This window comes from Chanodichthys erythropterus, chromosome 2 (genome assembly GCF_024489055.1).
Source record: "Chanodichthys erythropterus isolate Z2021 chromosome 2, ASM2448905v1, whole genome shotgun sequence".
Taxonomy (NCBI): Eukaryota; Metazoa; Chordata; class Actinopteri; order Cypriniformes; family Xenocyprididae; genus Chanodichthys; species Chanodichthys erythropterus.
This window is the reverse complement of record NC_090222.1, coordinates 47,117-119,205: the sequence shown is the minus strand read 5'-3', so window position 1 is coordinate 119,205 and position 72,089 is coordinate 47,117. Positions and strand designations below refer to the sequence as shown.

General features: G+C 40.0%; 2 protein-coding genes and 1 long non-coding RNA gene across 3 annotated transcripts in view; 2 read left to right on the top strand and 1 right to left on the bottom strand.

Annotated features, from left to right (window-relative positions):
• Positions 1-1,904: 1,904 nt before the first annotated feature.
• LOC137024187 (uncharacterized) lies at positions 1,905-3,727 on the bottom strand. Its single transcript, XR_010895653.1, has 6 exons — positions 3,210-3,727; positions 2,962-3,125; positions 2,683-2,746; positions 2,492-2,581; positions 2,290-2,384; positions 1,905-2,183 (listed from the first exon to the last, which is right to left on the bottom strand). It is a non-coding gene; the product is annotated as an uncharacterized lncRNA (long non-coding RNA).
• A 13,917-nt stretch (positions 3,728-17,644) lies between these two features.
• On the top strand, positions 17,645-43,133 carry mboat1 (membrane bound O-acyltransferase domain containing 1). The gene is made up of 13 exons (XM_067391430.1): positions 17,645-17,843; positions 25,419-25,564; positions 26,951-27,028; positions 27,948-28,043; positions 29,176-29,231; positions 29,348-29,402; positions 30,909-31,101; positions 32,047-32,239; positions 33,190-33,293; positions 33,398-33,462; positions 34,774-34,906; positions 36,636-36,787; positions 43,007-43,133. Exons 1-13 carry the CDS (start codon positions 17,748-17,750, stop codon positions 43,131-43,133), a joined length of 1,494 nt encoding a protein of 497 aa, XP_067247531.1. The 5' UTR covers positions 17,645-17,747.
• Positions 43,134-64,172: 21,039 nt separating this feature from the next.
• The window catches only part of ndufb9 (NADH:ubiquinone oxidoreductase subunit B9), an 8,396-nt gene continuing 479 nt past the window's right edge, over positions 64,173-72,089 (top strand). Inside the window, exons 1-3 of the mRNA XM_067391416.1 lie at positions 64,173-64,307; positions 65,154-65,346; positions 68,066-68,179. Coding sequence (XP_067247517.1) covers positions 64,219-64,307; positions 65,154-65,346; positions 68,066-68,179 — 396 coding nt within the window. The 5' untranslated portion in view covers positions 64,173-64,218. The remainder of the gene's footprint in view (positions 64,308-65,153; positions 65,347-68,065; positions 68,180-72,089) is intronic.

Below are 72,089 nucleotides of genomic sequence, written 5' to 3'. Positions count from 1 at the left end.
TTTTTAACGGCAGAACATCCGTATTCTGCTTGCTTACAGTTCCTCTCACAAACACAATAATCAAACCTTTCATTAGGTGATCTTTCAAAAAGTTTGGAAAAATAAAAGTGAAAGGCAATGACATTCGTGGTCAGAGGCTGCTTTTAATTTTAAGTACTTGTGCATGCTTTGCGACTGTGTGCAACTTCGTGGTATAATTCATCAACGGGAATGACGGCTACATCCCTATAGTGTTTGCGTGTGTCTTGACGGTCACAGATTAAGGCGCAATAAGCTTGTGGAGCGAACTTGTCAGTCATTTTAATGGATGACAGAGGAAACTGACTAATAAGAGAACAGTTGTAAATGCATGTGACTTGAATAAACACATTTTGGTACGCTTTAAAATATTGGCTTGTGAAAGTGAACTAAACCAAAAAGAGTTAAGTCCCAGTTTCAGAACTATGGCATTTTCACACCGGTAGAGTGATTGCATTAAGTCGGTAAACTAATAAATAAAAAAAATAGATAAATTATTGTTCTGGAATTGTATAGTGACTTTAAAAATCCCAGTAAACCCTCCCAGATAGCAAAATACAATCGGGCCAGTTCTGGTTAGATTCTCGCCTGCTGGAGACTAACCACTCGGCCCGCTTCCTTCTGCTGCACTCGGACCAGATGCCTGGTGTACTCACTGCCCGATTCCGGCCCGAGTCAATCGGGCCAGACGCGGCAACCGTTACCATGCCAAAGCTGCCGGAACCAAGCCGGTATCGGGCCGTCGCAAATGCGCACAGCGCGCCAGAAACGGCCCAGCCCCGTTTATATATCTAACATAGTGTTCATACATTTTTCATTTAAATTTGATATCCAGCCAAAACGCTTACTTGCATTTTAATTATATAAATTAAAATACATAAATAACATTACTTAAATCTATACAAACATCACATTATTATGAAAGCAATTATATGTCCCTTTGTAAAGAACTCACGTGATCTGGTTGGCATGAAAACATTTTATTTACAAAACAATTACAAAACTATATTACATCAAATAACAGCAGTTGTTATACAATTATTGTAAATATTTACCACATTTTGAAAAATTATACACTGGTATTTACTAGGGCTGCCCTCGACTAAAGATTTTTCAAGTCGTTCATTTAAGCTATTAGTCGACTAATCGCACATTTATATTAATAAGCCATAAATCATAATAATGAGCCTTTAATCTAATATATACATAGCCTAATCAGCGCTCAAACGCATGCATAAAGCTAGCCTCAGCGCACCGGCAAATGTAACGATTATGAATGTGTCGTGAAAAAAACAGCAAGGAGACTGTCTAAACATTTCAATCATTGATAATGTTTTCTGTGTTTTCGGCTGCAGAGATTAAGTCAACAATGCTGACTCATCATCGCATATATGCAAGTTTCATATGGATTACATAATCTGAGAATATTTATTTTCTATTTGAATTGAAGACATTCCAAGCTTTATATAGCTGTATTCCAAATAATAGCGCACATTTATATAGGACTAGGCTAACATTAGAGCTAGTGGACTTGTAAAGTTGCTACTACTTACATGTTTCAAGTAATAAGCCATATTTGAGGTCGATGAATGATAGACGAATGTCTGGATTTCCCGCCGTTAACGATCTGTCCCTCACCGACTGCGTTGCGTGACTTCGCTACTTCCTGTGGAGTTTTTTTTCTGCGACTAACCAACTAATAAAATCTTGGTCGACCAAGCCTCTTCAAGTCTCTTCTAATGGTTAGTCCACTATTAGGGGGCAGCCCTAGTATTTACTTATACACAGAGTGTAAAATTGGATAAGTATAGACAAACTTAATGTTTTAAATACATTGGTAAATGGAAAAAGTTTTGCTGTTGTACTTAGCAAAATAATGAGCTGAATAACTTAGCTGAACTCTGCAGGCAAGAAGATCTCCAGGAACAGGATCAGGCACCTCTGCAGGACATTACATAAAAAAACTAACTCAAAAGACAAAAAACAACAAAAACTAAATAAATAAAATAAACCTCCAGCTGTACAATTGAAGATTTTTTTTTGAAGATTAGTCTTTTATTATAAAACTTTAGATCATCTTCTATCACAACTGCAGTGCTTGAAGGACTTGTGCTTTCGTTGACCACAATGACAGAATCAGTGATGTCTGGCTCTCCCAACGCCTCCTGAAATAAGCATAGAGGGTCCAACTGTAAGTTTCACTCAGTAGACTAAAAGTAGAACGTTACATTCACCGATACTAGCAATTCTGTTAATGCACTGAATACTTACATGTCAAGTCTTGAAGAATTGTGGGTCCTCCTCACACAGGTACACTGAGGAGCACGGAGGGCTACGATGTGTTTCATGTTGATATCATGCACGCCCTTCAGAGTCAAGCCAAAATTAACATGTTAAACAAGCAAGCCAACTTTATTTTATATACAGTGAAGACAGTGATGGAGGTAGTAAGTGTTGACACATTTCAACTCACCTGAAGATCATAAACGTTTAAAATGTCACGCAGAGTCTCTGAAATCTTGACGCGTGCCGTTTCAGTGATATGGTGTAACTTTGTACAAACCTAGAAAACCAAAACCACACAAGTGTATAACCAACAGTGGATGCAGAAAAGAGAAAGTCAGGTCTGTGCCCAGTTATCTGAGGAGACATCACGCAACTTACATGTCAACTCAACTGAAGTTACCTTCAGTGTTGAAGCTCACTCTTCAGAAGCATCCAGTTCAGCCTGCAAGTAAAGAAAGATTGTAAAGGTTTACTAATCATAGATAAAGCTACTTCTAGTTTATTCACATGAATGTAGGAATAAAATCACATTTCTCAGGTCAGTGTGCTTAACAAAAAGCAGCAACACATGTTGCCCATACCTTTTCTTCATGAAGATATCCTTACAAAAATCAAATAAGAAAAAAACAAAACAAAAAAATGTTTTGCTTTACTTACATAAGTTGGCTCCAGACGCTTGTGAAGATCTGCTACGCTTAAAGGATTCTTCAGGTAACGTCAATTAGAGCAATGATGTGACGTGGATGACAGCAGTTTACATCGCTCAGTAAACTTAGAAATAATCATTAAAGTAGCGGCATTTACTCAGGTTTACATTCAACCTGTAAAGAGCAAATAGTATACATGTATCTGTTAATAAAAGTAACATGGTCTAACTGAATGTGCCAAACTTTACTTTAACTTACCAGCTTTCTCATTGGCTCTAACATCTTGCTAGTTGCAACATCTTGCCATGGACATGGTGTCCATGGTGTTATTTACTGCTCAGTGTCTGAGGATTCAAATCTGCAATTTCTTCAGCGATGATAACACTTCTCTTCATTACTACAAAACAGAGAAATATTAAAAGCAATTTATGGGATGTTATGAGAAGTAATCACTAATTTCTGTGCGTCTTAACATGCTGAGTGAAGAAGCAACTAGTTTAGCATCTGAAGATGATCTCAGACATACTAATGCATAGGATTGCAGCACATTCTCATCATAACAAAAAACAAAATCAGTGAAACTAGCTTATGTAACTAGCTTTTGTATTTAGTTAATTGAGGTTATTTGAAAACAATGATCTTCTATGATAGTAAACAAATCCTCTTCACTCACCTTCTTGAAGAAACATGGAGTAAAAGAACTGTTGCTTATTACAATTGCATTTATATAAATCTATTAGCGTGGAAACTAAAAACAAACAGACAAACCTGCTCTTTCTCGTGAATGCAGGACCGTCATCATCCTCTTCCTCAGCTCTTTGTTTGCAGATCGGAGTGTTGCTCATCTAAGTGTAATGCAGCATAAAAACTCGAGATCCACATATCAATGCTTAGATCAAAGATAGAAAAGATTTCGTCCATTTATTAGCTGTAGTGGCATATCGAACGTTTTCAGACAAGCCAAACAAGCCGCGTTCGCAGCAACCACGTGAAGTTAACTTTAGAAAGTTCCTTTATAAGCCTCTGCTAAGTAAAAATACTACAAATGTAAACGTGCGTCGATGCTTACAAGAGCTGTTTTCTCTACATGACTCCATACATTAATATCTCTTGGTAAATAATCCATTGTTTTGCTTGCGTCCGCTTCAAACCGCACAAACATGGCGGATTCACCCACTAGCACAGGTACGAGACCCCTCCCCTGCCACGCACGTGAACATGAATGAATCACCTGAGCGCGCAGTGAAGCGTGTTTAAAATACATGAAAGCGTATAAAATAATGAATTGCTACATTACTTATAAATGGATTTGATATTATACATATTAGAGAATGTTCTTTCTTATATGGCACTTTTATTATATTAGGTTTTACCGCAGATATGTTGTTATTGACAAATTCGCAACATTAAACGTGTAATGTTAGTTAATTCATATCAGATACTACCAGGAAGTCAATTTTAAGACAATTTTAATTTTTGCTTTTGTAACCATCTGTGATTGAACATAAGCCGAGTCATGGCCAGAAGTGGCACAGATCTCTATAGCCAGAGTTGGGCCAGTTACAGTGAACAGGAATCGGCCCAGTGCTTTACAGCCTTGACAAATATACATGTCCCAGAGCGAGCTGCGGGCCACAATCGGCCCGGTTAACACACGCCGATTCTGAGCCGCAGGTGCCGCGGGGCAGCCGAGCTTGGGCCGATTACTACATGCTATCTGGGCTAGTAACTAGTATTTTTAATGAAATGATAATAAAAATGATCATTTCTACAGAGCTTCAAAGCTCAAAATATGGTATTCGGACCACCCCTACTTTTAGCAAGGCACCATACAGTATGGTTTTTATACTCACAGCATTAGTTAAAAGAAGAGCCTGACTTAGGCTCTTTAGGCAATGTTAGATACAGAAAAGCAGTGCAACAAATTTAATGCAAACAAGGGGTTGAGTTAGATCACTGACAAGCTACGCAACATTGTGTTCATTATCGCAGATGAATCGCCTTCGATAATGAACGCGATATTGCGTGGCTTGTCAGTGATCTACGGTTCTGTCTATTAAATGCCACTCCATTTGAAAGCAGGTGACGGCGATTTAGCGGTAATCGGGGAACCGGCTTTACTGACGAAATGCGCGTGACAGTCGTGTGCGATGTATCGCCCAGCCCTAGGTTGAGTAGTAGCTGATTTACAGCCCGTCGCTATTTTTTTTTTCATAGCTTTGTCCACAAGGCATATGTGTGCATGTAATGTTCATCAAATTACTGAACGAGTGAATCTAGCAGTCCATCAAAAGATGTTAAGTGTTCACACATTTGTGGTTGTTTAATCTCGGATCATCTTTAAAAAATGCAGCTTTACTTCGAGACCTGGTCATGATTTCAGAAGGTCTTTTTACACTGCAGAAGACCTGATAAAACGTTTTTTTGTTTTTCAGACGGGTTTTCAGACCTCTTTTCCCCCAAGAAAAAGCCTGCCCAAAGCAGCGAGGACGGAGACTCAGATGTGGATGGTGAGTTGAATAGTGTTTTACATCAAGCCAAATAATCCTTTTTTAGAAAACCTGCCTTTGGTTATAGAACCCTAATAAATCAGCCATTCACTAATGAAAGATGTGTTAAAGTCAAATTGGTCTTTTAATATTACGTTGCATGAAGTATAAAGCAGAGAAACGTGTAACATTAAAGGATAAGGATTTGTAATACACCCTTCAGTGCAGATGAATGTTGAAGATCCAACAACACCCGAGGATTCACTAAGTAACAGGTGCAAATGCTTTTCTGTTGCAGATCAGAGCCGGAGAGCAAGCCAGGCCAACAGGCCCTCTCCGAAGAGAAAAAAAAGAGGAAACCCAACAACCAAATCGAAGGGTATGTTCGTTTAAAGTGTTTGCTGCGCTCCGTTACTGTCTACCAGAGCCAAATATATGCATGACTGAGCACAAAACAGTGGACGATAGTTGATCCTTAAGGAACACTCCACTTTTTTTTCTTTCTTTTTTTTAACAATAGGCTCATTTTCCATCTCTCCTGGAGTTAAACATTTGTGAATCAAATCCATTCAGCTGATCTTCGGATCTGAAGGTACCACTGTTAGCATAGCTTAGCATAGAATCGGATTGAATCGTTTTCAATAGGAAAAATATAGAAACTCATTTTTGAGTGAGATGCTACTGGTCTAATCCGATTCAATCCGATTCTATGCTAAGCTATGCTAACAGTGGTACCCCCAGATCGAGATCGGCTGAATGGATTTGGTTCACAAATGTTTAACTCCAGGAGAGATGGAAAATGAGCCTATTGTTAAAAAAAGTGTTCCTTTTAAAGGGTTAGTTCATCAAAAAAAAATCTCACCCTTGTGGTGTTATAAACACATAAGACTTTCGTTTATCTTCAGAACACAAATTACCATCTTTCTGATGAAACCCAAGAGCTTTCTGACATTTGAATGTCCCTCTAAAACCCACTGTCACCCTCACATGGAAGACACCTGTTGAAGTGCTCAAGAAAATGCTCTATTAACCTCATCTTTAAACATCTCTTGAGAAGAGGAATTCATTTGCAGCATCTTTGATAAGTTAGATATTTTTCTAATTATATGGAGAAAGTTAAAAAGGAGGGGGATACCTGCTGTCATTACTCAGCAACAGAGCTGCAATTAGTTATTTTGATATTTGATAAAACTAATGATATATGGGACAATTATTTGACTATTCAGTAAGGGACTAATAATGCTAATCTCATGATTCGCTACAGTATACAACACTGAACTCATGATTCACAATGCAGTTCTTGATTCTTTGAAGACTAAGCAGGGTTCCCACGCACCTTGAAAGTACACATGAATTCAAGGCCTGGAAAGTACTTGAAAACAAATACTGGTCCTTGAAAGTGCTTGAAGTAAATTTGAAATAAATTTTGTGAAAATTATAGCATGCCCAACTTAGTAGTATATTTGCTTTGGAATATTATTTTACAATCAGTTTCCGAGTGTTTTCCATTGCAGTACTTCCCCTTGCTTGTGATTAGGCGGGGTTTGGACATTTGAGCTGTGACACTTGCTGTGTCTGAAATTAACATTCTTATAGGGATGTGCAATTTTGATCGTGGACGATTAAAAGGTCTCCACGATCTGCTTTTGAAGAAATAACGTTGTATCGTGCTATAGTGCTTTCTGTCAGTTGCAGTCCTCCGTCTCAACATACTGTGTTGCACAAAGCGACATACATTCACATCACATTAAAACAGCGGTAGAGTTATACTCACAGGACACTGCAGTTATTCACAATCACAAAAGTTTATTATTTGCATGGGTTTTAAAGCCTTGCCGATTAAACATTTTATCTGCGTGCTGGATAGTTCACCCAAAAATGAAAATTCTGTCGTCATTTACTCACCTTCAAGTAGTTACAAACCTGTATGAATTTCTTTGTTCTGCTGAACACAAAGAAAGATATTTGGCAGATCGTCAGTAACCAAACAGATCTCGCCCCCATTGACTAACATAGTAGGAAAAATAATTACTATATTATCTATAATATATTGTATATATTCTGACTTTAAGCCACAATTACAATCCATATAATCCTTTTTTTTTTCATTCAATTGCAAAATGTAATTTTATAATATTCTCTCTATATTATAATGTTTTTACTCAAGTAATGATTCATAACAAATGAAAACCAAAACTAGTATGGAATAATTGTTAACATTAGGGATAAGAAAGCTGAAAACAGTTTTAATATATTTCCAAAAATTAATGTACAAATGATTCTGTACCTCTTCCGGGGTAAAATGGATGCAAATGCTATTGGAGGATTAAAAATGTTAAATACCGTAAGAGGTCTTTCATGACGCTCCATATGTGATGTGAATTTGATAGGTGCTTGATATAAAATAAACGGTGCTTTAAAAAGTCCTTGAAAGTCCTTGAATCTGGTGTTCATGAAAGAGTGGGAACCCTGCTAAGTCTGTTTTTTTTTTTTTTTTTACTTTGAGAATTGAATAACTTTTTGACCATATCAAGCAGCCCCACATTAGTGTTCTTTCTGTGACTGAGCAAAAGCTGTTTCAGAAACCTATGTTTTAGTGTCTGTTTTTAAGCTCACATAATCTATATGGTATTTTTTGTCATATGTAGAAACATCCAGGATAATCATGAAAAGAACGTGGCGAGAAGAAGAAAGAAGGGCTGTAAATAAGCGATTTGGAAAATTCATGGCGGAGCACCGGGTTCCGGGAAAACTTGACTGTGTAAAGTGTCTTGAAGAGGAAGAGGCACTGAAGGACAGAACTTGGAAGGATGTCAAATATTTTGTTTATAATACAATTGTAACTCTCAAAAGAAGGTCTGCTGCAAGAAAAATCATGTTCTAATAAATACATTGATTAATTAAACATGTTTACATAGACTGTTTATGAAACTCAAACTAAAACTTGCATTAATTGTCAGGTCACCTTTTATTTCTCTAGCACTTTATACAATATAGATTTTTTTTAAAGGAGCTTTAATGTGAAAACAGGAAAATAATGATCAAATAATGAGGCAAGTCCTTATTCAGCTGAAGTAAAATTCAGTTAAATAAGGACTTTGAGCTGTCCACACTAAAACAAAAATATGGCCAAAAAAAGCAAACTTAAGTTAGTTGAAATAATTAAGTAAGAAATGGCCTCAATAGCGCCCCCTAGAAAATGTCCTCACTCCGCTGGTAAAATGCTGGTTCTTTCCCTGTGTTTTTTCAAGAAGCTGAGCTAAAAACTTGAATCATGGACACACCTAGTGTTGAAAAATAGTATAGATGTACCAGTAATTGTAGCAGAAATGGTGGTCCTCGCTTTGCAGGTTAATTGACTCGGTCCTCACTTTGATAGATGTACAGGAATGTGTGTGTGTGTGTGTGTGTGTGTGTGTGTGTGTGTGTGTGTGTGTGTGTGTGTGTGTGTGTGTGAGAGAGAGAGAGAGCAGAAAAGCATAACAGTTATTCAATCAGCAGTTATTCAGCTTATACAGTTAAACAACATTGATTTTTAACAGTACAATTAATATTGTTAAAAACATAAATTAAATAACATGCTTTTTCAATTCATGCTCCCAGCCAAGTGATTTTGGTGTGAGAGAAAAATTAGATTTGATGTTAATAAAATAAATAAACATAGCCTATATTTATTATAAAACAAGACAAGGATACTAAATGATTTTTATCAATGTAATCTCACTGCACAAATGGCATTTATAGTGTGTTAATCATGGTATCGTGTGGATGGGAATATGCATATTGAAATGATATGCAAATGAGTATATGCATAGTAAAACTAGGCGTGAGCTCCATATATGGATATTTCAGGGAGGAGACGGGATAGAGATGCAGGTGTGCACAATCTAATAAAGGGATTTTTGTGCAGGTTCTGTTGCTCTAGCTTTTGTGAGATGAAAAAGTTTTATACATGAGGCCCCTGGAACAGATTGAAGTTGTCTTATGGCACAATAACTCAATTTCAGGTCTAAAACGTACATACCAAATTTATAAAAACACTTAAAAAATACATTCACATTTTAAAAACCTAATTAATAATCATTTATTAATAAAGTTTTTATGTGAATAAGACTGTAATAATTTCTCTCAGCAGACTTCTCTAAGTGTCCCAGTGGAGCAAATTACATAATGCCATTTTCTAATTGGGTATTGAGTAAAATGACATGATGTATGATGTACAAACAAGTCCTAAATGAAATAATAATACACTTAGTGGTGAAAAACAGATAGATGTATTTAACTCTCATGAAAGTAGAAAACAGACAATCTCAAATTGAGGAAAATTACTGGTTAGCGATCATTGTTAATATCTCAGAGTGGTGAATGGAGGCGCCAGACTTTTCTCCACTTCATCAATCAATTCATATCTCATTAGTTGATTTTATTTATGATTCTCATAATGGTCCCTGTCAGCCTCTGAGTGTGGATGATGGCTCAGCTGCGCTTCAAATGAAAGAAGACATCATGTTTCTTATAGAAGTTCATAGCTGCTTATTATAATGGTTTTTCCCAGCACTATTGATCACTTTTAGCCCATTTCAGAGATTAATGGTTGTAATTGGACATGCTGGTCAAAGCGATGTCTGTGTTTAATATTGCACAATAAAGCAATACATAAAAAACAGACCATTCATAAGCATTATGGGGAACATTTTGGGTTTAAATGTAAGGTTATAGTACACACTGAGGTCAGATGTTGTCAACAAATGAAGTCAACATTCTTTTAATGTTTAAAATCTTCCTTCTCTTCATTGAGGTTGAGCAAAGGAAAGACATGAGTGAGAAGGATGTTATAATTTCCTCCTCTCAGGTCTTGTCATGTTGAACAGAAGCAGCTCTCTGATGCTGGTTAGGCATGTTACAGAGAAAATGAAGACAGAACGTAGTTGTCAAGGTCATTCCTGTTATAGCTTTGACAACAGAACTGGATTAATAGACAGAGACAGTTTCTGCATGATTTGGACATTTGGATGATGAGTCTCAATTTATGCAATGGTAATCAAATTACAAGACAATCAGAAGGTGTGTACCTTATATGATTAATGTGAATACCAAATGATAAATGTAGAGCATATTTCTTCATTTTACCTCTCAGTTGTAAAAAAAAAAAAAAAGAATGAAAAAAAGAATGAAAAAAAGTGTCAAACATTTTTCTTTACTGTTTTCTCATGTAGCATAAAAATGTGCTTACGTTTACATTTATTCATTATCAGACACTTTTTTATCCAAAGCGAACATTTGATCACTGTTTAGAGAGTATCGGACTGAGAGGGAAATAAGAAATAGTGAGAATTAACATCAGCAGGATACAGTTGTGTTCACAGAAAACAACTTTTTTGACAGATTTTTTTTCCGATTGAGCTGTAAGTTTTGGAAGATCACAGTAAATGTTAATGTTGAGGGAAGGGATTTTCAATGTCAGCAAATCAATGTCTTGAACTTGATGAAAGTTCATGTGATAACATCTAAATTATGACAGAATAATCCTGACAACATTAGTTTGCATGAACAAAAGTAATTTTTTAAGGGTTTACATTTACTTGCACTATGTGAAAACACATTTCATCTTTTGGAAATTGACAGATGTTGTGCAGGCATCCGTAACAACTGAACATGATCATTTATCTTTTAACAAAACTTGTTATAAAAGACATTTTAGTGAGCAGTTTTCATATAATGATTGTGTGAAACCTTTTATTTTGGTTCTAGTTGTGGTTCTTGAGCTCAGACTCAGTCCAGTTTTTAACGGATCACACTTGTCATGGACTCGGACTCAAGCGGACTCAATGTTTCCGATTGCGACCAAGTCCAGCGCTGTCTGTGAAATTCGCTCGGGACAGATGATGGAAATATCACTGGCCTGACTGTGTCATCGTCATGAAAATATATCATTTGCACGTGTTTTTAAGTCTTGCTTAAGTTCTACTGATTTTGAATTGTTCAAGTGCAGGAAGACGCAGAAGAGAACTGAAGCGCTGCGTATTCACATGAACACAGAGGGTTATGTGGGTTATGTCTAAAAGTAAACAGTTGGGGGAAATATGCAGCGTTTTATATTTACATTTGATTACTGCATGAAATGTCTGTAGTATTTCATTAGTACAGTATAGACCATCCGGACAGAGTCTTTGACAAAAACGCTCCTTTCTTTAGCAAAATGTTGATTTTTTTTTTTTTTTTTTTTTGTTTATGAAATTTACCCACTGTTAAGTGTTGATTAAAAAAAAATATGTTATAATATTAATAGTATATAATAGTAATAAAATGGATTTTTGTTTTTCTTTCTTTAAAATATTGACTGTTAACATATTCATACAACAAAATATTGAGGGTCATGAAAGCTTTGTGAATATGTTAAAAAATGTCTCTTTAAAAAAAAAAAAAAAACGTTGGCCTGGAAAAAGTTAATCAACATTTTTATTTGACTCAATCTGTATATAGCATTTTCTGTATTTTGTATGTATATGAAAAAACTAACAATCTCCATTTGATTTATTTTGACTTGCCATCAAACAACAATGCATTCAAACTGTTAATACAACAAAGTGATTAGTTGTAGAAAGGCATGTAAAAGTCAAATGAACTGAATACAACTCAAATAAAGTTGTTAATCTGTTCAGAGAAGGTTAGCGGACAGGTTTCGGTGTTGGTGTGAAACGGCGCGTGGCTCTCTGAGGCCGCGGGGAACGAGCAGAGACGAGACTGACAGCTCAGATGATGTCATCAGCAGGAGCCCCGGAAGAGAGTGCCCGAAAACACCCAGCGGGACAAAAAACAGGATAATGGCGGCAGCCGAGCGTGACCGTCCTCTCAGAGTAAAGCCACAGAACGTGTTCACAGATGTACTCTAAAAACCTCGGGGCACTGGAGAACTTTACATGACTTTACACGGACATTATCTTAATTATTTCACAGTTATTAAGCACACTTTTTGGGCCTGGAAATAAATGAGCATTATTAAAGGGGCTTTAAAAGAAGGCTACATCCCTGACAAAATGATTTTACATACATTATTCTGTTGTTCAACTATTGTGAGTTTATCATTGTTGTCATGAACAGGTTTGTGTAACGGTTCAGATTGTAATGATGTTCAGAGAGGTCTGTCAGGAATCGATCTATCTTACTGCAGTGTGCAACAAGTGTCTCATAGCAGCCGCCGAGCGAACGCAGAGTAACACTATAACAACTTTCACTATACGCATGACCGCAGAATTGCTCCGCTCCTATCGAGACTTGTGTCGCGCTCGTCTCTCGTTATCAACACCCTGCTTCATACTACAGTAATGTTCATAAATCTGTAATACATTAGCTCATCCATGAACATGATTTCTTCCTGATTCTTGTCCACCGGCTGCAGACGACACCTCCCATGATTCTGTGAAATCAAGCTACAGCGACCTCTAGTGGCGAAAAATGACATATTTTGCCTTTAACAGGTTAATGTCAGTTTCAGGACTAGCAAAATACTCTCTTCGTACAGTGGCCAAATCTGCAGGATAACAGAGGTGGGTGAACAGGTGTGTGGTTTGCTCCCTTTTGCGCTCACCGTTAATCCGCACTGTTGATCCAGATGGGGGAGATGAACGAGTCAATTTCACAGAATCCAAAAAACCTCCACAGCGGTGAGCTCTAACTTTCTATGAGTGCAGGTAGAGCGTCTCATGCGTTACGCTGCGACTGCTTGTGATTTATGACAGATGGAAACCAGCGTTAAGGTGCAATACTGACACCTGTGCTTTGCAACGTCAACCAGATATTAGCGCTGGATAATTGACATGCCTTATTATCATACGTGTACGATTCATTTAAAATATTACAGTTATTGCCAATATACAAAAAAAGGAAACAATCATTCGGTGAAAAAATCAAGAGTGTATTTGTGCTATTTACAGTAAGTAAAGGCAGAGAAAAGAAGAGGTTTCCAAGTGTTTAGTGTTTAAGGACTTTTATTGTGTTTCATGATTCTTGTGATAGTTTTGTAGTCACTTTGTAGTCTTATTGTTTCATTAGTTCCTCTCGATTGTATCCCCAGGTGTGTCTTGTTATGTTACCTTGTCTGTGTATAAATAGCCCTGTGGGTCAGTCAGTGTTTTTTGCATGTATTTCATGTTTGCCTTGTTTTCCCCCGGTATGGATTTCCTTCTTGTTACCTTGTGCTGAAATGGATCCAAGCCTCTGATCTTCCCTGTTTGGTACTGGAATCTTCACCACAGTAAAGCTGTTTATAAAAAGCTTAGATCTCTGTCAACAAAACTAATATACATTTCAAACATTTTTAAAGTAATAAAATAATGACAAATAAACAAATTACAAAAATAGCACCAATAAATCCAGCTCTGCTGAAACTTCTTTAGCGACCTCTCCTAAGGGCCTGAGGGCTTCAGTGGTTTGGCTGATATGAGACCATTCTTCATCATTCAAGCACAAGGTGTTTCTCCCAAGAAGACAAAGTGCTGTTACAACTGCTTGTTGTTGCTCAGACAGTCTCTCGGGCATGAAGAACACCAGATTTCACAGCGTCTTCGCAGCTCTACAGCTGAATTTGTGCTTCTCGTAGCTTGTCAGATGCGTTGGTGCTTCGCTGGAAGAACTGAACATTGTTGTACATGCTCAGAATTATATAATGTTAGCACTGCATCATCAGTACCTCTAGCTTTCTTGTATGCAAATTGCAGCGGATCTAAAATATCATTCACAAAATTCATTAAATTCATTAAAACTTCCATAAATTTGGTACTGTTTTTAACAAAAGTTGGAACAACTGCATCAAAACACAATTGATAAACACAGTCTTTCGGTACCTGCTCATTCAACCCATCAGGTCCAGGTGCCTTAGGCTTAATACAGGATAAACAATATGCAATGTCATGTTCTTCCAAGCTAATATTGTCATATAAAGGAATTTCGGAAACAAATCCCATTAAACTCACAACTACATTCACCAGTATCAAACCTACCAAAAAACACATTTAATTTATCAGCAAAGGATGCATCATATGAGTGAGTCGGATTCATTTTCTTTCCCTTCCTTCCCATCATCACATTCATGCATTGTATTACCCTTAAAAATGTACATTTAATTTTGGTTTTGCACTGTAAAAAAATCCCAGTAAAATTTACAGTAATAAAACGGCAGCTGTGGTTGCCAGAACTTTACCGTAAAAAATACAGTAGCGACGTAAAAAAAAATCTGTTAAATTTACGGTAAAATAACGTATTTCATTAACTGATATAATATTAATTTACCAACCTAATGAAGTACTAATATCTGTTTTGTATCTTTATAATACACTGACAGTCACCAAACACAGTGGTGATGAGAGTCACATGATGAATCAAAGTTCAAGCAGATTTTCCACAAGCTGAGAAAGATAAAACTAACATATAGAAGGAGCACACAGTCTCATTCACACACACACTAAACACCATCATGGTAACATGCATGACATTTTAAAAATGCAATAAACATTAATTTAACAACATTAGATGTAACATAAAACCCTAATGTACATAACTGATTAGAAAAAAAAATGAGAAAAACTAAGAAGATACAGAGTTACACTTATAATTTTCCCCCTGAATTCTCTCTATTTCCTTATTGCCCTTTTATACAGGCTACCTTCCTCTCATTAAGGCATAATTTTAGATCTTTGGTGAATAAGTTTGTATTGTTTGGGTATATACACACAGTTTTAACTTGAACACAATTGCTCTCACAGAAATTTAAATAGGATGTAATATATCAGTAATATCATAAACACCTGCATTAAAAAACAGTCCCCAGTCCATCTGTTCAAAACAGTCTCTCAATAACGTTGAATGGCCTACTATTTACAAAAATAGAAATATTCATACAAAATGAATGTGATTGTACCCAATTTTTTGGGGAAATACCTAACAAGCAACTTTGTTTTCACTAATAACTCTCCACAACTCCACTCTTGTTTAGTCAATTGTATATTTAATTATGTTTTACTATGAAAAGAAATGTACATATGAAGAACAAGTCATTCTGAGCAAACATGCTTAGTTTCATGAATTTATGATGCTTGGGAGGCTAACAGCAAATTCCAAAATATCAGACATATCAACTGAAAGATGAAGTCTGTGATATTAATGTTGTCCACTAGAGGGAGCCACAGGATAAGGAATCTTTGAAGCCTGTTTCCATCCCTTTGAGTGAAAATAAATGCATAGATATTGTTTATTTGTATGATGTGTTGACAGTAAAGTTTATATAATTAGTGTAAACTGAAATCTGCAAAATGCTTATTGATCATTAAATGTTTATTGAACTTGTATAGATCACAATAAAACATTGTTTTAAATTGCCAGACATGATTAAATATACATTACTCCATTAATATAGTCCACTTGAGTGAATGAAAATGAGAGAGTGAATTCGGACACTAAGTGGGCTGGAAGTGGGCTTTACAGAGCTTGTGCTCGCTGTTCAGTAATCATTAGAAACTTAGAAAACTGGCAGCTCCCATATTAATGAAAAGATTTATCTTGAACTGCCATAAAAAACTACCGTAAACCTCAATTAAAAATTCAATAATTAAAAAGGAATTAATATATTACATACAGGTGAGCTCAAAAGAATATCACTGGAATGAAGGGTTATGACCGGGCAAGATCTTTAGGATCCACGTTAATATTAGAAAAGCTGGAGAGAGCTAAGCGGGAAGACCTGGAAACAGACGCGGAGGCTGCTCTGATTCCTCTTCACTGGGTTTTGATTGCCTGAAGCTGCTGTGCTGTTGGCGAACACTTTGTATTCACTCTTGTGTACTGTACGTTCATTTTTTGTGCTTCCTTGTCGTTCGTTCATCAACTGCGCTTTATTTTTGTGAAGCATTTTGTTGCGTGTGAGCTGTGATAAACAGACATCCACTCTCGCATTGCGTGTGTAACAGTGGCCAGATAGTGAGAGTTTTGCTGTAAAAACACTGCGCACTGACGACTGCTAGACAATGCAGTGTTTAGTGTCATTGTTAGTGCATTTGCCTCGCATGCCAGCAGTGATCGGGCCGGGGTTCGAGACGATTCAGAGCAGGGTGGGTGAGAGTTTTGGAGATGGAGCAATGAAGAGAGGGGTGGGTTTGTTTGGGTTGATTTCAAATATCATCAATGTCCAACAGCATTGCTCAAAATCTGCTTACCGCATCTTTAATTTCAGGGTTCATGCAAAGTTTTGAGAGTGAAATTCAAGGACTTTTTAAAATGCTTCACACTTTTTCTTGCATTTCAAAGCTCTAAATATTATCAAAATTTAATGTTATTTTTAATGTGATGATTTGTAAAAATAAAAGGAAAACACCTCTAGGCAAACACTTGAAATCACCACTAGATGGCGGCAGAGGAGCACTTATTGACTCTGAATAGCTGGTAAAGTAGGAAAAGTCTCATGAAAAACAAAAACTTCTTCAAATTGTGACTAAATTACACAGAAATCAAGTAAAGAGCGCTCCTTTTATAGTCACGGAAGCTGTCGGTCAGTTCAGTACGGTATATTTAATAAGAGTAGAATATTAAAATTTTTCCCTATAAAAATGTTTTTGCTATTACTGTTAATAAGTTCATTTTATCTGCATATTGATTCAAGCTCAGTGCTTTACTGTCCAATAGATAGACATGAAATATTATTAACTATTAATGCAAAACAATAGTAATATGATTAAATTACCTTTATGATAATAAACCCCAGCGCCACTGCTCACAGGTGTTAGTCTGAGCCCTGATTATGGGTATTCTCTAGTGTTAAGTGTACATCAGTTGTACACTCGTTGTTGCGGTGCATTATGGGAATGAATAAGGCCACTCTGGTTTTGGACCACACTACAAATGGCTGGCCCCTGAAATAGTGGCGATTTCGGACACAACCATTGATTGGCTGTTAATTATATTTATGCATTGGCGCGTGAGTGTGAATCACGCGAGATCTGTATGATGTGGTCGGTGGCCGTCTGGACCTCATTCACTGCTGCTGTCTACTCTCCAGTCTCCATGCTTTCAGTGCGAGGCGTTCAGCATCTCAAGCGAGGCTGTTGTGTAATGCGAGATTTCCACACACTGCGGTGAGATCAGTCCACACGCCCTCTGACAGCTCCCGCAGCCCCGCCTCACTCTCACACTCACTCCGGTGTCCGCGAGGCTTCCTCCAGCATGCTGAACTTCTGATTCATGAAACACTTTCACCCGTGATGTGTGGCGACGCGACGCCGATAACAGTGAGGTGATACAGGGATCTACACCATGCAGGATGGACGAACAGGAGAAGACAGACGTCGCGTTTAAAACCACTGGATGCACCTGGTTAGGTCCCGTCAGCGATCAGGTTGGCGTTCCTCTGGATCAGGTAAGCCGGTCAAACTTTACAACAGAGTTTGATCTTGATTTGCTCTTGGCTTACGATGTAAATAAAGTGTTCTTTGCCAGACCAGTAACAAGTAGATCAAACTTTTGTCACATTGCAGCAGTAACTCAGACACGATATTCACTCTGAGAACTGGTTTCACAAGTTTCTGTTGCTCCAGCACTAGTTTCACCTTCTGGAGCGTTTCTTTAGCAACAGTCGCCTTTGTGCTGCTCACTGCCAGAATCACAAACATCATTATTATGAAGCTTTCAATAGAACTGATGATGACTTCTTGAATTTCACATCATAATGCAATATCTTTCTGGAAAGCTGCTTTGAAACAATGTACAGTATAACTACAACTTCTGTACAGCATTCAGCTGACTTGACATTTCAGTTCAGTTTGATTTATTCACTTATTTAGCACCATTAAAACAACAGACTGTTGATCAATGTGCCTTACAACAATAACATTAAAATATATCAGATATCAAATATGAGTGTCTCTTTATAGACGATGTTAAAAGAGACAACTAATATTTAATTGGGCAGAAATGCATCTTTAATGATCTTTAAATATTTTGGAGAATACAGATTTCTTTTCAAACTGAGGTTAAACTTTGTTTAATTATATGGAAATTAATCTAGACACTATCAAACAATCTGCCAGATTTCTCGATTTGGGAATAAATGAATGAATGAATACAAACTGAAATAAAAGAATGATAATAATATGAGAGAAAGAAGAAAATCACAAACAAACACAATAGAGAGCTAGTGCTTTCAGTGCTTGGACACCTAATAAAAACACAAACAAGGAGAAACAGCAGTTAATCAAAGCTCTGGGTGGTTCAGGAGTACTGGTTCGTGTTGGTTAGGCTGGTTCAGGCAGTATTTTTGCATTGGGTAACCAGAGACAGAGGTATCCAGTATTTAAAGGGATACTCCACCCAAAAATGGATGTTCTCTCATCATTTACTCACCCTCAGGCCATTCCAGATGTATATGACTTTCTTTCTTCAGATGAACACAAATGAAGACTTTTTTAAGAATAATAACCCATCTCTGTTGACGTCAGGCATGTGTATGACAGCTGGCCCAAACGATCGTTTATTGTGTCTTGCAAAAGTGTTAATTTCTTGTTATGCTGCCGTCTAGTGTTGGGCGGTACGGCCGAACATCTGTGTCATGGTATTTTATACGATTCTGGCAGTTTCACAGTGTATCGCAGTATTTTTGTTCTTTTTTATGACTGGACCTTTAAATATGATTTATATCGGTTTATTTTACCGTCAGGAGTTCATAGAATATAAAACTTTGTAATGACACATACAAATTTACTTTCAAAAATAGTGGTAATCAAATCAATTTATAAAACTAGCAATGTAGTTAAACCTTTTAAATTGTCATCAAATTAAAATGTAATAATTCCTTCTCTTTTTTTTTGCAAGTTTACGGTTTAAATTAAAATGTCCAAACTTGTTTTTCCTTAAAATTGTTTTATAATTATTATTTTGATTATTACTTTAGTAAGTAAATTCTACTGTGCATTAGTAAAACATTTTTACTGTAGTTAGTCTGAACTTTTATTTTGACGGCTTGTTGTGAAGACCTGTGAGAGATTCTGTGTAGGTGTTCACCCCATGTCGTCATTACAAGATTCCCACTTGTAAAAAGTGTTCGTGTCCTCGTATAACTCATAATTAAACTTGTAAACCGCGAATTTTCTGAGAGCTCTTGCTTGTACCACCTGATCACTGCAGATTAATTTTGGTGTTGATAGTGTTGCCATAGAAACGCGTAATTTGAGATCAGAGAAGGACGTCACATGTTGTCGTCTCTAAATTATGGTAATTGCATAAACGCAGCGTATGATATGATGATGGTTTTATCAAAGCAAATGGTGAAATGCTGCTGAAGAGACTCTGCAGAAGGAGATCATGTGCTCATGTAGTGACGCTGTCATTCATCCTCATAGCTGGAGGGCGCTCTTGAGCAGAAAGTCTACAAGTGAGACTCATAAGTCATAAAGGCTGTTTCTCAATTCCAAGAACGCAGAGAACGAACGTACTCGGTTACTATCGTAACCTCGGTTCCCTGAGATACGGAACGAGTACTGCGTATGGGGAAAGGTCTCCCTTTTTCCCCGCTGCTGAAGCCTTTTTCAATAACGCAGTGTAACTGCACCGTCATTGGTTCACTCATAGACAAGTTGTTGAACCAATGACGGCGCGGCATAGCTGCGCGGCCTATGGCGACAAAGCGCGCGAATATTCCCGCTGAAATGGGCGGGGTTAAGGGCTATATAAGCAGGCGTTTCGCCATAGGATTTCAGTGTCATTCGATTGAAGCGACGACCCTGAGCCGCAGCCTCGTGGCACGGCAAGTATCGCAGTACTCGTTCCGTATCTCAGGGAACCGAGGTTACGTTAGTAACCGAGTACGTTCCCTTTCGATACTTCACTCGTACTGCGTATGGGGAACGAATTCAACCACGCCGTGCCACGGCTGGGAACGATATAGCTTGAAGTTTGGACACCTGAGAGGGGGCCAAAAAGACAAGCGAGAGGGCAAGCCCTTACCGAACCCTTGCGTTACACTTAGAGGAAATTTATTTCCATGATAGCGTGAGGCGGAGCTCATCTGAGGCCGCTAATCACACTGAAAGGACTCGAGCCTGTATGGTCGGGACATCGAGATTGTAAAACCTGACAAAGGTGGACGGCGAAGACCAGCCGGCCGCCACACAGATGTCTTGGATGGAAACTCCGTTGGACCAAGCCCATGAGGAGGCCATCCCTCTAGTGGAGTGGGCTCTGACTCCTATGGGGCATTTGGCTGCCAGTGAGGAGTAGCACAGCGTAATAGCGTCCACTATCCAACGAGAAATGCGCTGTTTTGAGACCGGAGATCCTTTGGTGCGGCCTCCAAAACAGACAAAGAGCTGATCTGACTGTCTGAAAGACTGCGATCGCTCTATGTAGGTCCTCAATGCCCTGACGGGGCAGAGTAACTCCAGCCCTTGCTCTTCCGTCGAAGGGGGCAGAGCAGAGAGCGAGATGACCTGAGCTCTAAACGGCGTTGAGAGCACTTTAGGGACGTAGCCATGCCTGGGTTTCAGAACGACCTTAGAGTCTCCAGGCCTGAATTCGAGGCATGCAGGGCTCACAGAGAGGGCCTGCAAATCGCCAACACGCTTAACCGAGGCCAGTGCTAACAGCAAGGCGGTTTTTAGCGTCAATGGCCTGAGGTCGACTGAGCCCATTGGTTCAAATGGGGCTCCTTTTAAGGCCCTGAGGACCAAAGACAGGTCCCAGGAGGGAACGGTGAGGGGGCGAGGAGGATTCAATCGCCTAGCGCCCCTCAGGAAACGGATGACAAGTCCGTTTCGTCCCACTGATTGGCCAGCAATAGGAGCATGGAACGCTGCAATGGCTGCTACGTAAACCTTGAGCGTGGAAGGGGTGCACCCCATTTCCAAGCGTTCTTGGAGGAAAGACAGTATAGAAGATACGTCACTCTCCATTGGGTCTATGTTGCGTGACGAACACCAGTCAGCAAAGACCGACCATTTCTGGTCGTAGAGGCGTCTCGTGGACGGCGCTCTAGCCTGAGAAATGGTATTTAGGACGTCCCTGGGGAGGTTAGTAGGCTCCCATCGAGGGACCAGAGGTGCAGAGCCCAGAGCTCCGGCTGTGGGTGCCAGACTGCCCTGTTCGCCTGAGAGAGGAGGTCCCGTCTCAGGGGGATCGGCCACGGGGCTCTCAGAGAGAGCTTGAACAGCTCCGAGGACCAAATCTGGTTCCTCCAGAGCGGGGCCACTAGAAGGACTCTGTGTTGGTCTTCTCTGATGCGCCTGATGACCTGAGGGATCAGGGCGATCGGAGGAAAAGCGTAAAGGAGCGTGCTGGGCCATGAATGGGCCAGAGCGTCGACCTCCTTCGAGAAAAATGTTGGGCAATGAGAGTTGTCTTCTGAGGCGAAGAGGTCTATCTTTGCCTTCCCGAAGAGCTCCCAAATCCTGAGGACAACCTGGGGATGGAGCGTCCACTCGTCGGAGGGGACGTTGCTCCGTGACAGCATATCTGCACCCAGATTGTTCCTGCCAGGAACATGAGTCGCTCTGAGCGACTGAAGCCTCGGAAGAGCCCATTCCAGTAGACGTATCGCCAGAGCGCATAAGCGGCTGGACGAGAGACCGCCCTGGTGGTTTAAATATGACACCACTGTCATACTGTCCGATTGGACTAGAACGTGACGCCCTGTCAAATGAGCCTGAAAGAACTGAAGGGCCTTCATCACTGCTAGCATCTCTAGACAGTTGATGTGCAGAAGGCTTTCCTCTTGGCTCCATGAGCCGAAGGCCGGTCTGCCGTCGCACACAGCGCCCCAACCCGAGTTGGAGGCGTCTGTTGCTAGCACCGTCCTTCGTGAGACCGCCTGTAAGGGCACTCCGCGCTTGAACCATACAGGGTTCGTCCAAGGTTTCAGGGCTAGAAGACAGGCCTGATTGACCTTGAGGCGAATGCGGCCGTGCCGCCAAGCGATGGGAGGAACCCGGAACTTCAACCAGTACTGAAGAGGCCGCATCCGAAGAAGGCCGAGCTGTAGTACCGGAGAGGCGGAAGCCATTAGCCCTAGCAGCCTCTGAAAAAACTTCAGAGGGAGGCAGGCTCTGTTCTTGACTGAGGCTGTGAGCTGCTGAATCGTCAGAGCGCGCTCTGGCGAGACTACTGCCGTCATATGGACTGAGTCGAAAACTGCTCCCAGAAACGATATTCGTTGAGTGGGGCACAGCAAGCTCTTGGTTGCGTTGACCCTGAGACCCAGGCATTGTAAATGGCTGAGGAGCACGGATCTGTGGTGTTCCAGCTCGACTTGCGAACGGGCTAGAATGAGCCAGTCGTCGAGATAATTCAGGACTCGGATTCCCGCCTGTCTGAGAGGGGAAAGTGCCGCGTCCATGCACTTGGTGAAAGTGCGAGGAGCCAGAGACAGCCCGAAGGGCAGGACCACCGTATATTGGTATGCCACTCCCTCGTATGCGAATCTCAAGAATCGTCTGTGACGAGGGGCTATCTGGATGTGAAAATACGCATCCTTCAGGTCCAGCGAGCAGAACCAGTCCTCGGGGCAGATGTGCGCGAGGATCTGTTTCAGTGTCAGCATTTTGAACTTCCATCTCATGAGGGAATGGTTCAAAAGAAGAGAGGGGAAAATGTTCGTGGGAGCTTTTGGGGTGGTCCGGTCGCGACGGGACGATTCCCCATCCTCTTCCTTCCTGGCAGATCAGGATGACTTCGGAGGCACCGGGTCCAGCACAATCTTGGGCCGGGGTCCCTGGCGTCTCGGGAAGGGATGGCGCTTGGCAGAGCGCGAGCGCTGGCGTTGCTCCTTAGGTGGCGCTGACTGCGGTGCTGCAGGTGGAGCGGGCTTGTGCTGCTGAGCCGACGCAGTCCTGGGGCGGCTGGAAGCAGAGCTGGAGCGCTTGGGCAGGAAATGTCTCATGGCCTGAGACGATTTCTGTGCCGCTGTGAAGCGCTCAGTGAAGCCATCCACTGCAGGGCCAAAGAGACCAGAGGGAGAGACCGGGGCGTCTAAGAAGGCCGTCTTGTCATTGTCCTTGATCTCCGTCAATTTAAGCCACAGGTGGCGCTCCAACACTACCAGGCTGGCCATGGAACGGCCGATGGCCTGAGCCGTAGCCTTCGTGGCTCGCAGGGCAAGGTCAGTAGCGCTGCGAAGGTCCTTGAAAGCCAGCGCGTCAATCCCAGACTCGTCCAGAGAGCGGAGGAGTTTGGCCTGGAAGACTTGGAATATGGAAGCCGCAAGAGACATGGAGTCGTCCTGCTCGTCGTCTGTTCCACCGAATGAGACGAGGTCACTCGCTTCCGCAGAGGGACGCTGCTCAGGCCGAGAGAACAGGACGGGAGAGGGTTCCCTCGGAGGAGAGGGCGAGGCACGCGGGAGCTGGGCCGGCGTGAGCTCGCCTATCTCCTGGCGCTGGGTCGCTCTGCCCCGCTGTCTCTTCCTAGCCGTCTCTTCCTAGCCGGCTCGCGGGAGGAAGGAGACGGGAGGGCGCGAGCGGCGAGATCACCCTCTGTGAAGAAGGCGACCCGCGAGCGCAGGGAACTGAGACTCATGCACTCGCAGTGCGGGCATGAGTCCCCAGCGAGCGCGCCGTCTGCATGGGGCTTGCCCAGGCAAGCGACGCACTCGCTGTGACCATCACCGTCGTGCAGGGGGGCCCTGCACGTGCCACACGAGTGGCGGGGCATCTGAGAAGACGCCGTTACCGTGAAAACGGCACTTGGGTGGCTCTTTTAGAACGGCGAGGGCCGCGGAAGCTCTAGAAGCGGTGAAAACCGCTGAAATACGCTCTTTTAGAGCGGCGTTAAGCCGCGGTGAAGCTCTCAAGACGGCGCGCCGGATGGCGGCAGGGGACACACAGGAAGCGGCCGGGAGAGGGAAGCGGGAGGCGGTGACTCGGCGACGGCGCTGACGCTGCAGTCGGAGAGGGCGCCGGCGCTGTCCTCAGTCCGGCGAGTCCAGGCGAGTCCGCTGCGGGAGCCTCTTCAGACGGCGGCGAGAGCAGTCAGGAAGGCGGCGAGCTTCTCGGCTTCAGGCGGAGATCAGCGAGGAGATGATGAGGTCGTCGCTGAAGGAGAAAACACTGAAATCCTATGGCGAAACGCCTGCTTATATAGCCCTTAACCCCGCCCATTTCGGCGGGAATATTCGCGCGCTTTGTCGCCATAGGCCGCGCAGCTATGCCGCGCCGTCATTGGTTCAACAACTTGTCTATGAGTGAACCAATGACGGTGCAGTTACACTGCGTTATTGAAAAAGGCTTCAGTAGCGGGGAAAAAGGGAGACCTTTCCCCATACGCAGTACGAGTGAAGTATCGAAAGGGAACTTGCGTTCTCGTGAAGTCCAGTCTTGCCAGGTGACCTTAAACGAATGAACAAAGGAAGGAACCCCATGGCTCCACCCTCCCTACACCATAACAAAGATTTGCACCTTCCATAAAAAACAAAACACAACAATAAGGAAAACATTTAATAATTATTGCAAAATTGCCCAAATTCAAGTATGTAAACATATACTGTATATTAAACAGCATCAAGTGTCAGCTTCAGCTACATGTAAATCAGACAAGGCATTGCCACATACCGTTTTAAACGCTTTTGAAACTATTCTATATATTTAAAGCTGTAAACGAGATATGAACACTTAGTTAGGACTGGGGCTTGCCTCTGATGCTTCTCTTCCTACAGTAGCATCTGCCTTGTGTTTCTCCAAAAATGTCATGATTGTTTGTACCATTAATATAAAACTCTCCAGCATAAACAAACAGATTGTCATAATCTACACACCCAAATCACAATGCTGTCTTAGAGAAATGTGTCTTAGAAAAACAATGACTGACATATTTTAAGATCTGTCAGTGCAAGTTTCTCTCAGTTAAAAAACCTCAAACCTGCATTTTAGTCTGGGACTAGCTTAAGCCTCGTCTGTGAAACCGGGAGACTGTGTTTTAGTGCATATGATGTATTTTGTTTCTCATTCCTCAGGTGAATTTCATCGCCTGCCAGGTTTTTGGACTAGCGCTTGCATTCTGGTTTCGCCTCTTTCTCGGTCCGCAGCGCGTCACCGCTGAGGTTCGGCATGCCGTCGCTGTCGTCTTTGGAGCTTCAATCGTCATGTTTTGCTTTGGCTGGTAAGTGCCTTTTCTGTTGGAAAATGTATCATTTTATGAAATGTTAATCAATGCGTTGCATTTTCACAGTTAACTTTGTTTGCACAAACACCCTAAAAATGACTGTGACGTGCTTAAGATATGTACGGTGACCGGGAGGGGACATGTTCGGTTCACAACATATTCATTTGTGGGAAGCTGATAATAGTAGTGGTTTGGTATTTAGTATAATCTACTACTAATATAGTAGTTTGGATTTTAAATACTTAAGAGTCTATGACTGGATCATTATTACAGTGATTATTATTTTTCTAGCATGTTATATGTGTTTGGCAACAGTTCTTTTAACCCTAAAATATGGAGTGTGTAGCTTTTCATTTCTTAAACATCCATGTTTTAAGATGTATCATGGCCATATTCCAGAATGGCAATGCCAATATTCATCAGGCTCAAACTTCGAAATAATGGTTGTGAGGGAGCATGAAGAATCATTTTCACATGTGAATTGGCACCTCTGAGTCCAGTTTCTGCCAATCTCATGTTAATCTAGAGTATCTATGGAGTAGTGCACAATTTAACACAACTTTAACAATTTTAACGCTGATGAATATTGGCATTGTCATCCTGGAATATGGTCATGAAGTGTCTTCCTACATGGTTGTTTAAGAAATGAAACACACTCCGTCTTTAAGGGTTAAAAGAACCGTTGTCAAACATATAACATGCTAGAAACATTATAATCAATGTAATAATGATCTATTCATAGATTCTTAAGTATTTGAATATTAAAATCCAAACAGTGACTTTTTTTGGGCCAGGCAGTGTATAATATCTTACTTACAGCACCATCCTGTTTTGTAAATACTGTAAATTTGAATGCTGTCTTTAGGCAACATTGTGCATTTCTTAAAGGGTTAGTTCACCCAAAAATGAAATTTCTGTCATTAATTACTCACCCTCACGTCGTTCCACCAAATTAAGATATTTTTGATGAAATGAGAGTAGTAAAAACAATGATAGTAGTCAACATGACTACCGTGGTTCGACTATTATCCCATTCCCACAGGTTAATATGACGTTCCCATGAATTAATATCTTGTGGTCATGACAAAACTAAGTGAACCGAACATGTCCCCTCCTGGTCACCGTAGACATGAGATGGTAATACAAGAGTACTTTCGCATATACCATGGATCATTCAGATCAGTATGTTTGTACATCCAGCCATCTGTCTTAATTTTCCCATTTACACTAGATCAATCACCTAGAAAAAGACAAAGATTTAAAGCTACAAACACCAAACTCGGGTCAGACTTCAGACCGACCGCTTCATCCATTTGTCTTTCTGTCTATTTTTGATCTGAAATGTTTGTTCTCTGATCAGACGGCATGTTCTCGCTGTGACAGGTATGCTGTGCATGTCTTCATCCTGGTCTTGTCTTGTTATGGCATTATGATCACAGCCAGTGTCCACAATCTTCACAGGTGAGCAGCGTCTCCGTTTTCTGCCCAGACGTGTTTTTATTGGGGGAGAAACCACAATCCTGGACGAATAATGAAACCACATACTGAAAATAATTATTTTAATTTACTTTCTTTAGAATAAATTAAGCATTTTAAATATTATATTTTATAAGTGATTCTTCCTTAAGATGGCATTACCCCTATAGCATATATAATGTGTATGTATAATATGTATATTTTCTCTTTCTGACTTTAGCAGCAGCATATATTTAATGTATATTGTTGGGTCTTCCCCAATGCTTGTCCAACATAATTCAGAGTAGTGTGCTTTTGTTTTTTGCTGATTGTTTGTTTGGATCTCACAAAATACTTGTCTTGTAAACTAGGATAAAGAAGGTGAAAGCCCTGAAGCCTTCCATCTGTGAATGACCTGTGCGGTTCAGAGTTATGCTTTAAGTGTTTCCGATCATAATTCCAGCATTATGTCTAGGGATGACCCCATCGAGTGTTTTGAGCCGCCAGTCCGATCCGAGTGCTTGAATATTGAGTATCTGCTGGTACCGCATCCCGATCCGATACTTGTATTTTCCTAGTTCTTGTTGCAACTTCAAGTACATTAAAGTTATTAAATGTCTGCAGGGACGTACAGAGAGTTTCTCAGGAGCTCAAATGTAAAATAGGGGCATCTGTCACTACAGAGTAATTCCAATATAACAATTACTTCACTAATCACATTTATAGGTATAAAAATAACACTGCAAAATTAGCATTTTTTTCTGAATTTACTAAATGAGATCGGCTCGAGACATCCTTATAATTATGACATTAATGAATGATGAATCACTAACGGTGGAAATTAACTGATCTTTTATCAGTCTGTAGAAGTGGATCAGTTCAGAAGAGTTTTGCAGAACTGAATTCATGTGTGTTCTCATTACAGATATACTCTGATCGCTTCGCTCGGATACCTCACGCTGTGCCAAGTGAGCAGAGTCTTCATATTCGACTATGGCGTCCTGTCCACAGATTTCTCAGGGTGAGGGCATTTCAAGGATGTTTTTTGATCATGCACTTTAATTCAGTGTGAGTAGCGAAGGAAAGATGGACGTTTACAGCTTTTCTTCTGTGTGAATGTTCTCACATGTTAACATGGGCGCTCATACGCTCAAATGCTCTGATTTCTGTGATGTGGCCACTCCCCGAGGCTTGACTTAGCTTCTTATCTACCAGTTTAGTCAGTTTTCCTTCGCTGAGGTTTTTGTACACACCCTTGAATAAACAAGAGCAGAGATAACACGCAGCAGTGCTGTCAATGCCTCCGTCACGTCTCTTTCTGCCTTTAAATGTAATCGTAACAAAGTGCCTTGTGTGGATAAGGAGGAGGCTGACGTTCAACGAAAATTTAATGACAAAATAAAATGTAAAAAAAAAAATGGCAGCATATGAACATAAAAGACCCAGCAGCATCTGTTTCTCTCCGCTCCACTTCTGATGAGATTTATTAAACTGATGTTTACGTCACTCTTTTGTGTGTTTGTTTTATTGAAGTATCGCTAAAAAAGTTACTGGAGCTCTGCATTAGCCGTTCCTCTGACTAAATCACACAGAACTGAACTGAGGTCAGCTGACAAACAGTGACACATTTAGAGGTTGAGCTATCTAACAAACAAACAAAATCAACACAGAGACTTAGCAATATTGTGTATTTTTCATTATAACACAGCGGATTATACAGCAGTCTAATTCTGCACATGTGGCTGTAACAGTTTCCTCTGGAGATAAACAGCCGCAAACGAACAACACGTGTTACACACGCAAGGCTGACGTTTGCACTGCAGGTTTGATTTTAACATTGCTGGGGACAGAAAACACTGTGCTCATGTTGAGTTGTCTCGTGCCTGTGGAGCAAAAGCCGATTCGCCAACAAATCACTTGTTTGAATGGTTTGTTTTCACTCACCCGTGTAGTAAATCCGTCACTGAATCAGCATCAGTCTTTCTCTTCCAAAGCTCGTGTGCCTGACCTGCGCTGGACACTGCTCTCGAGTGTGTACGCTAACTGAAGGAAAACAGCAGGACATTAGTCATGTTCAGACACTGTTTCTCTTAATGATAAATGTGGGGTCTTTCTTCATTAGTTTCATTTAGTTTGACTTCTCTTATTTTCAGCCCTTTGATGATGATAACACAGAAGGTCACGACTCTCGCCTTTCAGGTGCATGACGGTGAGAAATCATTGATGCAATTTTTCGCTACAAATTGTCGTGTCACTGACATCTTAGAAAAGAATTCGATTGATGATTTCAGAAAATGTGACTTATTGTCTTTCCCTTTTTTTCAGGTATGAGTCGAAAGCCAGAGGAACTGAAAGAGGATCAGAGGCGTCTGGCAGTACAGTATGAGTTTTAATCCACAACATCTTACAGGGCAAAATCTGTTGTAAAACTTGCAGATATTTGGTGGTCACTCATGCCAGCTGTCAGAAAATCCCGGACACAAAGACAGAGCCTTGAGAAATCATCAGTCACTCCTCACCCCATAATGACAACAAAACAACTATTTGTGATGAGCTTAATCATTTATTAAAGTGGAAAAAGAAGACTGTTTGGCAGCGATTACAGCCTATTTGGACATGATGCAAATGAAAAAAAAAAAAAAACTTTGGCAAGCCGCTGTAACCCTTGACCTTTAGTTACCTACAGTACAGTCCAAAAGTTTGGAACCACTAAGATGTTTAATGTTTTTAAAAGAAGTTTTGTCTGCTCACCAAGGCTACATTTATTTAATTAAAAATACAGTAAAAAACAGTAATATTGTGAAATATTATTACAATTTAAAATAACTGTTTTCCATTTAAATATATTTGACAAAGTAATTTATTCCTGTGATCAAAGCTGAATTTTCAGCATCATTACTCCAGTCTTCAGTGTCACATGATCCTTCAGAAATCATTCTAATATGCTGATCTGCTGCTCAAGAAACATTTATGATTATTTTCAATGTTAAAAACAGTTGTGTACTTTTTTTTTTTCAGGATTCCTTGATGAATAGAAAGTTCAGAAGAACAGCATTTGTCTGAAATACAAAGCTTCTGTAGCATTATACACTACCGTTCAAAAGTCAGTAAGAATTTTTATTTTTATTTTTCTGAAAAGAAATTAAAGAAATTAATACTTTTATTCAGCAAGGATGCATTAAATCAATCAAAAGTGGCAGTAAAGACATTTATAATGTTACAAAAGATTAGATTTCGGATAAACACTGTTCTTTTGAACTTTCTATTCATCAAATAATCCTGAAAAAAAATATTGTACACAAATATTTTGTACAATTGTACACATTAAATGTTTCTTGAGCAGCAAATCATCATATCAGAATGATTTCTGAAGGATCATGTGACACTGAAGACTGGAGTAATGATGCTGAAAATTCAGCTTTGATCACAGGAATAAATTACTTTGTCAAATATATTCAAATAGAAAACAGTTATTTTAAATTGTAATAATATTTCACAATATTACTGTTTTTACTGTATTTTTAATTAAATAAATGTAGCCTTGGTGAGCAGACGAAACTTCTTTTAAAAACATTAAAAATCTTAGTGGTTCCAAACTTTTGGACTGTACTGTACATTTGAACTTTATTAACAAATTAAACTTGAAATAAAAATTTAAACAATATCAGCTTTGGCAATGGTTTAAAATAATAAAAACAGGAAATAAAGACAGAAATGAATGCAGATGTGAACCAAAGAGCATCCTGCTTTCTTTGTTGTGGAAATAACAGCTTCGCCCCACAGAAGCAGACCATGTTTATGACTGAAACAGTGATTAGTCAGTGTAAAAACAAGCTTTTTTCTTGCTTAGATAAGTCATATATTTCTCTATTTCCTCCATCTGCAGCTCTAGGCCGTCACTGCTGGAGTACCTGAGCTACAATATCAACTTCCTGAGTGTGTTGGTGGGCCCCTGCTGTATCTATAAAGACTACATCGAGTTTATAAAGGGCCAGCATGTGCAGCACAGGCTGAAAAGAGTTAAAGACAGCGGCTCGCAGCAGAACGGCTGGAATAAAGTGCCCGAGCCGTCGCCTGTGGTGAGACACAGACAGATTCATCCACACACTGCTGTAGAAATAAAGCTATTCACACACAAACAGAAGAAGAGCAGTCAGTTCATTAAGAACAGCATGAATTAGGCTTTTGTGTGTGTTCAGGGCAGGAATACTTCATCCAACAATGAAATTCTGCCATCATTAACACCATCATGCCTTTAAAACTCTTGATTTCCTTTCTTCTGTGAAACAAAATCTTTTAGGGATGCACGGTATATCGGCCACCATATTGGTGTCGCTTGATATATGCTCATTTTTAATGTTCTCGTTATCACCCAGATAAGAAAATTTGGCCAATATATTAAAGCTAATAATGATTATTTCCTTCAGCTGAGACGCTTCAGATGTGCACCGTGCTTCATGATGGTTTTGAGTCACTTCAAAAAGGAAAATACAGTCTGTCATATAAGATACATTAAATTATCCTGAGAACATTATAATGTGCGCTTGGGACGTGGCTTTTAATGGAGAAACTTGATTTAGATTTATCGGCCAATATATCAGCTATCGGCTTTCAAATATAAAGAATTATCAGTTATCAGTACAGATTGGTTATCATAGTTATCATATTGGTGCATCCCTAAAAACTTTTGTAGTACTTTTACTACACTTTTTTTTGTCATATGTAAAGCTTGACGGTCTCATTGTATGGAAATGAGCAGCCTTTACATTCTGCTAAACTCCTTTACTTTTCCAGTGAAGCAAGAAAGACTTGACTATATGATGACAGAATATTCATTGCTAGGTGTAATATTCATTCACATGTGTGCTTTGTTTAATTTGTGGCATGTTTATTTGGATCAAATAATCAATGCTTAGAAGGTTTAGGGTGATTAAACTATTAAACTACAACATCACCAGGTTTCTCAGGAAACTTCTTGAGTGTTAATTTGTCTACTGAGATGAATTCCTGCTGTTCTTCTACAGAGGACTGTGATTAACAAGCTTCTTGTGTGCGTCTGCTGTCTGCTCTGGTTCTTCATCATCACCAAAGCGTTCCCCGTAACATACAATGTGGACCCGCATTTCGTCAGCGAGGCCTCTTTCGTTACCAGATTGGCCTATGCTTTAATTTCCGTCCAGGCAGCCAGACCCAAGTTCTACTTTGCATGGACCCTCGGTAAGCAGACGGGCACAGAAACCTGAGACCGTGTGATTGGCTGAAAGGAGAACGTGTTATGAAAGACATACTGATATTTCTTGTCATGCATTGTTGGCAGAAAATATACCTCTGTTCCAGAATATTAAAACTAACTGGCAGATAACAGGGTTTCTATAGTCACAGAGAACCATTTTTAAATGTATGGATTTCAGGCTTTGAATGTCATGTAAAAAATGAAGAAGCCTGTAATTTTTGCATCACTAGAATTACAAAACGAATGTCATTGGTTCAATCCGAACTCATGGCTTCGGTTGCTGCGTTTGGCTGGTTAGGATGTTCAAACAGAGAGTGTTTAACATATTAAGCTGGGATCAGATAAAGTACTCTTACCATCAAAACAAATGCCCTTCATCTTTAAAACATCATGGAAATGTTGTTATCAATGGTCTGTTTCAGCTAGATGTTGTTTGTGAGTGATTGAGTGAGTGACTTAAAGTTTAAGGATAATCATTTAAATCTGAAAAAACTGGTCTTGTGCTTACAAATCTACTACAGAACAATTGGAAAGTCGTGGAAATGTGTTAGTGTGGGTGTCCTTACACATGTTGTTGCTGATTTCGGCCCTCGGTCAGTAAGCTGGTCACCTTCAGAACGGTTTTTCTGAAGCGAAGCCCGCCAGAACATAAACTGTTGAACAGACTGAACTGGGATGATATTTATGGAATAACTTTACCCCATGGATGTTTGGGATACTCATTTGCTTTAAATTCTGTGCAACTTCAGTAATAATATGAATTAAAAACGGACTGCTCCGCTTTCTTGTTTTAGTCGTTTCATAAGTTTACGTGAAGACCAGAAAATGCTTTGGTTACGCTTGAGCGATGTGGCTTTGTGCTGTGGGGATCCTTACACATTATCTAGAAGGACTAGCGCTGTGTAGTAAATGTATGTTTTGTTTTCATTTGCAGCGGATGCGGTCCATAATGCAGCGGGGTTTGGAGTCAGTGGTGTGAACGAGAGGGGAGAAGTGTCCTGGGACCTCATCTCCAATGTTCACATCTGGGAAATTGAGGTTTGTTCACTTCTTTTGTATTCAGTCCTGCGTTTTCTAATGCCACAGAAGGGCTGTGGATCTCATTCCATGAGTTATAAAACTAATATTTTCTCTGTCTGCAGACAGCGACAAGTTTTAAATCATTTATTGACAACTGGAATATACAGACTGCTTTTTGGCTAAAAAGGTGAGTTTTAAATGTTATATTTATATATTAGTCAACTGATCAAGAAAATGTTATTGGAAAGTTCTGAACCAGTGCGAATAATGACCCCAAACCAGTCAAGACAAGCAAGGATTCCTCCGCTGTAAGCGTATCCGGCGGGAATGAGTGTAGCTCCGATGATGAGGAGCTGTTCAGGAGTGATGCTCTGTGAAGCCTGTGGACTGTCAGAGCAATGCATGGCTGATGCTTTCATGTGGAGCGAAGGGTTCATCTGCCAACGAATGGCACTGGTGTGATCTTATACGGGCTTCAGAGAGAATTCCTCCTGGGCAGAGTTACCCATAACATCAACTACTGACGCTGCTGTGAAGTGACCGACTTCAGCACAACACGAACTGGAGATTTGTTGTTCATAGTTATACTCTACTCATCCACGCAGAATTCAATTAAAGGATTCAAAATAATGGACATGAAAATGAAGGATTCAGATAAAGGATTAGTTCACTTTCAGATGAAAATTAGCCCAAGCTTTACTCACCCTCCAGCCATCCTAGCTGTATATGACTCTCTTCTTTCTGATGAACACAATCAGAGTTATATTAATGAATATCCTGACGCATCTGAGCTTTATAATGGCAGTGAACGGGAAACAACGAGTCTGAGCTGAAGAAAGTGTCTCATCCACATCCATCCATCATAAACGTACTCCACACGGATCCGGGGGTTAATAAAGGCCTTCTGAAGAGAAGTGATGCGTTTGTGTAAAGAAATATCCATATTTAACAAGTTATGAAGTAAAATATCTAGCTTCCGCCTTCCGTATTCAAATGATGAAGAAAGCGTAACTGATGTCGTAAGCTGAATAGGGAAGGTGTAGCGCAAGCGTTTTGAACTGCGAGAGTCTTGAACACTTTCTTTCATAAGTTGAATACTGAAGGCGGTCTGGCGGAAGCTAGATATTTTACTGTATAACTAGTCAAATATGGACTTTGCAGGTCCTGTGTCTGAGAGAGAGCTACTCGGATGAAAAACGCTTCAGTGCTCAATTATAGTAACGCGGCATTTTTGTTTAGTTTTTTTGTCAGTGACGGTAACGCGTTGTAACGGGAGCAAAAGTAATTAGTTTGATTAATCGTTACTGATAATATTATTATTTATAATGCCATTATTCCCATCGCTGCTAATAAGCAGTTAAAAGTAAGAATCGTTCCTCATACTAAAGTGTGACCAAAATGTACTGTACATAGGTATTTTTAAATTCTCATGTGCATATATATTAGCATGTATCTGTTCATTGCCGTTTCTCACATCCTTTCATCTGTTGTGCTCCAGTGTATGTTATGATCGAGCGCCGTTTCACCGCATGCCACTCACATTTGTGCTGTCGGCCATCTGGCATGGAGTGTACCCAGGATACTACTTCACATTCATCACCGCTATACCCATCACCTTAGCAGCTCGCGCTGTGAGTCTCTCTCTCTCTCACACACACACACACACACACACACACACACACACACACACACACACACACACACACCATGCCATTCACCTCTAACGTGTGCTGTTGGTCTGGTTGAACTGCATTCTCTGTCACATGCTGCAGAAACACTGCAGATCTCACTCTCTGTGTCTGAAACCTAAAGCTGCTGCTTTTCCACCTCACTTAGTCAATAATTAGTTTTATATTAATTTAATATTCAAATATTTAATTCAATAATTAAATTAACTTAATATTAACTTAATATTCAGCAGTATTACTGATCTGCCTGCATTGACACCACTGTATGTGAACTGAGCTGAGCTGGATGATGACATCCCTGTCTTCTCCAGAGCTGCTGTATAGATAAATTAACTAAAATAATAACTTTATTGCAACAGAAATTAATCAACACTGAACTTTCTTAAGGTGGACAGTGACACTATTCTCTTCTAGAGCCGCTGTACAGCCAAAACAAACTTTGTTGCATAATTTTCCTGTTATCACTGTAAAGCTGCTTTGACACAATCTGTATTGTAAAAAGCGCTATATAAATAAAGGCGACTTGACTTGACTAATATAACAGGTAGCGGTTTTTGTGTTAAAGCAACAATGGCCAGGTTTCACAGACAGGGCTTAGACAAAGCCAGGATTAGGCCTTAGTTCAATTAGGGTATTTAAGTAGCTTTTATAAACATACCCTAGAAAAATAAAAAAATAAAAACATTACTGGAGTGCATCTTGAGACAAAATAATGACACTGACATATTTTATGATGTTTCAGTGCAAAAAAGCTCAAACATGTATTTTTGTGTAGGACTAGCTTAAGCCTTATATATATATATATATATATATATATATATATAATTCTAATGGTACAGTGACTTATAAGGCAAAACTTTATCTGTTCTGGGAGTATGGAGGTTTAGTCAGTGGGTAAGAAACTCTGGGAAAAGGGCGGATTGCTTTACGGCAGTGTCACACCAACATAGCTTTAGCATGGCAGAGGTTAAGAGACCAAAGAGAACATAAGCTGCTATACAATGGGGAAAAACTGTTCCGAAGTGTTTCGTTGCGATATATCGTTACTTGTTAACAGCAGCTTGTTACTGGAAAAGCTGCATTATTGTCCACCTGCTATTACAAGTAGTCAGTGAACATGGGGTGCCAAAAGTTCCACATATGGAAGGAAAAAACACGAAACTGCATTGCATTTATACTGGAAAACTTTCTTTCCTGAATATGTCTCGGACAGAAGTGAATGACAGCTTTACTCGCTGCCCACTCCCCTAACACACACTCATTATGAGAGGTGCACCTGAACAAAAGCTTCCCCTTTCCCACATGCCTCTCCCATGAAACTGATGTAGGGTGTGGCAGAATAAGAGGAGAGTTTCTCCACAAAATCTGATTAGATGCTTTTAAGACATGTTAAAACAAGGTGTTGCCTTTCTGAAATCTGTCCAAATAAATCATCAAAATAAAAAGGATTTTACACAAAAATTGGATTTGCTTTGTTGTCTTCTTACCAGTGTATTTTGCCTGCAAGGAATTTTTTTTTTTTTTGAACAAAAAGTGTCTTTTTCCATTTCTTCTCACAACACACAAACACAGTATGAGTCACACATTGATATGCATGACTTTATTGCCCATCATTTTCAGCCACACCTGCCACTCACTCACTACTGCTTTTGTCTTGGTTTGATGTGATCAGGTGCGCAGGAACTTCCGGGAGTATTTCTTGTCTTCTCGCCAGCTCAAGATTTGCTATGATGTTGTGACCTGGGCTGCCACACAGATGACTATCTGCTACACCGTGATGCCCTTCCTTCTGCTGGCCGTCGAGCCCACCATGCAGTATTACAGGTACAGGCTCAGTTATGTGATTTGTGTAGTCACACATTTGGCATAAAGTCTGGTCCACGCTGCAGCTTGTTCTGGCCAAGAACTGACCATGAAGAAGGGAAGGTGTTATCTAGCCAACATATAGAATTATTTTTTTGTTTTATGCAAGTTTTAGGGTTGGGTAAATCTAAAAATTGTATCACAATAAGACTGTGGCATACAATTTATTTGAAAAATTGTACAATAGTCCCCATAAACGATTCTACAGACGACACGAGGAAATGTTTGTACACTTTGTGTTCTGCATTTCCATCAGTTGGCATAGTATTTAAAATAAATAAATGAATGCTTTGTTTATAATGAGGAGGACATTTTAAACTATGAACCTTGCATGTATTCAGGATTTTTTTTTAATGTTACAAAGACATCTTATATGTAAAAAAAAAAATTTTTAGGAAAATTTTATTTCTCAAGTCATGAACTCTTTCTTTTAAAGCTCCAAGGTAAAATTCCTTGTTAACTTTTACATAAAATGCATTTACATTTAATCAATAAGCAGACACTTTTATCCAAAGCGACTTACAAATGAGGAGAACAACAGAAGCAATCAAACCAACAATATGCAAGCGCTGTGAGTAGTCCCAGTTAGTCTAGTAGGTGTAGCAAGGTGGGATTTTATATTAAAAAAGACACTGTTGCTGCAGCAGTCTGGATCAGTTGCAGAGGTTTGACAGTTCGTGCTGGAGCACCAGCCAAGAGAGCATTACAATAGTCCAGTCTGGATAGAACAAGAACTTGGACAAGGACTTGTGTGGAATGCTCCGATAGGAAGGGCCTGATCCTCCTAATGTTGTGTAAGGCAAATCTGCTGGACCAGGCAGATATAGCAATGTGAAGTTTAACTGATCATCAGTCACAACTCCAAGGTTCATGGCTGTCCTGGATGAAGATATGGTTGAGGAACCGAACTGAATGAAAAACTTGTGACGAAGTGTTGGGTCGGCTGAGACCACAGCCATTTCTGTCTTTGCATGGTTGAGTTGAAGGTGGCGGTCCTTCAGCCAGCAATGATTGAAATGTCTGTCAGGCAGGCTGCGACGTGAGCAGCAACCGTTGGATCATCTGGCTGGAATGAGAGGTAGAGTTGTGTGATATCGGCGTAGCAGTGATAGGAAAAACCATGTTTACAAATGACAGATTCATGACATGATGACATGTAGATGGAGAAGAGAAGTGGTCCAAGCACTGAGCCCTGCGACCTCACCCCTCCACAACAGCCTGAAGGACCTACCTGAGGAGTGAATCTTGAAGCATTGGAGTGCGGTTCTTGATATGCCCTTCATCATGAAGGTTCACAGGAGGATCTGGTGGTTAACTGTGTCAAAAGCAGCAGACCGATCCAGCAAGATGAGTTCTGAAGATTTGAAAGCTGCTCTTGTCAGTCTCAGAGCTTCAATAACCGAGAGCAGAGCAGTCTCCGTTGAGTGGCCACTTCTGAAACCAGACTGGTTGTTGTCCAGGAGGTTGTTCTGTGAAATAAATATAGAGACTTGGTTAAGCATAACTCATTTAAGTGTCTTGGCAATGAATGGAAGAAGAGATGTAGTTTTCTGAAAGGCCTGGATTTAGAGTGGGTTTCTAAGCAGTGGGTTATCTGAGCCTGAGCCTAAATGCTGCGGGAAAGATACCAGCGTGAAGAGAGGTGATGAAGATATGAGTGAGTGCAGGAAAAGACTTCTGTCTCTGAGAGTGCACAGAAGGAGGGGAGAATGTGTGTGTTTGCTATTAAGATGTATGTGTCCTCGTGTCTGATCCGGCTCTCTCTGATCCGGCTCTCTCTGTGTCCTCGTGTCTGATCCGGCTCTCTCTCTGTGTCCTTGGGTCTGATCCGGCTTTCTCTCAGTGTCCTCGGGTCTGATCCGGCTTTCTCTCAGTGTCCTTGGGTCTGATCCGGCTCTCTCTCAGTGTCCTCGGGTCTGATCCGGCTTTCTCTCAGTGTCCTTGGGTCTGATCCGGCTTTCTCTCAGTGTCCTCGTGTCTGATCCGGCTCTCTCTCTGTGTCCTTGGGTCTGATCCGGCTTTCTCTCAGTGTCCTTGGGTCTGATCCGGCTTTCTCTCAGTGTCCTTGGGTCTGATCCGGCTCTCTCTCTGTGTCCTTGGGTCTGATCCGGCTCTCTCTCTGTGTCCTTGGGTCTGATCCGGCTTCTCTCAGTGTCCTCGGGTCTGATCCGGCTTTCTCTGTGTCCTCGGGTCTGATCCGGCTCTCTCTGATCCGGCTCTCTCTGTGTACTCGTGTCTGATCCGGCTCTCTCTCTGTGTCCTTGGGTCTGATCCGGCTTTCTCTCAGTGTCCTTGGGTCTGATCCGGCTCTCTCTCAGTGTCCTCGGGTCTGATCCGGCTTTCTCTGTGTCCTCGTGTCTGATCCGGCTCTCTCTCTGTGTCCTTGGGTCTGATCCGGCTTTCTCTCAGTGTCCTTGGGTCTGATCCGGCTCTCTCTCAGTGTCCTCGGGTCTGATCCGGCTTTCTCTGTGTCCTCGAGTCTGATCCGGCTCTCTCTCAGTGTCCTCGGGTCTGATCCGGCTCTCTCTCAGTGTCCTCGGGTCTGATCCGGCTTTCTCTGATCCGGCTTTATCTCAGTGTCCTTGGGTCTGATCCGGCTCTCTCTCAGTGTCCTTGGGTCTGATCCGGCTCTCTCTCAGTGTCCTCGGGTCTGATCCGGCTTTCTCTCAGTGTCCTCGGGTCTGATCTGGCTCTCTCTGTGTCCTTGGGTCTGATCCGGCTCTCTCTGTGTCCTTGGGTCTGATCCGGCTTTCTCTCAGTGTCCTTGGGTCTGATCCGGCTCTCTCTCAGTGTCCTTTGGTCTGATCCGGCTCTCTCTCAGTGTCCTCGGGTCTGATCTGGCTCTCTCTGTGTCCTTGGGTCTGATCCGGCTCTCTCTCAGTGTCCTCGGGTCTGATCCGGCTCTCTCTGATCCGGCTCTCTCTCAGTGTCCTCGTGTCTGATCCGGCTCTCTCTGATCCGGCTTTCTCTGATCCGGCTTTCTCTCAGTGTCCTTGGGTCTGATCCGGCTCTCTCTCAGTGTCCTTAGGTCTGATCCGGCTCTCTCTGATCCGGCTTTCTCTCAGTGTCCTTGGGTCTGATCCGGCTCTCTCTCAGTGTCCTCGGGTCTGATCCGGCTCTCTCTGTGTCCTCGGGTCTGATCCGGCTCTCTCTCTGTGTCCTCGGGTCTGATCCGGCTCTCTCTGATCCGGCTCTTTCTCAGTGTCCTCGTGTCTGATCCGGCTCTCTCTGATCCGGCTTTCTCTGTGTCCTTGGGTCTGATCTGGCTCTCTCTCATTGTCCTCGGGTCTGATCCGGCTCTCTCTCTGTGTCCTTGGGTCTGATCCGGCTTTCTCTCAGTGTCCTCGGGTCTGATCCGGCTTTCTCTCAGTGTCCTTGGGTCTGATCCGGCTCTCTCTCAGTGTCCTCGGGTCTGATCCGGCTTTCTCTCAGTGTCCTTGGGTCTGATCCGGCTTTCTCTCAGTGTCCTCGTGTCTGATCCGGCTCTCTCTCTGTGTCCTTGGGTCTGATCCGGCTTTCTCTCAGTGTCCTTGGGTCTGATCCGGCTCTCTCTCAGTGTCCTCGGGTCTGATCCGGCTTTCTCTGTGTCCTCGAGTCTGATCCGGCTTCTCTCAGTGTCCTCGGGTCTGATCCGGCTCTCTCTCAGTGTCCTCGGGTCTGATCCGGCTTTCTCTGATCCGGCTTTATCTCAGTGTCCTTGGGTCTGATCCGGCTCTCTCTCAGTGTCCTTGGGTCTGATCCGGCTCTCTCTCAGTGTCCTCGGGTCTGATCCGGCTTTCTCTCAGTGTCCTCGGGTCTGATCTGGCTCTCTCTGTGTCCTTGGGTCTGATCCGGCTCTCTCTGTGTCCTTGGGTCTGATCCGGCTTTCTCTCAGTGTCCTTGGGTCTGATCCGGCTCTCTCTCAGTGTCCTTTGGTCTGATCCGGCTCTCTCTCAGTGTCCTCGGGTCTGATCTGGCTCTCTCTGTGTCCTTGGGTCTGATCCGGCTCTCTCTCAGTGTCCTCGGGTCTGATCCGGCTCTCTCTGATCCGGCTCTCTCTCAGTGTCCTCGTGTCTGATCCGGCTCTCTCTGATCCGGCTTTCTCTGATCCGGCTTTCTCTCAGTGTCCTTGGGTCTGATCCGGCTCTCTCTCAGTGTCCTTAGGTCTGATCCGGCTCTCTCTGATCCGGCTTTCTCTCAGTGTCCTTGGGTCTGATCCGGCTCTCTCTCAGTGTCCTTGGGTCTGATCCGGCTCTCTCTGTGTCCTTGGGTCTGATCCGGCTCTCTCTCAGTGTCCTCGGGTCTGATCCGGCTTTCTCTGTGTCCTCGGGTCTGATCCGGCTCTCTCTCAGTGTCCTTGGGTCTGATCTGGCTCTCTCTGTGTCCTCGTGTCTGATCCAGCTCTCTCTGATCCGGCTCTCTCTCAGTGTCCTCGGGTCTGATCCGGCTCTTTCTGATTTGGCTCTCTCTCAGTGTCCTCGGGTCTGATCCGGCTCTCTCTGTGTCCTCGGGTCTGATCCGGCTCTCTCTCTGTGTCCTCGGGTCTGATCCGGCTCTCTCTGATCCGGCTCTCTCTCAGTGTCCTCGTGTCTGATCCGGCTCTCTCTGATCCGGCTTTCTCTGTGTCCTTGGGTCTGATCTGGCTCTCTCTCATTGTCCTCGGGTCTGATCCGTTTCTCTCTCAGTGTCCTCGGGTCTGATCCGGCTCTCTCTCAGTGTCCTTGGGTCTGATCTGGCTCTCTCTGTGTCCTCGGGTCTGATACGGCTCTCTCTCAGTGTCCTCGGGTCTGATCCGGCTCTCTCTCAGTGTCCTCGGGTCTGATCCGGCTCTTTCTGATTTGGCTCTCTCTCAGTGTCCTCGGGTCTGATCCGGCTCTCTCTGTGTCCTCGGGTCTGATCCGGCTCTCTCTCTGTGTCCTCGGGTCTGATCCGGCTCTCTCTCAGTGTCCTCGTGTCTGATCCGGCTCTCTCTGATCCGGCTTTCTCTGTGTCCTTGGGTCTGATCTGGCTCTCTCTCATTGTCCTCGGGTCTGATCCGGCTCTCTCTCAGTGTCCTCGTGTCTGATCCGGCTCTCTCTGATCCGGCTTTCTCTGTGTCCTTGGGTCTGATCTGGCTCTCTCTCATTGTCCTCGGGTCTGATCCGGCTCTCTCTCAGTGTCCTCGGGTCTGATCCGCCTCTCTCTGATCCGGCTCTCTCTGTGTCCTCGTGTCTGATCCGGCTCTCTCTGATCCGGCTTTCTCTGTGTCCTTGGGTCTGATCTGGCTCTCTCTCTGTGTCCTCGGGTCTGATCCGGCTCTCTCTCAGTGTCCACGAGGTTCAGACCTGAATGACTAGTAATAGTTATAATGAAGTCTGCTTGGTTTACAGCAGACTGGCAATACCAGAAACCAAGAGAACACGAGAACAACGCGACTTCAGACAGTAAACACAACAATGTTTCCAAGCAATGAAGACTACACTAAAATCACATGAGAAAAGAAACAAACACACACTTACACACTGCTGTCCACTACTGCTGCTTTACTGCTTCTGTTATAAAAGCTTCATACAGTGAAAGTTTACGATTCTTATATTTGCGTTGGCTTCTCCATGAATTTTTTGCATCATTGAATCATTAATTTCCTGTTTATCCCTGTGAAGCTGCTTTGAAAGATCTGTGTTGTACCTCAATCTAGTACATTATGAAGCAGTTAGGCAATAATAACAACATATAACGTTCAGGGTTTAAATCCCAAATTAAAACAAATCCCAGATTACCAAAAAAAAAGTAAAGTAATTTATGGATTTCAGATTAATAAAGAATGTTTTTTTGTTGTTGCTGTTATTGTTTTTCCTTTTGCTATTGTTTGTACAGTATGTCTATATTATATGTTATATAGTGCTTAAATAAGTGACTAGTTGCTTTTTAATGCTATAAGGTGTGTTTGACTGCTGTGAAAGACACTAATAAATAAAAATGTAGTATTATTATTATTATTATTATTATTATTACATATTACTAGTTGTCAAAACTCTGAATACCTTGCACAAACCTCACAAACTTTGTCACAATACAAAAAAAAAAAGTTAATAGTACTAAAATTAGGTCTCATTTTATTTTGCCATGTTTATTTTAGGGTTTAATGTGACTATCTTATAAAGTGTCGTTGGGTGGTGTTATTTGTGTTGTTAATGTTCATGTTTCTTCTGTGTCCCTCAGATCGATGTACTTTCATGTGCATATCATCAGCATTCTGACCGTGATCCTCCTGCCCAGAAAACCCTGCGGCTTCAAGCCTGAAAGCCTGAAAACACGGCATTCCAACAATAATGTGAAGGAGGACTGAATCCGTGTGTGTGTGTGTGTGTGTGTGTGTGTGTGTGTGTGTGTGTGTGTGTGTGTGTGTGTGTGTGTGTGTGTGTGTGTGTGTGTGTGTGTGTGTGAGAGAGAGAGCAGAGGCACTGACAGACAAAGACTACTTTGTGTGAACAAAATAAAAGCTGGCCTGGGTCTTCTCTTGCTCAGGCCAGTGCTGAGCCACACACACACACACACACTAGAGACACACTCTATTCAAACTAAACTCAGCTGGAGAGAAATGAGGGAACAGTCGGAGTAGTGCTGTACTATGAGGCAAATATGTGACATCTTTACTAAGTAAATAAATGCTGCCCATTTTAATGGTCTTTTAAAATAGTTTAACAAATTTTTCTAATTTATTTTGGATATAACTGCATGATCACTTGATACTGATGCCAAGAGAGAATTATTTGATCTGATGTTTCATACTAATGTGTAAATAATAATGTTTTTAATAATAGCTTAGTTTTGTGGTGTTACGATGTTCATTTTCAGTGAAATGACAGTGTGGTAAATGCATAATGGCTATGAATGAGTGAAAAAACTGCTGCAAATATTAACTGAAGAATAGTCACATTAGAATGACATGTTGTGGAAGTCGATGTCTAAATAAACAGGTTTTTGAATGAATTGAATGTGTACACTGCCTATATTTATTAAATATATTTACTAACTAGAGTTTCTGGCACTGAGAATATCTTCTGCTGACCTCTCTGACGCCGGCCTACAGAAGAGCCACGGCTCCGCTCCGTCTCAGAGAGGCACAAAGTCATTCCACAACGTTTCTGTTCATTGTTCGTTGCTGGTGGAATGATCTTCCCAACCCTCTCCAGACAGCCAAAGTTCAAGAAACTGCTGAAAACTCATCTCTCCCGTGTCCTGCTGACTCATACTAATAATAAAAAAGATCTTTATGTAAAGCAATTTAGCTCAAAAGCGAAATATGTGTAAATAATTATAATTAGTTACAATCAATTATAAATATTTATATCAGCTACCAGAAGTAACTGTGGAAGAATTAAAGGGATAGTTCACCCAAAAATGTCATCATTTTTGTAATCATTTACTCGCCCTCAAGTTGTTTCAAACCTGTATGAAGTTCTTCTGCTGAACACAAAGGAAGATGTTTTGAAGAATGTTTGTAACGAAACAGTTGATGATCCCCATTGACTTTCATCGTATCAGTGGGGCCTAGATTTCAGTCATTATAAATCACACTGTACGACAAGGATCTAATAAACGTGGGTATGACATGTAGATTGTACGATCATGAGGCCTATTGAATGAGCAGTTTGACACAATCTGCATTGTAAAAAGTGCTATATGGTGACTTGAGTTTGTATAGAAGAATAAAACATCAGCATGTGCTAGCGGTAATCAAATAGAGCGAGGTGAATCGCAGGAGGAAGGAAAGAGGAATATGGATGTGGATAGGGAGAAGAGACCAACATGGTATGCCAATTTTGCAAATGGTGCTTTTTGTATGTTTTATTGTATTTCAGTTAATGTTCATTTTAGTTACGAAAATCTTAAGTTTTAGTTTTAGTTGGCCATCATAATGCTGTTTTGTTCATTGATGTATTGACAGTATTGTGCTGACTTCTGACAGACGTTCATTCATCATCTCAGTGACTGCGCTGGGTCATTATTACACTTGTCTAACAGATCACTAGCTCCCTTCACACGGACACCTTTTCTTTTTCTTTTCTTGTTTTCACCACGTAAATTTAAAAAAAAGATAATTGGAGATATAAGTTTGCGATTCTGAGAAAATCCAGAACTCCTATCTTGCAATTCTGACAAGAAAAAAATTTGTGAGATAAAAAGTCTCAATTACCTTTTGATTGTTTTTTTATTTCATGCTGGAAATGAGCTTCCATAGATCTGAATGCAAGCGTGCTGGGACGGGTTTGAGCTGACGTTCATCAGAGAAGTCTGGCATACGTCACCAGAGAAAAGATTTGTTTTTTTTTTATTATTAAAAAAAAAAAATAAACGCATGGATAAATAAATTAAAATAAGATCAATAACGTGTATTTTTCATTTCATGCTGAATTTAAGTCTTTGTCAGGTGTGGGTGTTTGGAGGCACTAAGTCACTCCAAAAACCAAACATGTAGATTATCGAGAATCGAGTGTTAACATTAGCATTAGCATAGAAGCTATAGATGAGACCGGACAAAGGAACAGAATGAAGGAGCGAACACGGGGAACTAGATGAACAGAATCTAATGATCAGTTATTAACCATTACAACTCCAAAAATATCTGTACAAATAGGGCACAATGTACTGTATTAATTTAACAGAAGTTTTCCGTATTTATTTATTTACAGGTGTTTTACCTGTATTTATAATTTTGCGCTTCATTGAGTTGTTTTACGGTTAATGGAAATTTCCATAAAATCACTGGATAATGTCCAGGTAATGAGCTGCCAGTACTTTTCCCGTTATTTTACAGATTTATTTTTTACAGTGTACAGGTGAGTGAGTAACCAAGGAAAATAATATGAACAGGCAAACTAAAACAGAACATACATTTTCTTGTTTTTCAACCATTGAGGGAAATGTGCTTGTGTGTTTCGGGTCTTTGTCTTGCTGAATGACCCAACTGTGCCTGATTATTTACATACCAGAAAAGCCCAGCATACCAAGACACACGATTTAAAACACTCAGTTAGTATTTCAGCTCATGTGTTTGGCCATGGTGAATTAATTGTACACTTACAGTTTTTCACAATATGACACTAAACCCCATTCTCTGAGCCTAAACCCGTTGATCGAATAAATCACTCTTTCTGCAAAACCTTTAACAGTTCAGGCACTTAGACAATATTTGAAAATCTCATGCACTCTTTTTGCAAAACATTCTTGCTCACTAAAGCACACGTCGCGTGTTTTGCAACTTGTGTTGTAAAACAGTAAACATGAGTGTCATGAGTTAAACACAACTACAGCACGGTTTACACACCACGACTCTAAAGTGTTTCTAATGGTGTGATCTAACCAACTGAAATAATGCAGTCAGAGAGCACAGGTGACACAGGAGCACTGAATGATGACGGGAACAGTCTGAGCGGGAGAGGAGGAAGAGCGAGGGGAGGAGAATGTTTCAGGGCTGGATCGGGGTTTTCCCATCATTCCCTGTGATGTGATGAAGTCCTCAAGCTGGACCCAACTGACTTTCATGACTTTTTTTTAACATGCTTTCATTTCATTTAGAGTTTTCTTTGACCTTTTTGACTTTTGCACTATGACTAATGTATTTTTACTATACTTGCAGTACATGCAGTATACAATATACAGTTGAGCTCAAAAGTTCACATACCCCTTGCAGAATCTGTGAAAATGTGAAAAATGTTAACAAAATAAGAGAGATAATACAAAATGCATGTTATTTTTTTTATTTAGTACTGTCCTGAGCAGGGGCGGTTTCTTCATTAGGGCAATAGGGCAACGCACCACCAAAGTGAGAAAGGGACGGATTTTTCAATCACATTCAACCACAGAGTTACGCTTGTCACTGCTAGGCTCTGTGTGTTCTGCCTCTGGATATAGTCCAATCAGCGTCGAGTCACGCTCTGTGGAGTACCGCCTCTTTTTGGGCGATTTCAGTCTGGCGGAGATTTGCCCCGAGTGCTCCCATAGACTTCCATTCAAAGAACTTTTTTTTCGAACTGCAGGCACTGCAATGCATTCTCTATGGGTTCCGGGAGGGCTCGCACTAACGTGCTTTCGTCATCATACGTAACCTTAACTTGTGTAATGATTGGTGGAAACAAACATACCGCTATTAATAATATTTTTTTAAGATGAAGTGACATCCAATAATTTCCTCAGTGCATGTTTACATTTCACAGGTATATTCTCCATCTGCAAATGTTAGAAAGTCGAGAAAATATTTCCATTTTGCAGTCAGGCGTGGACGAGCTTCAGCAAGCTCAAACTTCCGTGAACGAGCGCCGCCGCGCGCATGCGCGCCAAACAGACGGAGTTCAATCTGAGTCAAATACATTTTGCTAAAAATATTTGTTGTTGAAAATTTGTTTTTGTTGGCGAACATAATTATGCCATATGTACAATTTCTAAAATACAACAGTGTATTTGTACTATAGCAGTTAACTGTGTAAAGTGACTGTTAATAGGGTAATCAACATAATAATAATTAGTCTATTCTATTGTTTTTATTTATTTTCATTTTTAGTTTAGTGTATTTAACTTCTGCTTTAAAAAACATTTTGTATTTAGATTGTAAAGTTAGAATATTAGAATATAGCCTAGGCTTAATGTGATTTGACCCCCTTTTTTGCACATAATATATCATATACTACACATTTACATTCTTGTTTGGTTTTTATAGCCTTCAATATGAACATTGTTTATAAGACAATCTTGGGCAGAATGTGAATTTAAAAATAAATAAATAAATAAATAAATAAATACAGATATATATTTTTAGATCCCAGCCCTATGGCATGCTTTAAATATTGAATTTTCCACTTTTTAGATAATCAATAATGATACATGATTATATTACTTGTTAAATGATTATTTAACAATTAGCCTATTCATTCCTGCATTTATATATATATAAAAAAAAAATTGCGCCCCACCAAAAGATTTTTGCACCAGCCGCCACTGGTCCTGAGTAAGATATTTTACATAAAAGATGTTTAGATTTTTACATACAACCCACAAGATTAAAAAAAAAAAATGCTGACTTTATAAAAATGACCCCATTTAAAAGTTTACAAACAATTGATTCTCGATACTGTGTGTGGTCACCTGATGATCCACGACTGTTTGTGTGTTTTGTGATGGTTGTTCATGAGTCTCTTGTTTGTCCTGAAAAATCCTCCAGATCCTGCAGATTCATCAGTTTTCAAGCATTTTTGCATATTTGAACCCTTTCCAGCAGTGACTGAATGATTTTGAGATCCGTGTTTTCACACTGAGGACGACTGAGGGACTCAAACTCAACTATTAAAAAAGGTTCAAACATTCACTGATGCTCCAGAAGGAAACATGATGCATTGAGAGTCGGGGGGTGAAAACTTTTGAACAGGATTGTAACGATCACCATCTGTTCCTGTCACGTTCCTGCTCACTCCGGACTCCATTTCCCATAATCCTCCCTTGCCTATCACATGCACTCACTCCACCAATCACCTGCTGCAACATACAGCCTAGCACTCCACACTGATCACCACACCCAGCTGCACATCATTACCAGGACTATAAAGGACTTTCACACACACCACCTCACCGCGAAGTCTTGTTTAACTGTTGTTGCAATTCCGAGCGTTTTTCTGTATTCCCTGTCTGCCTGTTCCTTGTTGCCGTTAATGCCTGTTCCCTGTTTTTGACCCATTGCTGCCTGTCCTGATCATTGCCTGTCCCTTGACTACGACTCTGCCTGTTCCTCACTGTTCCTGTTTGTTCCTGTTTTGACCCTGCCTGTACGACCACTCTACTTTAATAAAACGCTGCACTTGAGTCTCCCATTCACAACAGAAGACTTCGCCATCTACGATCCAGCAGCTTCCACAAGCGTTTCTAGTCTCAGCATGGACCCAGCATGGTGTCTCGTCAACCTGCAGCAAGGTAGCAGTACCCTCGAGGCACATATTCAAAAGTTTCTGGAGTTTGCTCATTTATCTGATCTGCCAGACTATGCCCTCATAGAATTTTTTATTTATGGATTAAATGAACCATTAAAGGATTATTTACTTACCAATGGTCCCCGAGGATCGTTTATGGAATTCCTGGACATTGCCCTGCTCACAGTTGGTTCAACTTTTACTGTGGGGGTCGTGGAGGAACGCGACGCCACGCTGAACCACATAATGGCGGCCGCTACAGACTGCGCACCCAAAATGGCGGATGCTACAACGCCTCATCACGCCTTCGCTGATCGCCCAGAGCAAAGTCACGTCGCCGCTGATCGTCCAGAGTCACGTCACGTCTCTAGATCAGTCCGGGAGCGGAGAGGGTTGCGTTCCAGTGTGACCGATCCACCGTTGATTTCAGTCCGAGCAGCTGGCATCCCCAAGTCTCCGCCGGCCGCTTCGCTCTCAAGCCAGCCGGACGCTTCGCACGCACTCTCAAGTTCGCCGGTTGCGACGCTCTCAAGTTCACCGGTGGCGACGCTCTCAAGTTCGCCGGTTGCCGTGGACTCAAGCGCCCTGGATGCGATGGACAATATGGCAGCTTTGCCAGTGCCCACGGGCAAGATGGCCGCACCCTCGATGCGTAAGGATGCAGGGGGCGTTCCAGCCACTGAGTCCGCTCCAGAATCCGCTCCAACCAGTGAACCATCGCCTCACCCTCAGAAGAGGAGGAGGAGGAGGAGGAAGAAGGCGTCCTCCTCTCCTCAAGACACAGACGCCCTTCAGGAGGCCGCTGTGGGCCTGGAGACCATTCCAGTGGTCTCTCCTGCTCCGCCCAAGCGCCTTGCCCTGCCGGCGCCACCTGTGCTCCTTGCCCTGCCGGCGCCACCTGTGCTCCTTGCCCTGCCGGCGCCACCTGAACTCCTCGCCATGCCGGCATCTACTGAGCTCCTCGCTCTGCCAGCACCATCCAAGCTTCCAGCCCTGCCGGCGCCACTCAAACGCCTTGCGCTGCCAGCGCCACTCAGGTGTCTTGCCCTGCCAGCTTCACCCACACGCCTGGCCCTGCCGGCTCCACTTGAACTCCTTGCCCAGGAACCTGCGACGGACCCCGCGGAAAACCCCAAGAACTTTTGGGGGGGGGCAGTATACCTGAGGGTGGGGAGCTCGTGGGTGGGGTCCTTGCCCGACCACTGGTGGCATGGGCTTTTGAACTGTTATGGCCACCTCTGGACTGCAATTTATTATGGCCACTAATGGACTCTGACTCGCTGGGGTCAACTATGGACTATGTTCCGCAGGGGCTGCCCAAGCCACCTGACTCGCCATGGCTGCCCGAGCCACCGGACCTGCTGTGGCCGCCCGAGCCACATGACCCGCCGTGGCCGCCCGTGGCTCCTGACCCTCCGTGGCTGCCCGAGTGCATGGACCTGCATTGGGGACCCTGTTCTTGTCGGCATGCAGGCCCCCAATGCACCTAGCTGTTCCTTTCACGGCGCGAGGACGCGCCTTCCGGGAGGGGGGCGTTACGTAACGATCACCATCTGTTCCTGTCACGTTCCTGCTCACTCCGGACTCCATTTCCCATAATCCTCCCTTGCCTATCACATGCACTCACTCCACCAATCACCTGCTGCCACATACAGCCTAGCACTCCACACTGATCACCACACCCAGCTGCACATCATTACCAGGACTATAAAGGACTTTCACACACACCACCTCACCGCGAAGTATTGTTTAACTGTTGTTGCAATTCCGAGCGTTTTTCTGTATTCCCTGTCTGCCTGTTCCTTGTTGCCGTTAATGCCTGTTCCCTGTTTTTGACCCATTGCTGCCTGTCCTGATCATTGCCTGTCCCTTGACTACGACTCTGCCTGTTCCTCACTGTTCCTGTTTGTTCCTGTTTTGACCCTGCCTGTACGACCACTCTACTTTAATAAAACGCTGCACTTGGATCTCCAGCCTGAGTCTCCCATTCACAACAAGGATGAAGATATGATTTTTTTCTTATTTTGTTTTAAATATCAGATTTTTTCATTTAGTACTGCCCTTCGGAAGCAACAGAAGATATTTTCACATTTCCTCACATTTAAAAAATCTAATAATCTTTTCGCTGTAAAAACAAATACCGTTTTCTTGCAGATTAATTTGTTGTTTATATGGTTAATATTAATGCAACTATCAGCACACTAAGGTTATTATAAGAAAAAGGTAATTCGGCCCGCACATTTTTTCCAATCCGGCCCTCAAACTAAAACGAGTTTGACACCCCTACTGTATGCTATTTAAGTGAAAATACCAATACATCCTATTTATACTAAGTGACAGCAGCATTTTCACAATATGCTATTTATACTAGGTGAAAATAGTGATACATCCTATTTATACCATGTAAAAGTATCAGTCCTTTGCAAGAAGAGTAAACAGTAATTAGATGCTGTACATTGTACTTTCCACAAACTGATCAAAGAAATAAAAACAGTATAAATAAAAATGGTAACACTTTACAGTAAGGTCTCATTTATTAAGATTAATGTATTAACCAACATCAACTAACAATGAGCAATATATTTGCTACAGTATTTATTAATCTTTGTTTATGTTGGTTGATAAAAATAGTCATTCATTGTAAGTTCATGATAGTTCACAGTGCATTAACTAATGTTAACAAATGAAACCTTACTGTTTGTGCTTAATAAGATTAAGAGAAAACTCTTATTCATTTTTATGGTAGCCTAACACTTTACAATAAGTGCAACCAAAGTGCAAATAAGACCAATTTTTTCTTTGATACAGAGCTAAGAGACGGTTACAACTACACTGCCCAGCCTAAAATAGCTTTCATATTGAGAGATATTTGCATTCATCAGAGAGCCGCTTTCAAAATGCGGGGTATTGAGATCGTGTTTGAATGCGCGCTCGCGTTTACTTTCACTTTCAGCGATCGCGAGTACTCTGTAAATATGGAGCGGCGGCGACCGTTATCCAACTGAATTAAATGTTTTTTTTTTATTATTATTAAAAAACAAAACGACAGTGGAGGCGTAATGTAAACGAATCGGTGGCATCTTTCCTAATCATCCTCCTAACACTCTGTCATGGCAACAACATTGCGAGACTACTTTTCGCCTCCACGAGAAATCTCGTCACATATTAGTCTCGCGAGATCTCGTCACACCCCTAGCAGATACTATATGCACCTCAGTATTTTTGTACATTATCAGGATGCAATAATATCAGAGTGTAAATGATTATATTAAAATTATTAAATGGATGCTGCCTTATTGGGAGAATAAAACCCCTCCACCTTCCACCAACCCTATACCCAATAGGCTAAACACTTTTAATATTATTAAACACTTGTTCACATTTTATTTCCACTTTTTGAACATTATTTTTATTTTATTGAAAATGTATGTGATGAGAAAATAGCTATAACAACATATTTAGTCTTATTCTGCCCTCTAGTGGCTAATAGTATCGAAAGAGTAACATGCTGCTGCTAACCTGACCCAATAAATACTTTTAATGTTATTAAACACTCGTTAGACAGGTTATTTCAACTTTTAGAAAATTATTTTCATTTTCATTGAAAATAAATGCCTTTCTGATATGTGATGTGAACTCGGCAAAAGGCGGATTCGAAACTGCAGCGATCGCAGTAAAAGCTGGAAATGTGAACCGACACGTTACTGTTGAGCCACTGAAGACGTTAAATAGTGCACGTCTTTTATTATTGTAATAACGGCTTATATCTCGAAATAACGACTTAATATCTTGAAATAACGATATATGTTGTAATAACGGCTTATGTCGAAATAACGACTTAATATCTTGAAATAACGAGATATTATGTCATAATAACGACTTGTGTCAAAATAATGACTTATCTTGAAATAACAACTTAATGTCGAAATAACGAGATGTTTTTGTTTTTTTTCCCTCCCCACCAAGTTTTTTTTTTCACCATGCGGTTCAGGGCTTCCGTAGTACAGTGTTAAAATATACTTTTTTTTATTTTCCTGTAACATCATGATCTGGATGCTGTTCCCCATTTTTTGATGTAGTGTCTAAATGATCTGTAGTGTATGATCTGAAAGCATTGCTTGATTTTGAGTACGGGTGAAATGGTTTTGAGCTGATCGTTTGATTTTGCCAGAAGAGTCAGGGGTTTTGTGTTTAATGTTGTGAGAAAATAGGTGAAGGTTTCTAGAAAAGTGTTTTATCAATTGTAAAAACTGTAAAAATGAAGGATCCAAAAGAGGGTTTTATATGCCAGAGAAGAACCACAAATTCAGTTCCCCAAAGACTCTTTCAGTGATCACTTCATAAAAGAACCATTTTTTCTTAGTTGGAGAACATTTTAATAATCCCTTTTAGTGATCATCTTCTGCTAAAAAGAACACTTTGTGGAATGGTGAGTTTATCTATTGATCCAGCCAACCAACCTAATAATCTAATATCTAATAATAATCTAATAATCTAAGCGCTCGTGAGCTGCAGATTATTGTGTTGCTGTGTTTGTCCTGCTGCTCTATACATGAGCTTCAGAATATAGAGTAACCATAGAATCATATCAGCCCAAAATTATCCTCTATCTGTCATTTTACATATCAGTTTTAAAATTCTGATAATCCGTCACAAGCCTGTTGATTGTACCCAAAATAAAATAAAAATACACAACTCATAGTTATGCTGTATTAGTCAGAACTGAAAACCTTTTATACTGAATGAATGACATCAGTGGTAATGTTTTTCTTTTTTTACTCAGTTCTCATTCCCAAATCTAAGTAATTCCTCCTCGCCGTTCTCAAGTAAAGGATTTGGACACTGACTGGTCCTTTCACACATTTGAGAAATGACCGTAAGACCAAATGTAGGATGGTTTCTATGCATCATTTTATAATGAGGCCCCAGTATTTCAGAGACGAGCCTCAAAGGCACTTGTTGTTAATGTTTAAGTTGACATTGTTTGAACTGGTTCTCCTCAGGTCTTATTTCATTCCTTGCCACTGACGTCTGTGGTTTGCTCACTGGGCGATTAAAGCATTATGTGTTGACTGTAGTTTTACACTGGTGGACGATATGACCAAATACTCATGATATAAGTAATATTTAACCACAGTAACGAACAACATCACAATATAGCAAATCTGCCTGAAATCAGAGACGTTACTGTTTGAAATTAAAGTCATAGCCTTTATTTGTCTACATCGTCTCTTAAATGACTGCTAATGACATTGGAAAGTGTTAAGCTCACATCAGGCTCTCTATTTTTCACTTAGACAACTGATGGTTTAGAGAATTGTTTACTGTTATTTAGAACAAAACTGACCGTTTTTAAATACCTTCATTACTGTTGTATGTTGAATTTTTGTGAATTTGTCCGAGCTTCAGACTTATGAAACTTTTCACGTCACAACGATCATATTTTCATTAGCACTTTTTGAGAATGGCTTGCTCTCGAAACTGACCAGCGTATAAATCTCTTAATAGAACAAAATCTATGAATATTTAAAACGGTTAATTGTCCTGATCATTGCAGCACTGATATAAGACAGACAACACTATAAATACAATAAAGTTATAGATCTAAATCACCCATATCATCATCATATATCATATCATCCAGCCCTAAAACAAAAACTGCTCTATATGGTAAAACTGTAAGGCATTGTGGACATAACATAACATAACATAACATAACATAACATAACATAACATAACATAACATAACATAACATAACATAACATAACATAACATAACATAGGCCTAACAACAATATGTCTTTCTGTAAAGCTTTGAAAAGTGCTAAACCAACAGTTTTTACTTGTCTTCAACCTTTTGGTTACTAAAGCAAGTCTTCATTGAATATCTTTGGACCCAGACATCAATGAAAGTGTGTTGTGAGAACCTGCATGGACCAAAACTCACCCTGCCAGTTTAGCAAGGCTTCGTGTGAATTAATAAGAGCATGTACTTGAAACCACCCACATGTCTGGCTATGAACCTGAAAGTTAATGCTCCTGCTTGTGTACTGTATCTGAGAATGTATTTTCTGTAGTTTGATTGTCATGATAAAAGCATGGCTGCACGTCACTGCGAGTTAAGCAGTCACACAGGTCCTGCAGCGAGTCAACAGCAGAAAAATCATTCCCGAATGCTGATTTAAGGCCGGTTTTCTCTCATTCCACTTCCACTACAGCACCTGTGAGGAAAGACGAAACTCTTCTCATATACATTTGCAATCCTCATTTGAAAGGAATGAGTTCTTACAGAGAATCAAATAATAATGAAACCCATGTCAAAATTAGGTTTGGTTTTCGATTACATCTGCTGTTTAAATAGCTGTTTTCTTTTTTTTTTTTTTAATAAACAAATTTATGTTCTTTTACGTTTAATTATAGTCAACAAATCTGATTTGGCAAGAATGCTTATATAAAGTTTCCACCGCTGATCGATTCGGAGCAGATTTTGCTGATCTCAAACGAGTCTATATTTCCCTTCAGCAACCTGTCACTCACATGAGATCCACCACAACCATCCAATCATTTCCCCACGGACACAATCAGGCCCCGCCCTACATTTGTTCTTGTTCCCGAAGCGTTTCACTCGCTATACGGCGCAATAGGGAAGAAAACACTAGTGTCACTTTTCTTTCATGACGACTTTAAAGATGCATAAAGTGACGGGATCCTGACAAACTATTTTGACATTTATAAGATGTTTAATATTAGTTACTTAATACCATGATTTAAAAGCAACATAATATCAATATCAGCTGTCAGCACTACATCAAACTGATGTTGGCAACGAACATTGAATTTCGGCCATCTGTATTCAACCATTAGCGTCTCATGACTGCTATGGCCATACATCTGGCCGTAATCTTTTTGCAATCATAATCTATCACATTCGTATTCATTTAGGTAACATTTTTGACACAATCCCTCATTTTTTGATAACAAAATAAATCAAACTGGAATAAGTTATTCAAAGCAGGAAGTTTTACATCCAATCCCATTAATCAGGGAAATCAGTGTAGTGATGTGGTGGTCTCGAGGTGAAATCCTGAGTCTCGGTGTGAGATGATGAATGGAGCACGTGGTCGCCGCGTGCTGGTTTAGTGCTCAGCTGTCACATGTTACCCCGTCCCTCTTGTTACCTCATTATCTCATTATTCCCTCCGTCAGATCAAGCTTTAGCTCTTTACCTCGGCTCTCGTCTGAGGACAGTGCTTCTCTAGATCTTGTTATATTCATAGTTTTAGTCTTAGTCTCGTCTTATTTTCCCTGCCCTTATCTCAGTCAGAGTTATGGTTTCTCTCTCTGTAGCCTCTTGTTCTTTTGAGCTCCAGTTTAGTTTAGTTTATCTTTTCTCTCCCTTTTCTTTTGCTCCTGTGGTTCTGTCCTCCCACTTTTCGAAAATTCCCCCCTTCAATTTAATGCTTTATTTTTGAGTTAACACAAAGTTTTATTTTGCACCCAGAGAGCTGTGTGTAAGTTTAAGATTACAGAGATACTCGTATAAAAGAAATCTATGAGAGGGCACCTTGTTTTGAGACTGAATGACTTTATCCTGCTTCTTCCAGCGACTCTCTTTGCTGTTCGGGATTATGGGTATATTGTTATTATTCCCAGGATATCTGCAGTTCTTAAACATGACATAAACATTTTATTCAGCTGAAATGTCTATCAAAATATAATGTCTATCAATCCGTTAGTGTGTTAACATTTCGGTAAACTATGAATAATGTAATATGTTGGCTAACTTTAACTTGGTATTCTGTTAGAAGAGCTGAAACACGTTTGCTCTTATTGCTCCTGACCTGATTATTCATTCAACTCTTTCCAATAAATATAATGCTTATATTGGCTAACACGGATTCAGTGTATGCTTGTAGATTTTATATGACACCTTTCATTCTTATTATTGTAGAGTATCATATAAAATCTATGTGAAAGCATGTATCAAGTGCAATATAAGCCCTGTTGTCCTAAAGCATAGTGTCAGATTGGGTGGAAGGACAGGTGGGTGATCCAGTGTCATGAGCCGGGAGACGCTCTTCACTGATGCTTCGCTCCTTCAGGATCATCTCGAGGTGCTGCAGCAGTGGCTGGACGTCTCTCTACTGCCCCCTGCAGCCAGCCCTTTTTCTCTTCTCCTGAGCCAGCGCCAAAAGCTCCTATTATAAGTACTGCAAATTAAATGTCAATAGTAAGAAATAAACACATAGGCTTGCTGACTTGTAGTGTAATATGTCATACAGGGTAGCAGGGTAGTCACTTGTTCATCATCAATGTTAAATTAATGTTTCATTATTTTATACTCTATTGTATTAAGGCTACAGTAATACACAGGTTGTATTAGTGTTTAAAACTTTACAGCATATAGTAACATTAACTCCAATGATCATAACATGCTACACGGTCAACATTAAAGGGATCACACACACTTTCCACCAATCTCATGTTAATCTTGAGTACATATAGAGTAGTATTGCATCCTTCATATCCCTGAAAAGTCATTAGGTTTATCATATTTATAAAAGATAGATATGTTGTACCAAGTCTTTCCGAAAAAAGCCGGGCTCCTGAAGATGTTTACATTATATGCACTTGTGCGCCGATTGCCAACAAAACACAGACATCTGATGCAGCTTTACTCACTGCCCACGATCTGCAAATCCAGCACCGAACTGGGAACAAACAAAAATACATGCACAATTTCGTCGCTGCCCCGGAAAAACTCTCTGTTCCCTTAACGCTGGGTCCTTTGGGAAGCTGAAAGAGTCATCTTTCCCTCACAACCAAATACTTCTTTAGTGACATTGTTGAAAACTCTCTCAGCTTCTGTGTGTGTGTGTGTGTGTGTGTGTGTGTGTGTGTGTGTGTGTGCACGCTTTAAGTGCCCATACAAGCCCATTCCAGCCTTTATGACGTGAAACAGGGCCATACTCAAAAAAAAAAAAAAACTTTCTGAAACGTATCCGTTGTTATGTTTAGCATGAGAATGCAACTCTTTAACAGTGTAAATAAGTCAGAATGCATGAAATAGCATTATAATAATAATAATAATAACCTTTATTTTCTATAGTGCCTTTAAATGTACATCTCAAAGCGCTTTACAAAAACAAAGATACACCACATAATATAAAGATTATAATTAAAGCAACAAAATAGACTATAAAATAAGCAATGAAAATTTTCAATTAATCATTTAAAAGCTACCCTAAAAAATTAGTTTTAAGCTGAGATTTAAAAATGCCAAGAGATTTATCTTGCCTTATCTCAATCGGTAAAGAATTCCAAAGTTTTGGAGCTAGTGAAGAAAACGCCCGGTCGCCATCAATCTTAAACGAGTTAAGGGAACAGTTAAAAGACCAGTTTCAGAAGAACAAAGGTCATGGGTTGGAGTATAGGGAATTAAAAGCTTCAAATATTGAACACATGTAAGACCTTGTAGGTAAGCATCAAAATTTTAAAATCAACCCTAAACCTAATGGGGAGCCAATGCAAAGACTCCAGAACGGAGTAATTTGATCTCTTATCTTAGATCTTGTAAGGATTCTAGCAGCCGAATTTTGCACAACCTGCAGTTTGTTTAAGGTAGCTTTTGACAGCCCAGCCAACAAGGCATTACAGTAATCAATACGGGAAAACACAAAAGTGTCGATCAGTCTCTCAGCAACAGTAAACGACAGCATTGGACGCAATCTGGCAATATATCTGAGATGGAAGAAAGAAGTTTTAACAGTATTTTGGATATGAAGCTCAAATGTTAAATTGGCATCAAAAATTACCCCTAGATTCCTCAGTTTAGTTTGAAACTCCACATTTGAACCATCAAGAGTTAGCTTGACTGACCCAGCTTTGCGTAGTCGGTGGGGTGATCTCAGTCTTTTCACTGTTAAGACAAAGAACATTTTCTGTCATCCATTCTTAGAGATACATTCAGAAAGAAAATCAACAGGCACAGTTTCATTAGGTTTAAAATGAATATAGATCTGAGTGTCATCTGCATAAAAATTAAATTTTAGACCAAGTGATCTCAAAAGCCAAGAGGAAAAACATAAATATTAAGAAGCAGAGGGTTCAATCCAGACTGAACAACATTAACCTCAGATCTAAATCCACCCATGGTACGACCGATTTAGAACCGTATCAGAGACACCAAAAACAGTTTCAAGACGAATTAAAACTAAATGATCAACAGTGTCAAAAGACAGCCTGAATCTGAAGAAATTAACAGGTCATTGGTAACCCTAACCAGAGCCGCTTCTGTACTGGAATTTACCAAAGCCGGATCAGGCTCAAAGAGATTGATCTCAGTTAAATGAGAAATTAACTGAGTAGCAACAACTCGCTCCAAAAGTTTAGCAAGAAAAGAGAGATTAGATATGCCACCGAAATTAACAAGATTCTCATAGTCAATATTTGTCTTTTTAGATTAGGCAATCGCAGCCATTTTAAAAGTTGTTGGGACACCTCCAGGACACAGAGAGTCATTTATAATGCTCAGAACAACAGGACACAGAGAAGCAAAACATGACTGAAACTAACCTGTCGGTATGGGATCTAGTAAAGAAGTGGCTGCTTTCGTTTTAGAGACGTCTGCAAAAAGAGAATACTGTCAAGTGTACCAAATTTTGAAAACATGGAACCAGAATAACAAGGAATAAAAACGGCTGAAGAAGACAATGAAGTAAAAGCACATAAACCTCTACCATCATTGAGAAATGTAATGAGGAAATTTGGTTTAATCACTGAAACACAACAGTATGATCTTCTTTCAGTTTAGTACTTTAACAATCAGTTCATTCAGTAGCAAACAATGCAAGAGACATGTTTCACATCACCCCTGATGCTGAAATAACCACAGTTACAGATGACACAATTAGAAAATCCACTTACATTACCTAAATTACATAACTGACATGAAATCCATAATGTTTGTAATAGTATTTATTCAGTGTGTTATCAAAAGGTGTGAAGTTTGACACAGTCATGAGGTTTAGTGCAGAACAGAGTTTGCTGTGATACAGTAAATGATCTCTGAATCTATACTGTAGCTGAAATTGATAAGGGTGAGTTACCCTTATATTAATGATTTTTATACTGTATAAATGGTATATTCTATCCCCTACACTAACCCTACCCATCACAGAAAACTTTCTGCATTTTTACATTTTATAAAAATATAATTTCGGATGATTTATAAGCTGTTTTCCTCATGGGGACAAAAAAAAAAAAAAAAAAAAAAAAAAAAAAGAAAAGAAAAAAAGAATAAGAACAAACAAGGTCTAAAATAACTGGTATTACCATCCTTTTTTGGGAAATTTGGTTCATCACACAGTGTTTACCAGAAACACACACACACACACACTTTAAAAATTGTGGTTATCATCTAAGATAAATTGCTTATAATGTAAAAGGAATTCATTTGGTTATCCATATCAGAAATTGCAAATATGTTCTGTAGAAACCATCAATATCTATAGAAATCTATAGGTGTACCAAATGATTTATTGATTAACCATTAAGTTCAATTCGATTAAATGATAGACAAATGTATTAAACTAAATGAGAAGAGATGCAAATGAAAAGTTTGATAGTGATAGTTTCATGAAAGGCAGTTAATGAAACATATACAGTTTTTATTATTATTATTATTATTGCTTTGGTGCAGTTTTCACAAGCAACTGGTAAATTTTCAAAACTCTTAGTACTAACATCCCAACAGATCATCAAAAGTGCACTTTTTTCAAACATTTCAGCATATTTTTCAAGTGTGTTAGTACACTACACAAAATCATCACAAAGTATCCTTTTCACTATGCAAATAAAGCTTCATTTGTGTGAAATGAATGACAATGTATTGTTTGCTACTGAATGAACTGATTGATAAAGTACTAAACTGAAAGAAGATCATACTGTTGTGTTTCAGTGATTAAACCAAATGTTCTCATTACATTTCACAATGATCTTGTGTTTGAAACGGTGATTATGTGGAATGAAAATATGAAACTATGAAAGCATGAGATCAGGCTTTGAAAGAATGACTAGCTGTGTTACAAGTGTGATCAGTCTGGAGTTTTGAAAATACACACCTTACTTGTGAAAATACAGGTGCTGGTCATATAATTAGAATATCATGAAAAAGTTCTTTTTTTTTTTTTTTGTAAATTATTTTTAAAAAGGAAACTTTCATATATTCTAGATTCCCTACATGAAAACATTTCAAAAGTTTTTTTTTTGTTTTTTTTTAATTTTGATGATTAGAGCGTACAGCTCATGAAAGTCCAAAATCCAGCATCTCAAAATATTAGAATATTTCCTAAGATCAATCAAAAAATGGATTTTCAAAACAGAAAAGTTCAAGTTCTTGCTTTAGCATGTTCATTTGTGCACTCAATACTTGGTCAGCAGCACATAATACAGCAAATGACTTGCTCTAGCACAGATTACAGCATCAGTGAAGTGTGGCATGGAAGTGATCAGCCTGTGGCACTGCTGAGGCACTGTTGAGCCTTCAGATCATCTGTATATTGTTGGATTGACTGTTTCTCATCTTTCTCTTGAAAATATCCCATAGATTCAGGGGTCAGGCATGTTGGCTGGCCAATAAAACACGGTAATATCATGGTCAGCAAACCACTTGGAAGTGGTTTTTGCACTGTGGGCAGGTGCTAAAGTCCTGCTGGAAAAGGAAATCAGCATCTCCATAAAGCTTATCAGCTGATGGAAGCATAAAGTGCTCCAAAATCTCCTGGAAGATGGCTGCATTGACTTTGCACTTGATAAAACACAATGGACCAACACCAGCAGACGTCACGGCCCCCAAATCATTACTAACTTCAGAAACCTCCCACTAGACCTCAAGCAGCTTGGATTCTGTGCATCTCAAGTCTTCCTTCAGACTCTGGGACCATGATTTCAACATGAAATACAAAATTTACTTTTATCTGAAAAGAGGACTTTCGACCACTGTTCACTGTCCAGTTCTTTTTCTCCTTAGCCCAGGTAAGATGCTTCTTACGTTGTTTCTGTTTCAGAGGTGGCTTGGTAGTCCTTTTCCTGAAGATGTCCGAGTGTGGTGGCTCTTGATGCGCTGACTCCGGCTTCATTTGTCTCATTGTGAAGCTCTCCCAAGTGTTTGAATTGGCTTTACTTGACAGTATTCTCAAGCTTGTGGTCATCCCTGTTGCTTGTGCACCTTTGCCTACCCAATTTCTTCCTACTAGTCAACTTTGCCTTCAATATGCTTTGATACATCACTCTGTAAACAGCCACCCCATTCAGTAATGACCATCTGTGACTTACTCTCTTTGTGGAGGGTGTCAATGATTGTCTCCTGGACCATTGTCAAGTCAGCAGTCTTCCCCATTAGTGTGGTTTCAAAGAACAAGAGAAACCCGGAATTTATACTGTAGGGATGGTCATTTAATGAAACTCAAATGTAAATATTCTAATATTTTAAGATACTGGATTTAGGACTTTCATTAGCTGTACGCTCTAACATTAAAAACTTTTGAAATGTTTTACTTCACATGTAGGGAATCTAGTATATATGAAAGTTTCATTTTTTCAAATAATTTACAATAAAAAAAATGAACTTTTTCACAATATTCTAATTATATGACCAGTAACTGTAGTACCAAACAAAAAAAAAAAAAAAAAAAAAAAACTGTATAAAGATGAAACACTTATTTTATGTAGTGAAAAGGATACTTTGTGATTTTGTGTATTGAACTAACACAATTGAAAATATGCTGAAATGTTTGAAAAAAAAATCACTTTTGATGATCTGTTGTGATATTAGTACTAAGAGTTTTGAAAACTGCACCAAAGCGATTTAAAAAAAAACTGTAAAAAGTTTATATATATATATATATATATATATATATATATATATATATATATATATATATATATATATATATATATATATATATATATATATATATATATATATATATATATATATATATATATATATATATTTAGAAAAGACTCATATAAAGAATTAGACTCTTATTCCTCGACTGGGATCATGTAGAGCTCTTTGAAGCTGCACTGAAACTGACATTTGGACCTTCAACCCGTTGAACCCCAGTGAAGTCCACTATATGGAGAAAAATCCTGGAATGTTTTCCTCAAAAACTTTAATTTTTTTGCCACTGAAGAAAGAAAGACATGAACATCTTGGATGATATGGAGGAGAGTGAATTATCAGGAACATTTAATTCAGAAGTGAACTAATCCTTTAAGATAATTTTTATGTTAACATTTTTTCAGTGTATATTTTCTATCAAGCAAAATAAAATCTAATCGACTGATTTTAAGAGAAAAACATGATTTAATTTCACCAATTCATGGATTTACACCAACAAAAATATTTTTTATGGGTTAAATCAAGGCCGTTGGTGAAGACAGGCGGAAGGACATTTTCACTCAGGGTTCACACAGGTTGCACATTTATTCAGGTAAAAGCTGGACAGCTGCTGAATTAATGTTCAATGTTTGTACAGCACTGAAACATTATTTGATGCGTAGTCTATGCTATTTCACACACTATTCTTAAAACAGTAGTGTATACTGCAGTAAGGTAGTGTGTCATTTCGAACACAGCCTCTGTCCCTATGAAGGTGACTTTAGTGGAGGAAGCGAGGCTTTTCGAAACTTCGAAGCAGTTGAACCGATTGCATTTGAAAATGATTCAGTGTTTCGAAACTCAGCACGCTGATGACATCTGCTGGTCAGAGACATGAATGACACCTGCTGCTGAAGCAGAGAACAGGGACAGGGTCCAAATCATAGGTCCAAATGTGTGTAATGTCTCCTACATTACCAGTAAATTCCACTAAAGATAAGTTATCTCTATAATATGCAGCCTTTTATTCATTTTTAGCACTTATTTTGTGTATCAAGTTTGAAACAACACAGTTTTAAATTATGCTCATCATTTATTAAGTTTATTAAACTGGCTCGCTGTCAGTTACACTGAAAAATACTTTTGCCTAAATGTAAAATGTATATATCAGAATTGCATATAAAATTGCCATCCATTTGGAGTACACACATTTAACATAAATAACATACATAAATAAAACTGTTTCACAGACAGGGCTTAGACTAAACCAGGATTATGCCTTAGTTCAATTAGAATATTTAAGTAGCTTTTATAAAAACATGACTGGTGTGCATCTTGAGACAAAACAATGACTGACATATTTTAAGATGTTTCAGTACAAGTTACTTTCAGTTAAAACAACTCAAACATGCATTTTAGTCTAGGACTAGCTTAACCTTGTCTGTGAAACCAGAGATAAACGTTTTAAATTGACAATATAACGGGTTAAAGCAAAGATCCAGTCACTCGAAGCGCTGAATCGAAACAAAAGATTCGGATCTTTTGTAAGGTTGATTCGAGCGCGCGAGGCTCGAGCGGCTCAGAGGAAGATGGCGGCCGCTTATCTGACCCACCAGCAGAAGGTCCTGCGACTCTACAAGAAATCCCTGAGACACATCGAGTCCTGGTGTATTTTCAGGTGAGGTTCGCTCTATCAGCTCTGTAGCTGCAGCTGAATGTGTTTATATCAGAGTTTACAGGCCGATCTGAACACAAACACGACAGACGAACTCAGTCACCCTGAAACTCCTGTGCTCGGGTAAATATATGAACTACTGACACACGAACTGCAGATCTGCATCTATAGTAACTGCCATTAAAAGAAAGTGAAATACTGAGATGCGTTTATTTGATGGCGATCGCTTTGATCAGATATACTATTTAATCCAGTTCAGTTTCTCGTGTTCAGAACAGGCGCTCGTTTGCTTATTTCGTCGTTCAGCCTTCATGTTTTCTTGAGATGGACATCAAATGGAGATTCCTCACGGTGCTGAACCCGGGTTGGCCTTTTTTTAAAGCCTGCTTTAACCGGGTTGTCCTCTTTTAAAGCCTGCTTTAACCGGGTGTCTCGCTGAAGCGGGTGCAGTGCGCGGGGTGTCCTGTGGCGGCGCTGATGAGTCAGTGTGCACTGATGCCGCTCGTGAATGATTCTTCTTCGTTCATCCAAAGAGCAACAAAACAAAACAAGCTTTATTTATAAGGTGTGTAGTGTGTGACTTGACCTGTACGCTGCGGATTGTCAAAGTGATACTGGATCATTTCACTGGTTTGATTCAGCTGAAATTAAATGTTTAAATGTTCTTCTCAATAGTTGTTCAAACATGGCCAGATACACAATCTGTGATCATATACCGAGTTAAACACTGACATGCAACCTAGTATTTGTGATCACTTGAGCATGACTGTTTTCTTCATGTCTTTTGAATCATCAGTAGTTGTGAGATTCAAGTGAGATATTTCATCTGAAGTTTCTCTTCTCTTTCAGGGATAAATATCGCTTCTATGCGTGTTTGCTGCGAGCGCGCTTCGATGAGAACAAGCATGAGAAGGACATGGTGAAGGCCACCATGATGCTGAAGGCGGGAGAGGAGGAGTTCTGGGCCAATCAGCACCCGCAGCCCTACCTGTTCCCAGACTCACCTGGAGGAACGTCCTATGAGAGATACGAGTGCTACAAAGTAGGTGAATCGGTCAGATGTGTGTAGTGTTTCTGCACAGGAATATGTGTTGGTGTAATTACCAGTGTGAGAGAAATGTTTTGAAAGTGTACGTACGCCAATAATTGCTTTTAGGAGGATCTGAAAGACAAAGAGTGAAGCAGAGAAATCTTGTTAAAGGGCCCCTAAGAGGCTCATTCACATGGTTATGATTTTGTTGATGGCATCTGCTAGAATAGATTTACATGATTTAATATTAGTTATTTTTCTCTTTGTCTGAACTGTCTTTAGCCCTGTTCACACGGGATTGGTGTTATCTGGGGACCTCATGTGACTGAGAAATTACCCCCCCACATCTGAATTTCGTGTGGCGCATTCACGCGGGATAAGCCAATCCTGTGATTTTACTCGAATTTACTGACTTATCACCCGGATATGATGTCATTCACACTTTACCAGGTTAATATGTAATGGCTGAAGCACATTAACCTCGAGTTATGATGTGAACCCCTGGCTGGATTGTGCAGTATTGCTTGGAAAAGTCTCGTCGTTACAGGTCTAGCTGTGTGGCAGCGCTGCCGACAGCATCTTCATATCATGTTCCTTACGTGTCGTCATTCTTTCTGTTTGATGATGAAACACAGATGGAGACCAATGTTCTCAAAGCTTCAGTCGTTTCCTCTTCATGGGTTCAACACTTCATTCAGGCCCCGTCCACACGAAGCCGGAGCTTACCCCAATCCAATCTTTTTTTTTTTCCTCGTTCTAAAAAAATCCCGTTCACACGGCGCCGTATCAAGAAATATCTGCATCCACATGAAACCAGTCAAACGGCTCAAAATGATGTAGTGTACATGCCAGACCATTATGTGGCGCTGTAATTCTGTCACAGAAATGCACTTAGAGCAGCGAAGGAGACTTGGAGCATGTGCGCTGAATACAAACTATAGACCCCTTAAAAGTTTGTAAACATTGCAACGTTTCCTGGTGGGCGGGGCTTAGAGGCGCTGGACGCAATGTTGACGAGCGTAAGCTAGCATGGGGAGCTAGCTAGCTATTTTTGTAAATTACATTAAGTTTTGGATATTTCCTAGACAACATATGAATTACTTTCGGGTGGTTCGGGGAATTCTGTCAAGGTTTATTGTCTAATGTAACTTATCGCTGGGCTAACTATGATTATGGCTAGCAATGTGGATTATTTGAAGAGACCATTCAAAGGATGGCACACACATCTATCGCTGTATGTTTGTTTAACATTTAAGCTAGCTAGTGCGCTGAAAGTTGGCGACTTTTCACCTATAAAACAGAAACTTGCTGATTTGTACTAGATAAAACCAACACACCATTACATATGCATAGATTATTTTACCTGATATGAAGTGTGCACTGCAAACACGAGCATTATTTATGATCGTCTCCGTCCAGTCTGTACGCCGTATTGCTTTCAACCACAAATATCTTTGATTTCTGTGAAGAAAAGTCTGCCGGGATCTGGTAAAACTTTAGTTCTGAACCAAAAGTGCTGTTCCTTCTATTCTGGCAGCCAAAAACACAACAAGACGACATTTCAAAGTCAAAACCTCAAACTTTTAGCGCGGCTGCTATGAGTTCTTCCTTATGTTTTGCCTCCAGCTAGAGCGGTGACGTCACAGTGACGTAGGGGCCAATAGCAGAGCTTACTGTGTGTTCACACCGCCAGCGGCGAGAGCGTCAAAGTGACAGGAAGTCATTTGAGAGCGGTGCGGCGCGTCTAGGACGGCGAGAGCGTCGAGGAGAGTTGAGATCAAGGTAACTTTATGGTACTGAGCTATGACGCGGTTCGGCGGCAACCAGTCGCAATGTAGAGGTCTTCGCTTGAGAGGATTCCGATTGGTTGCCACAACTAGTCATTTACTTTGACCCTCCCGCTGGCGGCGGTTTGAGCGAACAGTACAGCGTTGTTGAAATAGCGCTTTATTTTGGCTCAGTATCTTCTGCAGCACGAACACAAGCATGTAGAGTCTATTGCTGCTGCTGCTGTTGTTTTGTGGTGTTAGTGCGTCTGAATAGGGTCGACACGTGGGGTGATGACATCACCGAAAATATAAATAAACAGAAAATATACGGATTGCCCCATCCACACGATAGTGCAAAGACGGCGTTTTCAAATTTATACACTCTGGGACCTGGTTTCAAAAAATAGCGGTTTCACCGCTCGAAAACGCCGGATCCGTGTGGACGGGTCACATTAGACAGATTCTGTTCTCGGCGTAAATGCATAAATATAAGAGGAATATTAAAGTCCTCCTGCTGCAGATGATGTCACTGATGACCTTGATCCACATCACATGATCCAAACATTCCATTGCCACGGCAACCCCGTTTGATATATCACACGTTTGCGATTTAATGTCATGACATAATGTGGATGTCATTCGGTCACACGTGCGACGCACCTCCTGCTGCCGGTGTTCACTCACATGTCAGTCACAAACATACAGCTCCAGTTCCATCTAAATCGCTCAACACACAGGAGATACGAGACGCTTCCTGTTTCCCTTTTTCAGCACAAACCCATTGCTATGGCAACACTGTTTTTGGCATTTTCAGCATTGTGGCATAATGTTGACCAAATCTGGTGCCCGTCGGCTGGTGAATGTCCTCAAAGAACAGTTTCAGTGCTCGGGCCCTAAAAAGACCAGAGGATTCATACTTGCTGTCATTAACTTCCTGTACGCTTCCATTTCTGCCTCTGCAGGTCCCTGAATGGTGTCTGGATCATTGGCATCCCTCGGAGAAAGCCATGTACCCCGACTACTTTGCTAAGAGGGAACAGTGGAAGAAGCTGCGGGCCCAGAGCTGGGATAGAGAGGTACTTCCTGTGGCCTTTCACACATCAGACCGGGTCAGGGTTTGTCCCGCAGAGTTCAGCTGATCAGGAGTGTTTGATCAGGGCTGGACACAGAAGCCTCCCTGAGATGGAACGATATAAGAAAAAGTATTGTAGCGTTTGCTTTTTATATTTTTAGTAATAAGAATGAAAACATTACTTTCTCATTTACCGTTAGCATACAGCAAATACACGTTTGTATAATTTAAACACATCTTTGAATACTTTATAAGAAACCATTTCATTTCACAAACCTTGCAGCCGTTGTGGAGTCCAGCTCTAGCCTGTATGATGACGTTACGTTACATGTTTGAGCCAAGAGTTGGTACAACTCTACAATCCTTGAGAAGAAACTTTTTAGCAAAGCCTGCCTTGTATTGCTTCTCGTTCATAAAGCAGTCAGGAGTGAAATTATTTGCGCAGACAAAAACACAAAACCGCTTTACATTAAAAAATAAAAGGAATCCACGGTGTCCTCAGTGGCTCAGATGCTGGGAGAAGATGACACTCATATATCCACAAACACAGAAAGTGTTTAACTATATAGTCACTGGAGCGCAGAGAAAATGGTGGACGGTCTACAACTCGCTGAGGGCGGAAAATAGGCCTGTCAGTCAGCGGCCGTGGGCGGGGCATGAGCAGTTATGTGACGACACATTCAGAGAATCAGAACGGCTCGTCTGTGAGACTGATTAGTGCGGATTAAAGAATGAGTGTGTGGATTTTTATCATTGTAAGATGGTTGTGTTCTCACACCGTCAGCACACATTTATATCCAAGCACCTTGTAAAAGTGGATTTTGCATAATAATTGTAAAACACGGTTTACTTGCGTTGTTATTGGTCTGCATGTAGAGATCAATAATCTATGTTGCCTAATTTTTTTCTGATAAGCATTTTTCCTTAATCAGATATTGTTTTTTAATAAAAGGCTCCATCTGGTGGGGGTTTCAAGAATTGCAAGAATCTGACAGTTTTCACAGACATTTGTGAATGATTATTTTTAGTAAATGCACTAAACAGAACACATGTAAGGATATTGTAATATACAACCTTTTTACATTATTATAACTTATTTTTATTATACAGTTCAAAGTAAAACAAACTAAATTATCCTTGCACTTTGACACACAAAACAAGATTAAACGAGGTCAATAGTTAATCGCATGTATTTATGATTCATGTGTGTGTTCTTCATGTGAAAACATTAGACTGTCAGTTTATTTCACCATTTTTAGTGCTGAACATACTATGTTTTCTTGTCATATGAAAATGAAATGAAATAAGTAGGATTAAAACATTAACTAAATATTGGTTCTGTGTATTTGCTGCCCGATGTAAACAGAAATAAGATTATTGTGATTATTGGATAGCAGGTGCTAAAAATAACTTTTAGTTTTGTTCATACGTTCACAGACTTAAATATCTATTCTTGTTTATCATTTCATTAAAATGAGAATGATCAAAACTGATATAATAATCCACTGCGTGACAAGGATCACGTGTGTTTTGTGTTTCTCACTCCTTCAGTTCCTCTAATGCTCACAAAGCTGTATTTTTATAACCGTTAAAGCTCTTTTCATGCAGTCATGATATATTGTCCTGTTTATCCAAATAAAACTGATAAAAAATATAAACTTCAATTTGGTATTTATATAGTGTAGGTTTATGTTGAACTTTATTCTTGTACAAACAGACACTGAGCAGTACATAAAGAACTGAATGAAAACGTTTCTCAGTGTATTTGACATCAATCAACTTAATGTAATGACAGATCAACTACATGGGTATGGATGAATGCAATGAAATCTATCTATTATATATATATATATATATATATATATATATATATATATATATATATATATATATATATATATATATATATATATATATATATATATATATATATATATATATATATATATATATATATATATATATATATATATATATATATATATATATATATATATATATATATATATATATATATATATATATATATATATATATATATATATATATATATATATATATATATATAAAAATATATATATATATATATATATAAAAATATATATATATATATATATATATAAAAATATATATATATATATATATATATATATATATATAAATATAAATATATATATATATATATATATATATATATATATATATATATATATATATATATATATATATATATATATATAAATATAAAAATATATAAATATATAAATGGAGGGAGGGAGAGAGAGATAGAGATTGATTGATTCATTCATTCATTAATCAAAGACTTCCTTAAGATGGAAACTTTTTTGTAACAAATACAGAAATTGTTAGTTTGAATACAAATTTGAATGTAATACTATTTGTTAAAATGTGTATTTGCTGAATGCTGACGGTAAATGAGAAAGTAGTGTTTGTTACTAACAATATAGAAACACATGCTATATTACTTTATGGTATAGAGTTTACTTTAACAGCTCTATCTAGTGTTGTATTAGCCAAAACGGTCAAACAGAGACCGTAAACTAATGAAGACGAATGGGAGCGCTGGCGTTCTTCTAGCGCTGGGCGATTACAGCTAAAACAATTAACACTATATAATCTTACATATTGATCAGTATTAATAATTATTGAAAAAAATTTAGTGGAAAAAAAAAGTTTGAATTCAACCAAATAGTGTAATTTACTTGAGGTCTATTTTAAATATATTTGAATTATTATTATTATTATTTTTTGGATGTATGATTCAGTGATCCACTCAGATTCTCTCGTTTCATTGCTGGACGAATCAGTGTATTTGAAAGAATCTGATGAATGTTGATTGAACATCAAATACATTTTTTAACACTCACTTTTCGCCACCTGGTGGTGAAACAATGTAATCGTTAAATGCGTCGTTTTCAGCGCCAAGTTTCTTTCAAAAGCTGATTTGCTCTATTTTTATCGATAACATAGACGTTAGTATTTATATCTGAGCTATAAACTTTTATCTCAGTACTTCTGTGATCATTTGAATAGTTGCAGCACAGAAATAAAGACACTGTTTGTGCAGCTGTTAATACAGCGACATGACGACTGCTCTCTCTCAAGACGAACTTTGAAACCATGAAACTGCCACATCCTTTTTTAATTCACCATCTCCTCGTCGCCGGCAGGTACAGCACTCGTTTTCATGTGTTTGTGTTCTGATTTCACGTGGCGACTGCACAACTGAACTTGTTTGTGTCACTCACAGCGTGTCTGTTTGTGATCCAGTGCGGAGCGAGCTTGAGAGTTGTTCATGCAACCAAACTTCATGTCTGTTTACATTTTAATCCATTTAAAGGATTAGTTCACTTTCAAATTAATGTCCTGATAATTTACTCGCCTCCATGTCATCCAAGATGTTCATGTCTGTCTTTCTTCGAAAAGAGTCGAAAAGAAATGAAGGTTTTTGAGGAAAACATTCCAGGATTTTTCTCCATATAGTGGACTTCACTGGGGTTCAACGGGTTGAATGTCCAAATGTCAGTTTCAGTGCAGCTTCAAAGAGCTCTACATGATCCCAGATGAGGAATAAGAGTCTCATCTAGAGAAACCATCGACCATTTTCTAAAAAAAAATTAAAAATTATGTATGTTTTAACCATAAATGCTCATCTTGAACTAGCTCTCTTCTTCTTCTCTATTAGATTTCCAGCAGTGTAGACGCTGCTAAGTTTATTACTGCCCTCCACAGGTCAAAGTTTAAACTAGTTGTTATATATTTGCATTAGCATATTGAATATAATTTAGTTCAAACTTTGACCTGTGGACCGTCGATAAATATCGATACCGTTTTATCGCCCAGGCCTACCTTCTTCAGACACATCAGCCAAACAAACACTTATCGGCCAATGC

Excerpts from the sequence above, each read along its gene's own strand:
- mboat1 (XM_067391430.1), top strand. The coding sequence starts at position 17,748 with ATGGACGAACAGGAGAAGACAGACGTCGCGTTTAAAACCACTGGATGC. Across the intron at positions 27,029-27,947 it reads AGTGTCCACAATCTTCACAG|ATATACTCTGATCGCTTCGC; the intron begins GTGAGCAGCGTC and ends TTCTCATTACAG. Across the intron at positions 29,403-30,908 it reads CAGAGGCGTCTGGCAGTACA|CTCTAGGCCGTCACTGCTGG; the intron begins GTATGAGTTTTA and ends CTCCATCTGCAG.